Below are 72,089 nucleotides of genomic sequence, written 5' to 3'. Positions count from 1 at the left end.
GTGGAAGAGGTAGCAATGATGTATCAAGACTTGAGCCAGCCTCACGGTATAACCAGAGTTCAAATGGTGGACTTGTTCATTCTCACAATACACCTTAATAATACTTATAGCTCTGTGATTGGAGGATCTGCTAGAGTCATGGATTAGTGGTTGGGGAAAATAATTTGTCTGGTGATGTTTATTGCACTCGGCATGGGATAAGTGATAATCTTTCTTGATGGATTGCTAATGATGTCACAGGAGAGCGTCACGAGTTTTATTCTCTGGATTTTCTGGACTCTCAGATCCCTTGCCTTCAAGAATGTGAAATGCTTCATCTTTTTGGCATCACTTTCTTTTTTTACAATAGAAGTATAATAGGCAACAATTTACTTTAAGGACCTTCCTCATTTGAGATTATCCTATTTGAAAATGTTTTTTCTCCTTTCTTTATGATAGAATTTTGTAAAGTATTGCCCTTTATAGGTTCACAATAGAATTAAATCATAAGACATAAAATTAATGAATATAAAATAAATCAACTACTCTTTTAAATCATTCAAAAATCATAGTCCTATGGCAAGTGTCAAAATTATTGACTGATTTAAGGTGTAGGTTGATTCTGGTAAAGTAAGGTCTCTCAGGTTAGTCCAGCATATATGTCTCTTTGGGTTTCCATTAACTTGAAGAAATGATTGTTATGCTCATCTGGTAGAGATACTTCTTGTTTCCAGACTCTCAGGAATATCTTTGGGATGTGTGGTGCTTCATTAAGAGCTTAAGATCGTCTCTTATTTCGTTATTGTGCCATTTAATATTCGAGTCTCCTTTTTAGGTTTTCAACTCGAATCCTCCTTTGGTTTCAATATGTTATTCAAAATTTACATCTTGAACCCCCTTTTATTATTTTTCATATCATGCATTAAAGATTTTAAAGACCAATTTTTGCAAATAAAAATCAATATTGAGAGTCGGAATGAATTCTGAAGATATTCTCTTTTAATTAGATGCCTTCGATCTTGCTTTGATTGACTTGGATCTGTCTTGCTGGGGATTTTTCCATAAGATTCATTCATCTCCAGTATTTCTTGCGCTTCTTGTTGAATATGAATCTTTGAACTAATTGTACATGATCAATCTTGTAACTTGAGGCTCCATGAGTTACTCATCTTGGTTCAATTTTTCCTTTTTCCTTTTTCTTTTTTCTTTTTTTTCTTCTTTTTTTTCTTCTTTTTTTCTTCTTCAAGTATAATATTTCTTGACAGAATCTGAGTTTATTTGGTTTCTCAGAACTTTCCCATCCATTTCTGCCAAAATCAATGCTCTTCTAGAAAAGGTCCATTTTTTACAACATATGACCCTTCCTAATTAGGCATCCATTTCCTACGGAAATCTTTATGTATAGGCAAGATCTTTTTAAACACTAGATCACCCTTTTGGAACTTTCTCGGATGTACTTTCTTGTTGTGCTCTTTCATAATCCATTTCTGATTCATCTGCCCATAGCAAATAACTTTCAATTTATTCTCATCAATAAGGTTTAATTGATCAAATCGAGCTTGGATCCCTTCAGCCTCCTCTAATTTTACCCCCTTCAAGATACAAAGTGGTGGGATCTCAACTTAAATTGTTAAGACTGAACAATAAGGTGTTGCCCCAGTAGATGTTCACACAGTAGTTCGATATGCATATAAGGCAAAATGTAGCTTCTCGTGCCAATCCTTGTAAGTTTCAGTGGTCTTTGTAATGATCCTCTTAACGTTTTTATTTGCTCCTTCAACTGCCTCATTCATCTTTGGGCGATATGTCAATGAGTTTGCATGCTTAAACTGTGCACAGAGTTCAGTCGTTTCATACATATAAGTCTTTGTAAAAAGAGGTATATTCAGGGGGATGAATATTCAAGATTAACTTTCATTTATATGAAAAAATGTAATTAATGCATGATATATTTATTTAAATAAATCCTTTTTTTCTTCTTTGAGTATGCCCCAATCACTCGAAATTATATTCAATAAATTGATCCATGATGCCTCATCTCGTCTCTTCTTGCAGGAAGATTCACGGATAATTGAAAGTTTGGTTCTTTTGAGGTCTTTTTGTTTATGATGGTTTTGTATTAGAAAGGAAATAAGTGTGACTTATGAAGTCATGTATATGGTGGAAGGTAGTATCATAAACCAGTAAACATCTGGAGTTGGTCTCTCAAAAATAGGTAGAGACATTTCTTCAGAGTCTCAGATAATTGTAGTGTTAGGATTTGGTTTTGGTAAGGGTTAAGTAATTGGCGTTGGATGGGATATGAAAGATATAATTTTACCACTTGCCAAAGATCTATAACTCTTGAAAAATTAAAAGAATATTTAATCTACTTGATACTCAAGAATTTTAAGTTTAAAACTTGATTCTTTGCTCATAACCATAAAAGTAACAAAAATTTATTTATTGTACAAAAGGCGGAGAAAAGGAACAAAAAACAAGTTCAAACAAGATTTTGAAAATGAAAGGTACTACAGTGGTAGATATCAACTTCCACTTGTCTATCTATCATGCCTCATTATAATGTTGGGTGTGTAATAGGACTAAAGTTCTTGTTCTCATTTACCCCAATTTCTTGATCATCTTTTGTGTCAACTTCTTTGGATAATCTCTCAAATGCACAAATTTTTGCTTCTTCCTGATCAGTCTCTATCATCATCTTTTTCCTCCCTGAGTAGAAATTGGGCTCAATTTTATATTTAGAACAACTTCCTTTGGTGATGACAGTTTTATTCTGATTCTGAATGTATCTTGCATCTATGATTGGAGTAGTATTCATCGGACTCTTTATATTGCCCACTGCTTCACTTGTCCTCAGAAAATCTGATACAAATATTTGAGGTTTCTTCAGAGTTATATTTTTCCCATTCATTCTTAAACCTGTAGACCAGTCTCGAATTACCTCTCTTTTCATTTCTTTCTCATTGTTTAGCATCATAGAAGTATCAGGAGTTGAATCTGTCATGCATACTTCATATTCCTTAATTTTGCATTTTTTCTTTTTAATATATTTTGTTGTATGATCTTCATTTACCTTGACCCTGTTAACTTCATTTTGGGGTTTGAATCCCAATTGTTTGATCAAAATGGATTGACTGTTAACATCCACTCTTATGATTTTATGAACCAAAAGGTCTTGAACTTGTCGTTTGAAGTTACCGCAATTCTCGATGGAGTGTCCTCGGATTCTAGCATGATATTCACAAAAGACTTTCTCATTATACCATCTCGGGTAAGGAGGCAATAAAGGCTTAGCCTGACATGAGCCAATAAGATGGGCTTTGAGTAACTCAGTATATAACTTGTTGTATGACACTGAAGGAAACTAGGGTAAAATTTCCCCTGACATCACTGTCACATTACAATTGTTTACTTTGCTTTCTTGAAGACCTTGTGACTGATGATCTAGATGTTTTCTTTGTTTAGCTTTCTTCAATGGCACTAAAACTTCTTCCATGTTTCTCTTCAAATTTATCTTTGTCTCATTTTTTGGGGTCATACCCGATTTTTGGTGGCTTATTGGATTTCCACATTCCCTGAAAAAGTTCTGATCATTTGTTTCCATTGTATCAGCTACATCATTCATAATCCCATTCAAATCTTTCACAACAGGGTCTTCTAAAGGTTTCTCTCCATGGATCACAATATTCACCATATCCATTAGTTTTGTCATTTACTTTTTTTGAATCATTTTGGAAATTTTTTTGCTTGATCCATCATCTCTTGTTGAATCTTGATAAGTTGCTCTTGCAGTTTCTCAATTCTACCAACCCTTGCTAAAATCTCATTCATGGCTATTATCCTTCTTTTAGGAAGACCAAGTTTAGCTCCACTTTGATTTCAGGAATTCTGTCATGGAATCCTCCCCGAATTATTCCCATGTTTTCATGATTAAATGCATGTAAAATAGTTTGAAATAAAATGTAATTATGCAAATATGCAAATGCAAAAATGAAAAAATAAATACAAACGTAAAAATGAAAAAATGCAAAATGCAAATGCAAATATAAATATAAATATGTGAATGTAACAATAAAAATGCAAATTGTGTAATACAAAAGCAAACATAAATGAAAATGCAAAATGCAAATGCATGCATGAAAAGGTGTTACTCAAGAGTGATCATCTTAGAATAGATTTCATTGAACACAAAAGTTTCCATGCATCAAACAAAATTTTACATATAGGGGATAACTTTCAGTCATATATTCAACAAAACTTTACATATAGGGGATAACTTTCCCTCCTAACTTCTCTAAAGCCAAGTTAATTTCTATTCATGTCAACAGTTGAATTATCAGTCTGTTTCAATTCCTTGTAAAGTCAGCTTGGTCTATCAGCTTGGTCTATCAGCTTATGGGCCATATTGCTTGTCTGGACTGCAACTTCTTCCATGACATTCTGGTGTTTCTTCATCTTTTGTGTCACTTCTTGGAGTTGCTCATTTTCCCTTGTAATAGAACCTTTCTGTCCAAGAAGTTCTTGGATTATATCTTCATATATGTTGCAATTCTTTTTCAGTTTGGTAACCCCTGTTATCCAGTCTTCTGGAGTGTTTCCTATGCCATCTTTTGAAAAGCTTGACTGATCTTTTGGAAATCTTCATGCATGGTTTCCACTTCTGTGCTCAATTTCTTGTTTTGATCCTTCAAATAAAATACTTGTGCTTCATAAAAACCTCCTCTACTCTGCGTGTCCTGACTGATACTCTTACCTTAGAATGCTTTTGGTATCAATATGGTAGGATATTTGTGTAATACTTTTGGTATTAATATAACAGGATCTTTGCGTGCATAACTTGCTTCTATCCTCGGGCTTTCCTTAGGATGTCTTTCCTTAGCCGCGTCATATTTTGTTTGATCATAAAACTTTTTGTCCATTTATGAATTCTTTCCAATTTGATGAATAGTCTTTTAAGTCAATACCTTTTGGTTATGCCATGATCATGCAATATAAACAAAAGAAATCAATATAAAACAAATAAGAGCAAAATAAAAAATGAGAAAGGAAAAAATAAATTGGTTAGTACCAATTAATGAAAAGAAAAGATCATATCTATCAAGGTATAAATCCTAACCTCATGCTTTCTAGTTCCATGCTTTGTTTGGAAAATTAACCTAACTGCATGATTTCTAGTTCACAGGCATTTATGAAATAAATTAAAAGCTAGAGCTCATTTCTCCTTTGTGTACACCTATTGACAGAGGTTCAGTACTGTCTTAGATCAAGAGAATTTCTAGGGTTTGTTATATGTAAGGTTTCGGTTCTAAGAGTAAAGGTACTCGAACTGTCCTTGTTGGTGCCCTCTTAGGCTACCAAACCCTCAATCCTAGTCCATCATAGACTAAAGTGGATCGAGTTCAATTCGAGGGGACACATTTCCCTATGCCTGACACGGAGAATAAATTCTCACGAAGACATAGAGCATATGAACCCCGAAAGCTACTTGTTAGGTCTGACACAGAGAATAAATTCTCACGAAGACGTCGCTTTCACTCCAACTTAAAAGGGACAAGCTTAATTATAAAGCTTATGTTATGTAATGCATGTGTTGTGTGTGAGGAGAAATATTCAAACATTTGAAAAACAAATAAAAATGAAATTTAATAACTGAAAATAAAGTAAAATAATTAATAAAAATAATATATAATAATAAGTATATATAATTTTGAAAAGAAAGAATTATAAATTAAATATATAAATTTTTAATTTCTAATTAATAGAGAGAATTTATAATTCATTTAAAAGCTTGACAAATCCCTAGCGGAGTCGCCAAGCTGTCGTAACCAGTTTTCGCCCGGGAACGAAATTTTTACTTGGCGGGAAAAGTGATGTGAATAAATGGTTTTTAAAATGTTTTGGGAGTCGTCATTGGCCTTTTGGGTCAGGTAGGTCGAATACCTAAAAATTATCTTTTAAAAGCGTTTTTAAGAAAACATCAGTTAAAAAATAAACTGATTTGCGTTTAAACCAAAAATTCATTCTTTTTAATAATAAAAATGGATTTGTGGTCGATTACGTTTGGAGAAGGATTAACATCCCATAACGCTCAAAATTGGTACTAATTAATTATAAATTGTCTCTATTATTAGAAATTTTAAAAATTCAAAAATATATTTAATTCATAATCCTGTTATTTCAAATTTATTAATATAATTTTAAGAAAATATATTAATAAGATATTTATTTATTTAGAAATATCAGAAAATGACTTCTAGGTGCTTTAAGACAGCCCATTTCTTAATATTAAAAAATATATAAATATTAAAAAATGATTACTTTTCTAAGAAAATAATTTAAATAAAATTATATGTATTTTCTGGTTTTTATAAGTAGGATATTTATTTATTTTAAAATACCAGAATATGACATCTAGTTGCTTTAAGACTGCCATTTTCTTTGATATTAAAAATAAACAAATATTTATTTAAACAAATATATATATATATATATATATATATATATGTATATATATATATTTATATGACTAAGATAATAATAATAATAATAAAAATAATTAAATGTATAAACATATAAAATATAAATAAATAATGACTAAAATAAATAAAATTAAAAGCAATAATATTAAATTACAAAATATTAAAAAAATCAGGGTTAAAATTGAAAAGAAACAAAATATTGGCGACTAAAAAGTAAAATATCAAAATTAAAGGACATAATTCGAATTATTATAAAAATATAATTACTAATAATGTAATTTAACCTATATTAGTTATTCGGGATTGAAATATTAAATATAAAAATATGAGGGACTAAATGTTGTATTTATCCTAAATATATATATGAACTGATAATGACCAAATTATAAAGTACATAAAATTAAAAGACCGAATTTAAATGATCAAAAATTGCTTTTAGTGACTAAATTGCAAAGTTACAAAAGTATGAGTGTTACGAAAATAATTTTCCCACATGGGAAATTACACAGGCACCCCTCACTAAAATGGCGTCGTTTTAGTGAGGGTATTTATACCTCTTTAAACGGCCCCCAAGGGTCATTAGCTTCATTTCTTCTCTTTGGTTTTCTCTCTAAGAGAGAGAACCCTCTCCCTTCTCTCTCTAAGAGAGAGAACCCTCTCCCTTCTCTCTAACTTCCCTCACCTGAGGGAGTTCCGATCACCGATCGACAGCCCTCTGTCATCGCCGAACGCCACCGCCGGCCACCGTGAACGGTGGCCGAAATTTACAAATTGATCCCAAAACAACCTTTATTTTACCATAAAACCAAAATCAAGAACCGTTTAGCCTAAAGACTCTTAAATCGGCCTAGATCTAAACTTATTACCTTCGGTATTTCGGCTTATCAACGGCGTAGGGAGGCTCTGACGAGGGTAAGTTCTCTCAATCTCCCATTTTTTCGTTTGTTGTTTGGTTATTGTTTTTTCTCGGTATTCTCTATCTTGCTCTCAGTTTGTCGTTTCTGTTGTGTTATTGGTGTTGTTTTGCTCTTGGATTCTTGCTCTCTGTTTCTCTGTCTTTGCTCGCTGGTTCCTCCTCTCCTTTTTGCAGGTTAGTCGATGGCTTTTATAGCCATTACCAGCGATGGCCTCGGACCGGTCACAAGGGATGAGCCTTGATGAGTCACCATAGCTATGGTGGTGACTCACCATAGAGCAAGCGACGTGGAGGGGCATCTGGCTTTCTGGAGGTTTCGTCGGGGCGGCAGAATGTGTTGACGTGGGGTGGGTGGCTGTCGGCAATGACTGGTTGGAGCATTTGGCAGCAGAGGCGGCGGCTGTAGTCCCTAGGGTATCATAACCCTAGGGCTTCTTGCTGGATATCTCTGGACCGTTGGATTTTGATAGATCCAACGGTTAATGGTGGATGGCGGCTGGAGAATATATTGTAACCCTAGAAGGGTTTAGGGTTATCATCTGGGCTTCTGGAATTGGGCCACCGTGTTTGGTCACTATTGGGTCAGAATTAGGCCTGGTTGTAAATGGGCTCCGGGATTGAATTTATTTGGGATTGTATATTTTTATTTAATAATAATATAATATATATAATATAATAATATTTATAATAATAATAATAATTTTAATAATAATAAAAGTAAAACGAAATGAAAAAAATTAATGTTTACACCCGTAATGCAAGGAATATCTTGATCAATACTCAACAAAATAAGATGGAAATGATATATAAATCATCGCCATATTTTATTATCTAATGTAAGATTAAACTTTGTTGATTGTCATTATTTCTAACAAAGTCAATTATGATTTTCTAAAAAGGCGAGCCTTAAAAATTACTTTACAATTATGTTACACATTTTTTTCATCCAGAAAATGAAATTTAATTAATTTAAACCCGTTTCTTTAGTGGGCGGCCGCGATGAATGACAATAATTGAGCAGACAGCAGAGGAATTTTGTTAAAAGAACAAAATAAAGCTGCTTTTTACCTACTAAAGATTCTCGTCGAGACTAATTTAAGAAAATATTGTGAAAAATAAAAAATATAAAAATATGTATAAACATTATATAATTATCGGTAATTTTCATGATATATATATTAAAAATTATATATATTGATTTTAATAAAATCATATTGTCGTGGCCGTCTTTCGGTTGGGCCCGAAATTAGACTTCAACTTGAATATTTGGGTTAGGAGTCGTCACCGATCATTTTAAAGTGATATTAGGTAGATCAGACACCATCTTACCTGATCTGCGTTGTACCATAAACGTGTCGGGTTCGAGAGTCGATTACGGTCAAGGAAGGATTAGCACCCTTGAACCGCCATTTCGGTACCAATTAATTTATCGGTTGTCTTTATTTGCAAAAATTAAAATTTAAAAATTCAATTTGAACTACTTACCTTTGATCGATTTGAAAGCGTACCCTTAAAAGTCAGGACACTTATTAGAATGGAAAAAATAGTAATGAAAATAAATAAGATAAAAAACAATAAAAAACAAATGAAATAAATAAGATAAGATAAAGAAAATAAAAATAAAATGAAGATAAATAGGATAAATATAATAAAAAAATAATAAAAGATATAAAGTAAAAGAAAATATATACGTAAATAATATAATAATAATAATAATAATAATAATGATGATGATAATAATAATAGTTATAATAAAAATAAATATATATATAAATAAATACATATAAACAAAGTTGTAGGAAAAAAAGAAATAAAATAATAATAAAATAAACAAATAAAAATAATAAAAGGATTAAAATAAATTAAAATAAAAACATATATATAATATCGTATAAAAATAATAAAAATAAGAAATAAAATAAACATAAACTAAGAAAATAATAAAGATAAAAGGATTAAATTAAAAGAAAAAAATTAGGGGATGAATTTAAAAGGAAATTTGGTGTGCAAATTCGATTTAGGGGTAAAACGAATACCATAAAACAAATGAGGGACCTGAAAGGGGATTAACCCCTAAGATGAATGAACCAAGCATGAAGTTTCTAGACCCTAGGGACATGACATGTGATTTAACCAAAATAATTGAAATGAAACACCCCCTTATCTCCAGTACACGTGCAGAGCAAGAAAAAAGCTTTCCCTTCTCCAGATTCTTTCAATCTCTTTTTATTCTCTCCTTTCGAACCAAAATTTCAGATTTGAGTCCTCAAAGAACTCATGGCGATGAACCAATGGAGAGGTAAGATGGCTCACATTCTCTACTGTTTTTTTTTCTTTTACACTTATACCACATAAATAAAAGAAGAAAAACGAGAAAGAAAAAAATACGGTTCGAACGAACCTTTGCCAAGAAATATGGAGAACTTTTCTCTAATTTCTTTTGAGTATTTCTCTTGAGTATATTTTATTGTGTAATATGCGTAAATCGTGTGTGATTTTGCTAGAAATCTTCTGTGTCTTACAAATAATATGGATTACATGTATTTATAATGGAAAAAGCAGACTATTTTTAGAATCCTATACAAAATAGACTTCTAATGCTCTTTGGTTGCTTTTGGTTGTTGCTGTTGACGTTTCTTGCGTTGGAGGATACGGGGTTGCTGTTGGGTTGTTACACGTGGGCGAAATTGGGTGTCTTCAGCTGCCCCTCTTTGCTCATTATCGTATAACGAAAATAGAGCAAAGAATAAAAGACACAAATTTCATCCATATCGAATGTCCTCTGTCGTATAGTTGAAATCCGATGTTAAGGTTGGTTTGAATCACGAAATGACTCCCTCGTCTTGAGGTCGAGTCCATCTTGAAATGTTCTGGAATTGACGTCGTAGCTCAGGATTTGAATTTGAAGGTGGCTTCTCGTTGTCGAATTGTAATCAGCTTCGGTATTCTTCTCGGTTTAAAGACCTTGATTTTAAAAATTCAGCTGGAAAATAGTTCATTGTCTCCACCATGTAGTTGATAGTCCCTCGAAATCGAGCTCAGAAATCTTCGATGACATATAGCTTTTCTTGACTTAAGCTATGCTACGGGAAAACGATTTTTTATCACTAAGGCACAATTAACCCATGTCTTCTTCTCGACTTGAAAACCTTGATTGCAGCCGGACAGTAGTGTGATTGAGGTGTCATCGAGCTGAACTTGACAATTTTGTTGACATATAACCCTTCTTGTCTTGAGCTATGATGTGAATGATGTGCCTTGAGCTTAATGGAATCGAACTCGAAGGTCTTTGGCAGATAACTCTTTTAGCCTTGAGCTATGCTGCAAATGATGTGCCCTCGAAGCTGAGTGTAATCGAACTCGAAGGTCTTTGTGTTTCAAGAGAAACATTTTCAAAGGGTTTTTTATGTGTTTCAAGAGAAACGATTTCAAAAGTTTTTTGTGTTTCAAGGGAAATGATTTCAAAGGTTTTTTGTGTTTCAAGAGAAACTGTCTCTAGGGAGGCAAAATTTTGTTTCAAGAGAAACATATTCAAATATTGGAGTTTCAAGAGAAACTATCTCAAGAGAGACAAAACTTAGTTCCAAAAGAAATTGTCTCAAGGGAGATGAAATTTGTTTCAAGGAAAACATATTCAAAGATTTTGTTTCAAGAGAAACTGTCTCAAAAGAGACAAAATTTGTTTAAAGGGAAACTGTCTCAAGAGAGATAAAATTTGTTTCAAGAGAAACTGTCTCAAGAGAGACAAAGACAAAATTTATTTCAAGAGAGACAAAACTTAGTTCCAAAAGAAACTGTCTTAAGGGAGACGAAATTTGTTTAATGTAAAACATATTCAAAGATTTTGTTTCAAGGGAAACTGTCTCAAGAGAAACAAAATTTCTTTTAAGAGAAATTGTCTCAAGAGAGACAAAACTTTGTTTTGAGTAAATTAGTCTCAAGCGAGACGATCCATTATTTCGAGAGAAACAATCTCAAAGGCGATCGATAATCTACTTGTTCATGCATGTTAAAGAAATCCTTTCAGAATCTCTAATCGTTGACTTAAGGAAGTCAAATATGTGGATGACATGTTTGCATTGACACTAAATCACTTCATCGAGCACGATATCCTTCTTCGTGAAGTTGAAATCGTGGATGGCTCCTTCCCTGTGTAATTGAGCTTTTAATTGGACGTCCTTCATTGTGAAGTTAAAATCCACACTTGTAAATTGCATCTCTTTCGAGTTCAATATCTTTCATTATGAAGTTGAATTTTTTTTTTTGGATAATTTAGTTTTATTACCCAAAGAGCAGTGAACTGCTTCAAAAGAACAATGAGAGTTCGGAGTACAAGGATTGGACCAAATCAAAGGCAAACAAACAAAATCAAATTATACCCCACTGGTTACAAAGATTAATATTTAAAGAATCTAATCTATTGATAGGCCTACCCCTTAGATGAAATCCAACAGTTTCCTTGATAGCTTTGAACATAACATCAACCGTGGAAGCTTGACCTTGAAAGATTCTCTTGTTCATTTCTTTCCAGATTGTGTAAATTAGAGCATTGGAAGAGATTTTCATTAAAGAAGTAAGGAGGGATTTGCCCTTCTAAGTAGCAATAGCCCAATTAAAGAGAGTTTCCCAAGAAGTGTGCCTAAAACAAATACCATTTGTGTTAAAAATAGCAGACCATAAAGTAGTGCCAATCGGACATTAAAAAATATATGATTCCTAGTTTCAAATCCTACTCCACAAAGAGTGCAGTGGAGGTTAGTAACCAGCCCCATTTGATTGAGCCTTTCTTCTGTAGGAAGGTGATCAAGGAAAGCCATCCATGTAATTAGGCTATATTTAGGGATGAGGAGCAAAAACCACAACAGGGAGTGCCAGAACACCTTAGGATTCTTTACCCTAATCTCATTCCATAGATCATTAGCTTTCTTGGAGCCAGAAAGCAAAATAGAGGAAGCTTCATTTCTAAGTTTAAGCATCTGTTTAATGGGTTAGCTCATGCTATACATAACAGTTGCAGACCAGAAATCAGTAGAATTAAAAATGTACTGACCAAGCCAAGCCACCCATAAAGAACCCTCTCCAGCCAAAATTTTCTTAATAAGGAGCATCATGCAGGCTTTGTTCCAGGTTTTCAGGTCTTTCAGACCAAGACCTCCCTCTGATTTAGGCTTTCATATATTCTGCCAACTCACTCTGGTGCCAGCAGCAGGTTTATCAATTCCCTTCCAAAAAAATCTAGAACATAATTGATAAATCTTTTTAATGACAGAGAAGGAAATGAAGATTTGCCTACACCAATAATTAGTGATGCTAAATAATACTGCTCGGACAAGTTCCAATCTGCCAGCATAACTTAAAGTCCTACCAAACCACTGATGCAATCGAGTTTTAATACTTTCAATAAGAGCCGAGCAATCAGATTCAGAAATTTTCCTTGTAGACAGAGGGATCCCCAGGTACCTTATTGGTAAACTGCCAAGTTTAAAATCAGTAAGCATTTTCATTGTCTCAAGAGAGGAAAGAGAAACACCAGCAGAAAATAAGAAGTTGAAATTGACTCTAGCATGAATCTGCAAAATTATGCACATATGTGATGCTATGGATGCAATGCTCTTATGTATGCCTAAAATGTATGTGCGAAATATGTTAGGGTTTGGAGAGAAATCTCAATCTCTGGATGTCAGTCTTGATGACACTTGATTCTGGAATCTTGATTTTCTAATTCTTGATCTTGGATTCTTCAATATGCTTAAATATGATATACATAATGTTGATCTGTGAAGGGAATAATTGCGTGAGCAGTCTTCATTCTATCCCTGACTCAGTTTGTCTTCATTTCCACCATGGTGTACTTTTGCAAACCTCAACCTAAGACAATTTATTTTCCTTCCCCTATCAAATTTTGCCTAAAAAATGGCTTCCTTTGCTTTAGCTTCGATCTTGAGCTTCGGAGATATATTTGTTGAATTCCAAGATATGCTTCCAGAGAACTTATCTTGTTTGAAAATGCTTTTTCTTCTTTTGAATTTTCAAAATTTTGAAAAATATCAAAAGGATTTTTGAAAAATATTGTCTCATTCTAGGTTTCACAATTAAAGCAAATCATAAAACATGAGTTCATTGGATATCAAAAGAATCAAATTCTCTTTTAAGCTTTGATAGCTGCAAATCTTTGACAAATATCAATATCGAAAAGTTGGTTTAGAGGTGGGCTACCTAAATCCTAAGGTTTGTGTCCTCAATTCGGTCATGGCTCGCCCCTCTTTCTTGGTTTGATATTTTAATTAAGGCGAACAAAATGACACAACTAGCAAAATTAATGGCTAGAACTTTCAGAACACTTCTGTTTCAGTTCTCTGAAAGCTTCCATTTGTTAAAGCTTTGTAGGCTCCTCTAACAAAGGCAGTGCAGAGATATCGATCTAAAAATGAAATTCCTGAGTGCTCGTGTGAAATTGACTATAACAGGTGTTCCTTAAATCCCTTAATCCATCTTTTACCAAAACTCCTTATTTAATTTTGTCATTGTCTAGCTAGCTGAATCCATAAAGTCGAGGCATTTAACCAATTGCTCTAGAGGGAAAACTTAATATCATTGTATAGATATTATAATCACCTTTATCAGGCTAGCTGAATATTATCCATAAAGCCGGGGCGTTTAACCAATTGCTCTAGAGGGACAACTAAAGCTTTATTGTACATTATAATCACCGTTATCAGGCTAGCTGAATCTTATCCATAAAGCCGGGGCGTTTAATCAATTGCCTTAGAGGGACAACTCAAGCTTTATTGTATATATATAATATTATAATCTGGGTATACGAATCCAATTTCTAAAGTTTATTAAGAAGAACCTATTATAGTCTAGGTGTTTTGAAGGTAAAAAACTTCATCTTTAGAGTTCAATTTCCAAGCAACTAACCTATGCTAGATTCACCTACTCGGCTATTCCATCTGAGAAGATCATGATCATCATTGAACGTCATTAACAGAAGTAGAAACCAATTAGCTTTGCAATTTCAGGTGCTAGATGCCCTACTTTATCCACTCCTAATACATACCTTAATACCAAACCTTTGATTGGCTATACATACGAGGAGAGTGCTAGCTTGGTTCTTGTAAGAGAAGGGTATGTATTCCAATGTATGTTCTGGATCAAAAGTGGTCCTTGTTTTGTAGGGTTCAATCTTTTCATTTGTCAAATATTTACAACCTCAATTATTAAAAAAGTTTTTTATTAAGGTTATATTCAAGGAATTCAAGATTAAAACTTGCTCATTTCCTCAGAAGGAAACATTTTATTTAAAATGTTTGAACGTCAAGTGACTTAAAAACATTCACACATAAGAAGTACGAAAAAAAACAAGTTCAAACAAGATGATATGCTTGAAAATGCAACAAAATTCCTGATGGATGCCCCATCCAACTCTCGATCAGAATGCCCCATTACACATTGAAAGTCAGTGCCCCTGAATTGATCAGATCTTGGACCTTACGCTTCAATGCCCCACAGTTCTCAGTAGTGTACCCTGTGCTCTCAATATGATAGCTTCATATGGCGTTAATATCATGTCCTTTAGGATATGGGGTCTCTCTAGGTTTGGATTGAACTGGAGTCATAAGATTCTTCTCAACTAGAGTTGGGAGCAACTCTTCATATGTCATTGGGATTGGATTGATGCGAGTCTTTTTATAGAAGACATTATGAGGTCTAATTCCCATATTATTTAGGTGCGATCCCCTTAGGCTGATCTCAGCTCTTTTCTCAACAATCGCATTGACTCAACCTTCTTGGTGGTTAGGCAAAGGATTCTGAGCAACATCACCTTCTTCGATTTTTCCTTTCTTTATGGCCATTTCTATCATTTCTCTAGCCATTACTATGTCAACGAAATTTCCATATGTGATTGCGACCAGGTGCCTGAAATAAGGAGCCTTTAGCGTCTGCACAAAAAGCTTCCTGGTTTTCTTCTCATCCAATGGTGAATGAACTTGCATAGCTAAATCCCTCCATTTATGTGTGTATTGTCTGAAACTCTCATTATGCTTCTTTTCCATGCTTTGTAGCATAACTCGATCGGGTCTCATGTCATTGATGTGTTTGTATTGTTCCAGAAATAACTTGGCTAAGTCTTTCCAAATCTTGATATGGGATCGGCTTAACTGATTATAGCATTGGATGGCTGAGCTCGACAGACTCTCCTGGAAGTAATGGATTAGAAGTTGATCGTTTCTTCCATATCCTGTCATCTTTTGGAAGAACATGGTAATGTGGGCGGATGTGCAGCTGTTCCATCAAACTTCTCAAACTCCGGGGACTTGAATTTCAAAGAAAGAACCAAGTTTGGACTAGACTAAGTTCTGCGGCATCGACTCCCTGGTAGTCATGGTATCCTTTAACTACCTTCATTTGATCATCCAATCGCTTAATTTTTCCTTCCATCTTCTTTGCTTTGTCATCTTCGTCCAAATCCGGTATATGGTAATAACTTGGATTATTCTCAGGATTAGATACATCAGTCTATATCTTTGAAATAGATGGTGTCTTTACTTTTACAACATATGAGTCCCCTTAAAGTTCTGGTAAGATTCCAGATGAGACAACCACTTGTGGGGTAGGTGACATAGTTATCCTTTCCAATGAACCTGCCCCAGGTGCACTTGTTTGACGTATGCCAGCTAGCTTGGTAACAATCTGATCGACCAAGGACTCTTGGTTCTTCGTGATTATATCCAGAGTACTCAGATTGCTCTGGTTTATCTTATCTTCTAGCTCTCTCTATAACTTCATAATATTTTCCTCGAGTTGAGCAATTTTTACTTCCATCTTCTTCTTTTTCAGAAGGGTGTTATGCGGATGGGGTGTGTCTAATGCTTGAGGTGGTGTATTCAGTATGTGTTCCCTTTTGACGAGACATGCTTCTGTTAGTTAATGCGAATGTAAAGAAAAATAACAAAATGCAAAATATGTCTAGATGCATAATGCATGCAATGTTTGAGGCATTGATCCAAAAAATGTGCCTGTTATTAGAAAAAATCCTTATTGGGGACAAAAATGTTACGTCTGAAAAGACAAAAAACTTTTTTGATGGTATAGATCCCGAACGGCCTCTGACAAGTTGATTCGTCTTTCGTCTTTTCTGTCACCGGTTGAATACCCTGTTGAACCGTTCTGGCTCCTTTGGCTAAATTGTGCAAGTGACGAGTTGCTTGCCCCAAAAAGTCTCGAAGAACTGTATCTCTGGCTTTCACTATCTGTTGAGCTTGTTCCTAATGAAAGCGCCATTGGAGCCCTCCATCGATAGGAACTATCCGAAGTTTGCCTACTTGTTTCTTGACTTCGTCAACAATGGCATCCAGCTCAACTAAGGTTTCACCATCTTGTTCTCGCAGTATTTGAAAAGTCTCTCCGGGTCAGTAACCTTTTTCTTGTCTTGCCCCTGCAACTTTCGCCATCTCGTTTTGGAAAAGTTGACTTTTGACGTACTTGGTGTAGCCCCGGTCTATTCTGAGTCTTTTCTGACCATAGCTTTTGAGTTTTTCATCTCTTTGTATTATAACCCCTTTGTCCATTAATGAAAATTATTTACGTTTAACGAACACGTTTTTTGTGGATCAATACCTCTTTTGAATGATGCAAATGATAAAAATAAAATGAAAGGAAAAAGTTAGTGAGATATGGATAATAATCAAAACAATAATGAAAATAAAAAATCCTACCCCACATGATATCTACCCGAACATGCTTAGTATTCCTACCAGGACATGACCTTTATCCCGTAGTTGATTTTGAACAAGTCCTAACCGCATAAATTTCTAGTTCACATGCTTTGAACATGAAATAGAGCATGAAATAATATCAAAGCAGCTTAGGGTTTAAAATGAGGTTTTGGGGTAGGCTCTAATTCCTTGTAGTCTCTCGGTTTAGGTTCTAAAAAAGGGTACCGAGTTCTCCTTATTGGTGCCCCTTGGGCTTTCCAGACCCTTAGTCTTAAGCCCATTACAAGCTTATGTGGACTAAGTTAAACTCGAGAGGATACATTCCCTTATGCCCGCACGGTGAATAAATTCACATGAAGACATAAGGTATATATGAATCCCGAAGGTTACTTACTAGGCCCGCACGGAGAATAAATTCTCACGAAGGCGTTGTTTTCACCCCCTGATAACTCCTTGAAAAGGTCATATTTTGGGACCTTTTTACTTAAGTTATTGAATGTCTAAGAGCCTATTTAGGACCATTTAGATGCATGTAGGAGCATATAGTTGCATGTGGTGGATTTCAGTTTGCCGTGGCATTTTTACAGCGGTGCTGCTTTATGGGAAAGGTACTTGTCTGATGATATGCAGGTGTTGAAAGCAAGGAAAAGAGGATTTAAAATGCCATGACATAAGGATATTGCTGAGCTAAATAAAAATGCCAAGTTCAAATGGCATTTCAGGAGCGTACAAGGAGAGAGAAGATATTTTCTAGCCAGTTGTCCCGGATTTTACGCATGCTCTGCCCGAGATACCCACCGCAGCATTTTGGCGCTTCAACCACCGGTTCTGTTGATGACGTTTCCTAGTCTGACCCTGCAGATCTTGTCGGTCCTAGGGCGCCTGTAGCGGGATTATGCCGGTCTCTAGCCAGCTACCTAGGCTGTATCATTGCCTAGTCTGCTCGACTCCCAAGCAACTCAACCATGGTTTTGGGGTTTCCTAGGATAGTTAACACCAAACCTTAGGATTTCTTTTCCCCTATAAATAGAGGAGGAATCCATATTGAAGAGGACTTTAGTTCCAGCCACATTTGATCTTAAAAAGTTAGAGAGAGAAAGTCTCATCTTTCTCTGTCAATCCCACTTGACGTGGCATTTCTCCTTGACTAGCAGAAGGGAGTGGCGTTCTGAGCATCCGAGAGGAGCTAGTCCGCTGGGAGCAGTCCTTGGTGGCCGAGGATGGCATTTGGCAGTGCACGTCGAAGGCTTTCTCTCCTCCCCTTAGTCCTTGCTTTTATATTTTGTTGTTGGGTTGTAAGGAACGAATGAATCTTGCTTTGTGCTTGTTGATTTCGAGCCCCACCATGAGCTAATCCTATTTGGTGGGAGTTCGCATGGTTATTTAAGTTGTTATTTTAATGAATGGTTGTTGTTTCATGCTCTATTCTGTTTTGTTTATGATGCTTAAAGTCTTGAGGTATTAGGAGCTACGAGAGTAGCCTTTCCTTAGGAGGGTTCATGAGGTTCGAGAGAATGCCTTGGCAATTTATCTTTAGTCTTCGAGAGAAGCTAGGGAGGAACTACATAAACAACGGGTTCTAGATAGTAACTAGGCCTAATCCACCTTAGAGATAAGAATAGGATTTCATTCGACTAAAAGGAGTTATGTATAAACGATAGGTTAGATGTTAATGCTGCCGCAAAAAGGTATTGCCGAGACATATTCTATTAGCTGAGTCAATAGGATCACTGCTTGGGCTTACGCCAATCGGTTTTGCCAGGGCATCTTTAGTCTGTCGAGTCCCTTACTAGAGATAGCATAGGGCACATCAGTAGACTCTGTCGGGTAGGGTAAGCATAGAAGAAGCACCATTCAGAGAAATAAACTTAAGTTTTCCTTGTGTCTCCCATCACTCATTTCCATTGCTGCTTGTCTTGTGAGAAAGCTAAAGTCCTACATATATTAAATCTAGTATTTGCATTTTTATTTTGTCTTGACATTTCCATTTGTTTTCACGTATCACAATTTAATTTGCCACGACATATCCATCTGCTACCACACTATCACCACTCCATTTCCACTACGTCCATTCCATTTAGCCACTGCATTCTCATCTGTATATACCATAACTAACTTTACTTAGGTGACAAAGTAAAGTGCCTTGACAAACCTATTTGATTTCCCCAATTCCCTGTGGAGACGATACTTTACTTATCACTTTATTACTTGTTCGATTGTGTATACTTGCACACATATTCGCATCATATTTTAGTACTCACAAATAGCGGACAAGTTTTTGGCGCCGTTGCCGGGGAATTGCAACTGGAAGTTAAATTGATTTGTCATAGCATTTTTATATTACTTGTGTAAATTTTTTTTAGTTATCTTTACTTTATATTTTCTTTAATTTTTCAGATTTTTTCGAGTTTATGACCAGAAGCAACCCTGAAGAGCCATTGGAACCTATTGATCCTGAAATTGAAAGGCTCTTTAGACAAAGAAGACGAGCACAACGTGTCAATATGTACCAACTCGGAAATCAGGACATTGGCCATGAGGGTGATCAACATGCCGAGGCAAACCCAAATGTTGGGAATGCAGCTAGGCCTCGGGCTATTCGTGATCATTTAAATCCAATCTTAGAGGATCTCAACCCTGGAATTGTGGCACCCGATATTCAGGCAGCCCATTTCGAGCTGAAACCTGTCATGTTCAACATGTTAAACTCTATAGGGCAGTTTGGGGGCATGCCAAATGAAGATGCCATGCAGCATATTCGTAACTTCTTGGAAGTGTGCGATTCGTTTTGCCAACGAGGGGTGCACGAAGATGTTCTGAAATTAAAGCTATTCCCATATTCCCTACGAGACAGAGCAAGGGCATGGTTGAGTGGAGTTCCAACGGGTTCTATGGAGTCGTGGACAGATCTGTGCAAATATTGTTTGCTGCGGTATAATCCTCCGAACATGAACACCCAACTTAGGAACGACATTGCTTCATTCTGTCAAGCTGATGACGAGTCGATGCATGAGTTCTGGGATAGATACAAAGCATTGCTTCGCAAGTGTTCAAACCATGGTTTTCAAGATTGGACATAAGTAGTGATGTTCTATAATGGAGTAAACACACCCACGAGGATGATGCTAGATACCTCGGCAAATGGGACGTTACTGGATAAATCACCAGCAGAGGCATTTGACATCTTGGATAGGATTGCTACCAATGATTATCAGTTTCCCTCAACTAAGCATGGGTTTGGGCGTAAGACACATGGAGCTCTCGAGCTAGATTCTAATGATGTCGTGTCAGCCCAACTTGCTGCCATTACCAACATACTAAAAAATTTACAAAGGCCAAGTGAGGTAAGGGAAGCGAAGGCAGCCTGTTCAGTTTGTTCATTATGCCAAGGCAATCACAATGAGAGTAATTACCCAACCAATCAAGAATCCATCAACTTTGTTGACAATTTTAATCGAGGCAATAACAACCCCTATTCAAACACCTATAATCCTGGATGGCGTCAGCATCCAAATTTTTCTTGGGGAAATCAAGGAAACAACACTGCTCAACAGCCAGCTCGTCAGCAGAATTTTAATGATTCTCAGGGCTATCAATCGAATATGCCATGGAATAATCAAAACAAGGGAGGGTCATCTTCATCAAATACTAGTTCTTTGGAGGCCACAATGCAAGAATTCATTGCAACAACAAAAACAATGTTGCAAGACCACTCGACCTCTATAAAAAAAATCAAGGAGCTCTACTCCAGAGCCATAGTTCATCGTTAAGGGCACTAGAGAGACAAGTAGGTCAGATTGTCGCGGCATTACAATAACGTAAACCCGGACATTTACCAAGTGACACTGAAGTCACCAAACCTCATAGCAAAGAACAATGCAATGTGCTAACTCTCCGAAGCGGTACACAAATTAATATAGAAGATAAGTCTGGGGGAAAACCGAAGGAAGATTCACCCCCCACAACCAGTCAAGCTGATAAAGAACTGCAGGAGGAAGCACCGAAGGAAGAAGATAAATCTGAGGGTTCATCAAGTAACAAAGCTGAGGGGGCAAATAAAAATGCCATGGTAACTTCTGTTCGCACCCCATCATTACAAGAAGCCAGACCCCCGCCTCCTTTTCCGCAAAGACTGAAGAAACATAACGAGGATACTCAGTTTAAAAAATTTGTTAACATTCTGGGTCAACTGCAGATCAATGTTCCTTTTCTTGAAGCAATGGAACAAATGCCCACATATGCTAAATTTCTAAAAGAAATCGTCACCAAGAAGAGAAAGGTTGAGCAGTACGAAACAATTGCCACGGCAAAAGAACTCTTCCTTAAGCAAGCTACCACCAAAAAGACGTGATCCGGGCAGCTTTATCATTCCATGTTCGATTGGAAACAAATTTGTTGGAAAAACACTATGTGACCTTGGCTCAAGTGTAAACTTGATGCCTAAGTCGATTTTCGTAAAACTGGGGATAGGAAATGCGAGACCTACTTCAGTCATCTTGCAACTTGCCGATCGTTCACACGTGCGTCCAGAAAGGCGAATTGAAGATATCATCATGAGGGTTGACAAGTTCATTTTCCCTGTCGATTTTCTGATTCTGGACTGTGAGGTCGATGCCACAGCGTCCATTATATTGGGGAGACCTTTCCTAGCCACCGGTCGTATTCTCATCGATTGTGATAAGGGCGAGCTAACCATGCGAGTGACCAATCAACATATCACTGTTAATGTTTTCCGATCTCTCAAAAACATGGATGATTATGAAGAATGTCAAAGCATTTTTGAGGTAGACACTGAAATTACAAAAGAGGCAGATCAATTTTGCCACGACAATTTCATTCAGCTAGATATTGATGAGAGGCTCCTTGAAGAGCTGAATGACTTTTCATCCGAGGAACAGCAGTCTAGCTTCCTTAAAGCTAGCCCAGGTACGCGCTTTGAACCTTTGAATTTCGAAGAGTTTGTTCCTCCTAAGCCCTCATTACAGCATGCACCTACCCTTGAACTTAAAAATTTGCCACAACATCTTAAATATGCTTATCTGGATAGTAATGACACTTTGCTTGTGATTATTTCCTCTGCTCTTACTCCTAACCAAGAATCTAGTTTGCTAAGTGTTTTGTCACAGCATAAGAAAACGTTAGGGTGGACGATGGCAGATCTCAAGCGAATAAGTCCAACAATCTGCATGCATAACATTTTGCTGGAAGAATGCCACGGTAAATCCATAGAGCCACAGCGAAGATTAAATCCAATCATGAAGCACGTTGTGATAAAAGAGGTTCTCAAATTGCTCGATGCTGGAGTGATATACCCTATTTCGAATAGTTCGTGGGTCAGTCCCGTCCAATGCGTGCCTAAAAAGGGAGGCATGACCGTGGTAACGAGCGAAGGAAATGACTTAATACCTACTTGCACTGTCACTGGATGGCGCATCTGCATGGATTATCGCAGGCTTAACAAGGCCACCAAGAAGGATCATTTTCCTTTGCCATTCATCGATCAAATGCTGGATCGACTTGCGGGCAAGGCATACTATTGTTTCTTGGATGGTTATTCAGGGTATAATCAGATTGTCATAGCACCAGAGGACCAAGAGAAGACGACATTCACGTGCCCGTATGGCACATACGCTTTTCGAAGAATGCCTTTTGGACTCTGTAATACCCCGGTAACTTTTCAGCGTTGCATGCAAGCCATCTTTTCTGACATGGTGGAGGATTTTTTGGAAATTTTTATGGACGATTTTTCTGTTTCTGGAGACGATTTTCAAAAATGTCTCGGCAATTTGGCAAAGGTACTGAAGCGATGTGAGGAGGCTGATCTCGTACTAAACTGGGAAAAATGCCACTTCATGGTGACTGAAGGCATTGTTCTATGACATAAAATTTCTGCAAAGGGCATTGAGGTCGACAAGGCTAAGATCGAGGTGATCGAGAAGCTTTCCCCACCAAATTCTGTCAAGGGCATTCGGAGTTTCCTTGGCCACGCTGGTTTTTACAGACGATTCATCAAGGATTTTTCCACACTATCCAAACCTTTGTGCACCTTGCTGCAACAGAACCAACCCTTTGTGTTCGATCAGAAATGCCATGGCGCATTCAAAGAGCTGAAGCAGAAACTTATCTCTGCACCAATTGTAGTTCCCCCAGATTGGACGGCCCCATTTGAATTAATGTGTGATGCAAGTGATTTTGCCGTGGGAGCTGTGCTTGGGCAGCGTAAAGTTAAAATCTTTCATGTCATATATTATGCTAGTTGTACCTTAAATGATGCACAATTAAATTACACAACCACTGAGAAAGAATTACTTGCCGTGGTATTTGCATTTGACAAATTTAGGCCATACTTGATAGGCACCAAGGTTATAGTTCACACTGATCATTCAGCTATAAAATATTTAGTGAACAAGAAAGATGCCAAGCCTAGACAGACTGATCAGGTGGATATTACTTCTGCAAGAATTCGACTTAGAGGTAATTGATAGGAAAGGTACTGAAAATCAGGTTGCAAACCACTTATCTATGCTAGAAAATATTTCAGAATGCCATGACATTTTTGATATTAAAGAAGAATTCCCTGACGAGAAAATTTTATATGACACGGCAATTCCGTGGTACGCTGACCTGGTTAACTTTCTTGTTAGTGGTGTTTTTCTTATGAACTGAACAGCCAGGACAAAAAGAGGTTTCTTCATGATGCCAAGTTCTACTTTTAGGATGAGCCGTACTTATTCAAGCAATGTGCTGATCAAATGATTCGACGGTGTGTCCCCGAAGAAGAACAAAGCGATATCTTACACCATTGCCATACATCAACTTGTGAAGGGCATTTTGGAGGTTCGAGGACTGCTGCAAAGGTCCTCCAGTCAGGTTTTTATTGGCCATCATTATTTAAAGATTCCCACGCATTTTGCAAGGCGTGCGACAGATGCCAGCGCACTGGAAATATTTCCAGACAACACGAAATGCCGCTGCAAAATATTCTGGAGATTGAGCTCTTTGATGTTTGGGGCATCGATTTCATGGGACCATTCCCATCTTCCTTTGGAGATTTATACATCTTGCTAGCGGTGGATTACATTTCAAAGTGGGTTGAAGCAATTGCTAAGCCGAGAAACGACTCAAAGACTGTGCTCAAGTTCCTTCATAAGAACATTTTCACTCGTTTTGGAGTCCCAAGAGCTATTATCAACGATGAGGGCACTCACTTTGACAACAAGTTGATTGCCAAGGCATTACATAAATATGGAGTGCGACATAAGATTGCCACGGCATATCATCCGCAGACGAATGGACAGGCTGAAATCTCCAATCGAGAAGTTAAGCAAATCCTGGAGAATGTGGTTAACCCCCGAAGGAAAGACTGGTCCCCAAAGCTTGACGAAACATTATGGGCATATAGGACAGCATTCAAAACACCTTTAGGAATGTTGCCCTTTAAGATGGTATATGGAAAAGCCTGCCACCTCCCTGTTGAACTAGAGCACAAGGCGTACTGGGCAATCAAAAAGTTAAACTTTGACGAGTAAATTGCTGGGGAGAAACGATTACTTGATCTAAATGAAATAGAAGAGTTTCGAGTGCAAGCATATGAAAATGCCAAGCTCTACAAGGAAAAAACCAAAAAGTGGCACGACAGAATGCTTTTGCCACGGTAATTTCATATGGGTCAGAAAGTACTGTTGTTCAATTCTAGGCTCAAGCTCTTCCCAGGCAAATTAAAGTCACGCTAGTCTGGACCATTTGAAGTTCATCATGTTTACCCTTATGGTGCTGTTGATATCAAGAACTTGGACGATGGATCCATCTTTAAAGTCAATGGCCAGCGCCTAAAGGCTTATCAAGGAGTCCCACCTGTACGTGACAAGTCGGCGTTGCTCTTGCAAGACGTTGACACTGGTCCGACATCTTAAGGATGCCGTGGCATTTTTAACTTACATTTGTACATAAATTATTTTTGTTTTGCCTTTATTTTAATATTTCTCATTATTCAGTAATTATTTTCATTTCATATTTTTGCCAGGGAATCCCACGCACTAAGCACGTGAGGCGTGTTGACGAAGTTGAGAACACTTTGGGCGGCAAAATGAAAAGGAAAAATGAGAGAAATTTTATTTTGACTTTTGACTTAGGAGTGAATTTTTTTCATTTTGTTTTCTTTCCCGCCCTACCCCACCGCTTATCTATTTCCCCCCCCCCCAAAATACTTCCATTTAACTAGCCTACCCCACTTACTTTTCACTTTTCACTTTCTCTTTTTACTTTCACTTTCTAGTTTCCTCTTCTCCTTTTCAACTGCCGTCGACCACCATAACAACCGCCTCAAAAAGCTCTCTTCTTTCATTTATTTTTGCAGTCTCACGATGGTATGCTCACGACCAACCCCACCACCCTCACCACCACGCTTTGTCGACGAGGCTGTCAAGGAACGCTATCAAACCATAAAGAACCGATGAGTCTTTTTCGAGTTGGGCTTTGTCTTCTCCGAGGCAGAGAACGCCGATTTGGGCAGCGAAGTGCTGGACGTGGTCACTAAGCATAAGTGGCAGAAGTTTGCCAAATATCCTGCCCCTGTCAACACCACAATAGTGAAGGAGTTTTATTCTAACATTACCGAGCCAAATCATCATGCCGTGATGGTTCGCGGCATTTCTATTCGTTTTACTCCTACCGCTATTAACCGTTATTTTAAACTGCAGGTTGCTAATGACCACCATTCGAGCTTTGCCCAAGAGGCTGACCATGAAACTTACCAAGGCATCTTGGAAGACTTGTGTCTTCCCGGTACTCAATGGAACGGTCGGCAACTGAAACGAAAGACCGTGGATAGAGATTGACTGCTCCCCCATGTCAAACTGTGGAACCATTTCATGAAGCACAAGCTTATGCCAACCTCCCACAATACAACTGTATCATGCCAGCGGATGCTTTTGCTGCACTCTATCATCACTGGACGAACCATCGATATAGGGAAGATTATCGTGGAACAGGCTCATCTATGCCTAAAGCGACAGGTAAATGCCTCGGTATTCTCAAATCTCATCACTGCTTTATGCCGAAAAAAGAAAGTTCGAAGAAATGTTTGATGATATTTTGCCGGGCATTGCTGGACTCAACAAAGCAAAAATACCTATGTTGCTGGGCTACAAGGAAGCCAAAGGAAAGGAACACGAGGTAACCACATCTCGCGTTGCATCATCACCACATGTCAGGGCATCTTCAACTGACCTAGAGCAGGCTGTCCAGCGTTCTCACCAGCATGTTGGGCAGCTGTCCGACAAACTGATGGTCTATTTTGCTTATGCCAAACGACGTGATGCCTTTCTCACCATTGCCCTGATGGAGTTCCTCCCGCACACTAACTTTACCATTCCCCCTTTTCCTGATGAGCTCGTCCCATCGCATGAAGATGCCAAGGCATCTGCAGAAGTACCTCCACCCGCCCCAGCTGCTGCTCAACATTCATCGAGTAAAGACAGTCCCCAGTGAGCTGAAGCAGAGGAGCCAGTGGACCCTAATTCGATCCATGCAGTTTCGCCTGATGTAGACAGAGAAGCCAACCTCTAACTTGCTAATTTCCCGGAGCCTGCCCCATTTGTTGAACCGTTCGTAGAAGAACATCCAGCAATGCCACCACCTGCAGTACCGATGGAAGCAGCCAACCCCGAAGTATCACAACCTACTGAGTCGGCCGAGGAGTCACAATTGGAGATGCCACGGCAAGCTCCTTTGCGTAGGAGCAGACGTCGCCTACGAAAGGCATCTCAACATCAGGAGCCCCCGCTCCCAACTGTTCAAGAAGGCCCTCGCACTCCTCCAACTGCACCAGCTTCTGACTCCGAGCATTCCAGCCCCGCTAAGCTCCGCAAGCGCACTCGCCGTGCAACTGCTGCACCACCACCATGAAGCCAAGGTACCTTGCATTGCATTGCATTCATAGCATGTAGTTTTCATTTTTCTTAGATTTAGTAAGCATTGGGGACAAAGCTTCTCTCAAGTTTTGGGGAAGTAGGGTTCTCGCATCATTGTATGATAGTATTAGTAAAATCAATATGCCATGACATTAGTAAATATAGAATTAGTTTTCTGGAATTAATTGAGGATGCCCGATGATGAAGAATTCTTGATGGCTAGGATAGAATGTATATGACTGGTTGAGGATGATAGAACCAACTCTAGGACTTGCTTCTTTGAAACCCTTGAACACGAGTGTATGTTTTCCATGCTTGAGAAACTTAAAAAAAATTTATAAGAGAATTCTTAAATGTCGTGGCATAAAATTGTGAATGATGAAAACCCCGCATAAAAAAAGAAAAAAAAAAGAAATATAAATTATAAATAAATGCCTTGGCATATCTGTAGAGGAACACTCCGCTACGTCTTGGCATATGAGTGAATGAAAGTAGTCACATGATGATTCTACCTGACTAGCTCGGGGGTGAAAGGTATGCTCCCTTTCATCTAGAGTGTGGGATGGTAGAGTGATGGGCTGACTCTCCTCGTAGCAGAAGTAATCAAAGAAAACAAAGGGGAGTAGTAATTTAAAAATGTCATGGTAAATTGAGAAAGCTTGAGTAGAAAATTTTTAGGTTTGTTAAGCATGGATTGGATACAAACACGTACACACCCACATAAAGAATCTTGCCCTAGGGGACGGTACTTGATTTCTCAAACTAGTCTAGCATGTTGAAGCCATATGAGCTGAGGGCTGAAATTTTATCCCATATAACTATTCTGCTTCTGAACTTGTCATGGTATTTTTGTTTTGCTTATCACTATCCATTGCTTGAGGATAAGCAATAGCTTAAGTTTGGGGGTGTGATAACTACTTGAAAATGTCATATTTTGGGACCTTTTCACTTAAGTTATTGAATGTCTAAGAGCCCATTTAGGACCATTTAGATGCATTTAGGAGCATATAGTTGCATGTGGTGGATTTCAGTTTGCCGTGGCATTTTTACATCTGTGCTGCTTTATGGGAAAGGTACTTGTCTGATGATATGCAGGTGTTGAAAGCAAGGAAAAAGGATTTAAAATGCCGTGACATAAGTATATTGCTGAGCTAAATAAAAATGCCAAGTTCAAATGGCATTTCAGGAGCGTACAAGGAGAGAGAATATATTTTCTAGCCAGCTGTCCCGGATTTTACGCATGCTTTGCCCGAGATACCCACCGCAGCATTTTGACGCTTCAACCACCGGTTCTGTTGATGACGTTGCCTAGTCTGACCCTGCAGATCCTGTCGGTCCTAGGGCGCCTGTAGCGGGATTATGCCGGTCTCTAGCCAGCTACCTAGGCTGTATCATTGCCTAGTCTGCTCGAGTCCCAAGCAACTCAACCATGGTTTTGGGGTTTCCTAGGATGGTTAATACCAAACCTTAGGATTTCTTTTCCCCTATAAATAGAGGAGGAAGCCATATTGAAGAGGACTTTAGTTCCAGCCACATTTGATCTTAAAAAGTTAGAGAGAGAAAGTCTCATCTTTCTCCGTCAATCCCACTTGCCGTGGCATTTCTCATTGACTAGCAGAAGGGAGTTGCGTTCTGAGTATCCGAGAGGATCTAGTCCGCTGGGAGCAGTCCTTGGTGGCCGAGGAAGGCATTTGGCAGTGCACGTCGAAGGCTTTCTCTCCTCCCCTTAGTCCTTGATTTTATATTTTGTTGTTGGGTTGTAAGGAACGAATGAATCTTGCTTTGTGCTTGTTGATTTCGAGCCCCACCATGAACTAATCCTATTTGGTGGGAGTTCGCATGGTTATTTAAGTTGTTATTTTAATGAATGGTTGTTGTTTCATGCTCTATTCTGTTTTGTTTATGATGCTTAAAGTCTTGAGGTTGTAGGAGCTACGAGAGTAGCCTTTCCTTAGGAGGGTTCATGAGGTTCGAGAGAATGCCTTGGCAATTTATCTTTAGTCTTCGAGAGAAGCTAGGGAGGAACTACATAAACAACGGGTTCTAGATAGTAATTAGGCCTAATCCACCTTAGAGATAAGAATAGGATTTTATTCGACTAAAAGGAGTTGTGTATAAACGATAGGTTAGATGTTAATGCTGCCGTAAAAAGGTATTGCCGAGACATATTCTATTAGCTGAGTCAATAGGATCACTGCTTGGGCTTACGCCAATCGGTTTTGCCAGGGCATCTTTAGTCTGTCGAGTCCCTTACTAGAGATAGCATAGGGCACATCAGTAGACTCTGTCGGGTAGGGTAAGCATAGAAGAAGCACCATTCAGAGAAATAAACTTAAGTTTTCCTTGTGTCTCCCATCACTCATTTCCATTTATCCTTGTGTCTGCCAGGGCATTTTTATTTTGCCTTGACATTTCCATTTGTTTTCACGTATCACAATTTAATTTGCCACGACATATCCATCTGCTACCACACTATCACCACTCCATTTCCACTACGTCCATTCCATTTTGCCACTGCATTCTCATCTGTATATACCATAACTAACTTTACTTAGGTGACAAAGTAAAGTGCCTTGACAAACCTATTTGATTTCCCCAATTTCCTGTGGAGACGATACTCTACTTATCACTTTATTACTTGTTCGATTGTGTATACTTGCACATATATCCGCATCATATTTTAGTACTCACAAATAGCGGATACCCCCACTTAAATAGGGTTCGGAGCTCGGGTATAGAGCCTTAGATGAAAAACTTTGAAAATATGAAATTATTGAAAAACGTCAGTACAACTATTTATTTGAAAAATAATCAAAAATAAATAATTGGAATCAAATAAATAAATTAAAATTTAAACTTTTAATTTTTGCTAAAAAAAAGACAACCGGAAATGAATTTCGGCCTGACTCACTTACCTTTTCCCCAGCGGAGTCGCCAATGTGTCGTAACTGTCTTTCGGTTGGGCCCAGAATTGGGCTTCAACTTGAATATTTGGGTTAGGAGTCGCCACCGATCATTTTAAAGCGATATTAGGTAGATAGGGCACCATCTTACATGATATGCGTTGTACCAGAAACGTATCGGGTTCGGGAGTCGGTTACGGTCAAGGAAGGATTAGCACCCTTGAACCGCCCTTTCGGTACCAATTAATTTGTCAGTTGTCTTTATTTACGAAAATTTAAATTTAAATTTAAAAATTCAATTTGAACTACTTATCTTTGATCGATTTGAAAGTGTACCCTTAAAACGTCAGGACACTTGTTAGAAGGGAAAAAATAGTAATGAAAATAAATAAGATAAAAAACAATAAAAAAAACAAATGAAATAAATAAGATAAGATAAAGAAAATGAAGATAAATAGGATAAATATAATAAAATAATAATAAAAGATATAAAGGAAAAGAAAATATATACGTAGATAATAATAATAATAATAATAATAATGATAATAATAATAATATTTATAATAAAAATAAATACGTATAAACAAAGTAGTAGGAAAAAAAGAAATAAAATAATAATAAAACAAACAAATAAAAATAATAAAAGGATTAAAATAAAATAAAAACATATATATAATATCGCATAAAAATAAAAAAAAATAAGAAATAAAATAAACAAAAAATAAAAAATAAGAAAGATAAAAGGATTAAATTAAAAGAAAAAAATTAGGGGATGAATTTAAAATGAAATTCGATGTGCAAATTCGATTTAGGGGCAAAACGAATACCATAAAACAAATGGGGGACATGAAAGGGGATTAACCCCTAAGATGAATGAACCAAGCATGAAGTTTCCAGACCCCAGGGACCTGACATGTGATTTAACTAAAATAATTGAAATGAAACACCCCCTTATCTCCAGTACACGTGCAGAGCAAGAAAAAAGCTTTCCCTTCTCCAGATTCTTTCAATCTCTTATTCTTCTCTCCTTTCGAACCAAAATTTCATATTTGAGTTCTCAAAGAACTCATGGCGAGGAACCAATGGCGAGGTAAGATGGCTCACATTCTCTACTGTTTTTTTTTTTGCTTTTACACTTATACCACATAAATAAAAGAAGAAAAACGAGAAAGAAAAAAATATGCTTCGAACGAACCTTTGCCAAAAAATATGGAGAACTTTTCTCTAATTTCTTTTGAGTATCCCTCCTGAGTATATTTTATTGTGTAATATGCGTAAATCGTGTGTGATTTTGCTGGAAATCTTCTGTGTCTTACATATGATATGGATTACATGTATTTATAATGGAAAAAATCAGACTATTTTTAGATTCCTATACAAAATAGACTTCTAATGCTCTTTGGTTGCTTTTGGTTGTTGCTGTTGATGTTCCTTGCACCAGAGGATGCGGGGCTGCTATTGGATTGTTACACGCGGGCGAAATTGGGTGTCTTCACATATATTTATTTATAGATAATTTTACTAAATAATATAAATTTAATCTATTTTTTAAAATAATTTTGGTATATCTTTTTAATTTCACAATATTTATCTTAATAAACCTTCATCTTGGGTTGATGTAGTTCTTTAATCATATTTACATAGGAGTTAAAAGTAGAAAAATTTTGAAATAAGAAAATATATCCGAAATAGTCAAATTAGTTTAATCAAAAAAAGAAATAGTCAAATTAGTTGTCCACAATTTGTATTCTTGAAAAGGCCAAGAGCATGGTTTTCAGAACCGGACCGGTTAACGAACCGGTCATATTATCGGTTCATTGGTTCAACCGATCGAACCGGTTCGACCGATCGAAAGAATCGGACGACGTCATAATTATTTAAATAAATAAATAAATATATCAAAAATATTTAATAAAAAATATTTTTTTATATCACAAGTCATATTGAAAGCAAGTCATAACATATATAAGTTAAAAACTATAAAATCAAGTGAAACAAAATGATTCAAATTAACTACAACATAATATTTAAGGTAAAACACATTAAATAATAAATATAACTATATAACTATAATTAAAAAATAAATTTGGGGCTAAAAAAATCATAACAAAATGATATTGTTTGGTTTAATTTTTTTTAAAACAATCTCACATGGCTAAGAAACATAGAAGAGCATCACAACTAACTTCTATAAATAATAAAGGTAATTTGGCATTCAAAATCATGGAGCCTTTTGGTGAGCATTGAGTGAACTATTCTTTCACTTCAATCAAGCTCGAATTTTAGGCTTCAATCGAGCTTCTAATTTTTTTTTTTTTGAGTTCAAGCCTTTTTGAGTTCAAGTTTCAATATTATATTTCGAGTTTGAGTTGAACTTGATAATTTTTAATTCTTGAGTTTGAGTCCAGTTGAGCTTACTTTTAAAGTTTTCAAGTTCGAGTCGAGCTTAGCAATACTCGAGTTCGACTTGGCTCATTTAACAAACGACGTCGTTTGGTTTAATTTTTAAAAAAAAAACAAAATTGACGGTTTTTTCTGATTTTTTCTTATTTTCAATCGGTCCGGTTCGAACGGTTCAACGGTTCTAACCGGTTCACTAGTAGCAATTCAACCGGTGTAGATTGAACTGAACTAGATAACGATTCTCGATTGAACTGACCGATCCGGTCCGATTTTTAAAACACTGGCCAAGAGTGCAAAAAGGGGGGGGCAAAGGATGACTGCCTTAAGATTTCGCAATTTAATATTAGTATTTAATTGCATTATAAAATATATTGTTGTGCATATTTAAATTGTACAATCCATATTTTATTTACTTGTTTAGCAGGGAAAAAAAATGTTGGCCGCCACCGGATCAGCTGTTCTTCTTCTTCCTGGCAAAGCTAAGTGGCTTCATCAGGAGTCTGTGCGCAGATTTCAACTCAAAACCAGTCTTTGTTTGACCAATATCTCAAAGCAAAACAATGGGCAGCTTTTTCAGAGAAATCAAACCTTCCAATCACTCAACAATGGAGGCTTTGGAGTGCAGAGTACTTATAGAAACAGAAAACTGTAATCTAACTTTATTGTTTCCCCCTTTTCCAGCTTTACTATGATAGCTATTTTGATTGTTTCCCATACATAATATTGAACTTTGCAGGAAAAATATGCAGATGGTCTGCTGCAGTTTGGAACAAGGGTCAGGGCTTCCACCATTTCCTTTTAATCTTCTTCACCCTAGGACCGACTGGTAATCTTTTAATTAAGCGTGGAAATAACAGTTTCTGTTGTTCTGTTTGCGTTGAAATGTTAGCCCAAGAAATTGACAATCATACAATCTACAGGCATCTCTGGGCTCTGGGAACGGCAATCCCACTTATCCTATCCTTCACCACCGGTAAATGGGGGCCATTGCTAGAACTGAAAAGTAAGGATTTTCTTCTTCTTCTTCTTCAAGTAATCAAGCATTTCATTAACGTATGTTTTCATATATGTAGATGATGCTGATAAGGTCCTAGAGACGGCTGAACATATATCGGATGTGGTGGAACAAGTGGCGGAGAAAGTGGAGAAGGTAGCAGATGAGGTGGGCGATCAGCTGCCGGACGGCGGAAAACTGCGGGCTTCTCTTGAATTGGTTGAGGATTTAGCCCAAGAGGCAGCAAAGGACGCTCATCTTGCCGGAGATCTAATTGACAAGGTTAGCTTTTCACCTAATTAAATTTTAACATATACAATTAACACATCACTTGGCAATTATCACGTGCTTCGCTTTTTAATTTGTTTTTCCGTATATCTCACTTCATTGATTTTATGTGTACAATTTCATAATTCCACTGTGAATTAATTTAACGCTTATTTAGTATATTATAAGTAGTTTCTGAATTAAAAAAATGTGAAGTATTTTTTGTTTATATTTTTTAAAAATAAAAAAGAATAAATGAGACATTATTTTTTCTCATAAATAATAATTCTTTCTCCTAATTCTTAAATGATTTATTATATATATACACACAATAGATAATAGTCGAAGGTTAACTTTTTCCTTTTTGTTTATGATTCATTTCTTATAAGATTTTAAAATATAAAAAATTAAAAATTAAAATTTTACACGTAAATTATCGATATCTAATTTTGATAATTGGTTATAACCTACTGAAGTTCATTTAAATTTTTTTAATCCTAATTTCGAAAAGAAAATTTGTTTTACTCACTTTAAGGGTTATTTTAGTCTCTAAGTTTAAAAGAGTACATCTCAATCTAAATTATTAATCTATCATTATTATAGGGAAAAAAACAAATATATTATTATAAATTAAGAATGTGTCTGTAAAAATCTAAATCTCTTTGGTAATTATATGCATATCTTTGTTAGTTGCAATAATATATAAATATATATATATATAATGCAGGTCCAAGAAATGGAAGACAAGCTGGAGTCGTTTATGGAATCAGTCGAAGAATATAAAGCCGAGAAGGAACCTAAAGTCGCGGAGGAGGATTGAAGGTGTTTATGTGGATCCAAAACAAAGACCTCTTGTGCAAGGACTTCTGAATTTATAAAACTCATCATGGTTGAAATTTATATAAATATTATTTTCAATTAAAAACTTGGTTTCATCATTTTAATCATAAAAATTTAAAAAAGACGAATTTTGGATCTATTAAATACACTTTGATTCAAATCTATATATAGACGTATAAATATTACCTTTAAATTGTTTTTGGATGTTAAGTTTTTTAAATCAATATAAATTTATAATTTTTATTTTATTTCCCATAGATATACCAAATGTTTTCAAGCTTTCGGTGTTAAAAATCTATTTATCAAATATATATTTTAATTTGTAAGAAAATAGAAAACGTTTTTGGAAACTAAACGAAAACCTAATGTGATTATTATATTAGTTTTAAAATAAATTATCAAATAAAAGCTAATGAGTTTAGTTTCTTATATAAAATTTAATTATTTGTAATGTGAGTTTATATCTTATATATTCGTTTTTTTTATTATTAATGAACAATATTTTCCTTTTTAAAGAAATGATAATGAAAACCAGCCCAAATACAAGTAAACCCGTGACAAATTAATACAGGCCTAAATAGAGAGAGAGAAAAGAAAAGATATTGCCAGGTCAACAGTATGGGCCACGATTCATATACTTGGGCTTATAAGGTATAGAGTGCAGTCCAACGGCTACTCACAATTCCCTTGTCTTTCAAATTGTAAAGAGAAAATACCGGAAGAAAATGAAAGAGAAAATCCCCCTAATTTGTCTTCCCTTTCAAAAAGAGGCATTATCATATCTTCACTGCTAAGGGCTACTCCCATGTTTCTGAACAAATTCTAATGGCCTATGCGGTGCTTTGCAACGTTGTCACTAGCTGCTGAAGTAAAGACCCTTGAGAAAGAGAAGGAACATCTCAGACTAAACATTAGCAAAGCTGAAGAAGAGGTGAGAACCAAGGAATTTCAACACTTTATGCTTGTTTAAATCTCTATTCCCCTTGTCTGAAATTAACAAGGTATTTTAACTATACAGGTGAAAGTTCTGCTTGAAGAAAACGCCATTTTGGATGAGGCGAATAAAAGTTTATTGAGGCAATCCCGTGAAGGAAAGAATGTCCGTGATTTATTAATTCAAGGAAGTGTGGAGTCATGAGTTGTATTTCGTACTGTTCATATATAGTGCATATTTTCTATTTCAACAATGACTTCACATAAATAGAATTTGATAAAACATGATTATGATGTTAGAGATCTTTAGTCAACAAATTATTATTATTATTATTATTAAGAAAGACACCGACTTAAACATTATTAAAATAGTACTCAAAACAGTAATTATGGAGGACCCCCCATTGGTCTGTCTTTAAGTACGACGTGTACTTAATTACAACTTGGAAAATTTTTCAATTTTTGACCTAAATTTATTTAAATTTAATCCAAACTAATTTATATTACTTTTCAATAAAAGAATGAAATATTTAAAATATTGTTACATAAGGATATAATTATAGATAGTAAAATATTGGTTATTAAAACTTTATTTTGTTGATAAGTTGTATCAACGTTGGTGGAGGGAGTTAGCTACGCAATCAATAGCTGGCCAATCAAATTTCCATGAATTCTTCTCCGACTCTCAAGTCTACACCATTGACCATACAACACGTTTCTGCTTTGCTTTCTTTTGAAATGCGCATAAAAATATACTGTTTAGGTAATTAAATCAACCTTAATTTTTGACTTTTATCGAAACTTGTTTTATATTTTATTAAAATTATTGTGAATATTTTACTACTATTTAAAAAATAAAATAAAATAAAATCGAAGTTATCAAAAGGCGATCATTAGAGTTAGTTTAATATTTTACCAACAAATCTTATAATTGTTAAATCGGTAGTCAAATTTTCAGGATGCGGAATCTCAAAATTCAAATGAAGAGATTATTTATAATATATAGTTAAACCAAATGTATTTTTTAATTATTAAATATTTTATATTAAAGTTGACTGACAAGTTGACTTCTTGGACCGGCTTGGCTTAGTGGAAATATTTATTGAGAGTTGTGAATTCATTCATATGAGAAATTTGAAGGCTTTAGCTACTTTGCTCTTTCTCCTCTTCAGTCACATTGAGGTATGGTTTCGGTTCTCTTCATCTTTTTACATATATTTGTCTTCTTTTATCTGTTTAGGGTTATGCATGAAATGGATTATTCTTTGCATAGGTTTGTTTTCTTTTATAGTATTTCTCATTTTGTTTTATTATTAAATTTGATTACTTTTTCGTTATATTGTCTTGATTGAGTTTCTTCAAATTAAGAATGACTTTAATGATACATTTCTCTATTTTATTTTATTTTATTTTTTAAAAAAAAGATTTCCTAAGATTATCGTAATGTATTTTATTGTGTTTGGGGTTAAAAGATGAAACATGAATGAGAAAGAAATGTGATTATATGTAAAGTTATTAAAAATTGTTTACTTAAAGTGGAATAAAGTACATTTCCGTAACCCATTCTTTAATAATTTTGTTTTATTTTTAAAAAATTATATTTTAATTAGTTATGATTTTCTTAACCAATGTATAATATGTTTTTTTCTCAAAAAAATATGTTTAAAAGTATATAAAATAAATTTTTAATATATCAAAATTTATATAAATATACAATACTTTTTAAAAAAAATGGACGCAGTACATAAAAACTTTAAGAAAATGGCAAGGGAAATTGAGGAGGAAGAAAATAAAAGATCATGGTAGAAGAAATCATGGCGGGGAAACTTAAAGAATTTCTTCCTTTTCAGTTTCCCTAAACTTTAAAAAGAATATATAATACTGTAAATGCTTAAACATGATTATGGTAAAAAAATATATATTCTTTCTCGAATTAGCTTCTAATATTCATAGATTATGGTTGCAGACAGGTTAATTAAATGGAAGCCTTAACTACCGTCGGAGGAGCTCTTCTAGCAGCTACATTTCAATGGTTATTCGCAAAGTTGGATTCTACCCAATTACTAAACTTTGCAAAACAGGATCAAGTTGGACTGGAGCTTAAGAAGTGGAGGAATTTGATGTTGAAAATCCAAGCAGTACTCGAAGAAGCCGAAACGAAGCAAATCACTGATCCCCTGGTGAAAATCTGGGTTTCCGAGGTTAGAGATTTGGCTTTCGACATGGAAGATATCTTGGATGACGCAGCATCCTTTGGCAACTCCATTTCAAATCCTGAACAAACTCCAACAAACAATTCATTGAACATGTTCCGTGCTTGTTTCACTGGTGCAAGCCGAAGCAATTCTATGCCGGACTATGGAGACAGAAGCAAGATAAAAGATATCACTGACAGATTGCATTGCATTTCATCAGAGATTAACGGTCTTTGTTTGAATTTGACGAAGGTGGCTAGAGGAGACGTATCCAAGTCCAACAGACTACAGGAGAAAAGGCTAACTACTTCTTTGAATGAAGGTCATGTCTATGGTAGGGAAACTGAGAAGGAAGAAATTCTTCAATGGCTTCTCGGGGGTGATGAAAATGGAGTATCTGTAATGCCCGTAGTTGGGATGGGAGGAATGGGCAAGACGACATTGGCTCAACTTGTTTATAACGATGAAAGGGTTACCAATCTTTTTGCCATCAAAGCTTGGGTTTTTGTTTCGGAACAGCTCGATCTTATAACAGTGACAAGAATAATTCTGGAGAAAGTTTCGTCCAATTCATATGAATGTTTGAGTGATCTAGATTCACTTCAAATAAGGCTGAAAGAGGAGTTATGGGGGAAGAAATTCTTATTCGTTTTTGATGATGTTTGGAATGAAAGTTACCAGCAGTGGGATCTCCTGAGAAGACCCTTCACATCAGGGGCACATGGAAGTAGAATCATAGTTACTACTCGCCATTGCAGGGTCGCATCGATGGTGGGAAATGTTGCAGCTTATCACCTGCAAGCACTGCCATACGATGAATGCTTGTCATTGTTTGCTCAACATGCATTAGGAAAGAGCGATTTCAGTGCACATCCGAATGTCGAAGAAATCGGACAAGGAATAGTAAGAAGGTGTAAAGGATTACCGTTGGCTGTGAAAACCCTTGGAGGACTTCTGCGTGGTAAGCGAAGTTGTGATGAATGGAAAGACATATTGAATAGCAAGCTATGGGATTTACCAGATGAAGGGAATGACATTCTTCCAGCTCTAAGATTGAGCTATCATCATCTTCCATCTCATTTGAAACAATGCTTTGCTTATTGTGCTATATTTCCCAAAGGCTATGAGTTCAACAAAGATGAGTTAGTTTTCCTGTGGATGGCAGAGGGGCTTGTTCTACAGAAGCCGAAAGGAACGAAGCAAATGGAAGACTTAGGCCATGAATATTTCCTTGATTTGGTATCAAGATCATTTTTCCAGCAGGCAAGTAACAAGGAATCACGGTTCATGATGCATGATATCATCAACGACCTAGCTCAATTTATTGCTGGAGAAACCTGCTACAGTTTTACAGATAAGGTTAAGCATGCCAAAAGATCGAATGAAAGCTTTGAGAAGGTCCGTTACTCGTCTTTTATGAAGCACAACTATGACACCTCTCAAAGATTCAGATCGTCTTACCAGATGACGAGGTTGAGAACATTCCTATCCTTTTCCCAGTTCTCACATTCCTTTCGCAGCTTTTTATCTAATGGTGTGCTGCATGATTTTCTGCCAAAAATGAGATACTTGAGGTCATTATCCCTTTGTGACTATAACATCGAAAGGCTTCCAGAGTCGATAGGTGAATTGAAGCATTTGAGATATCTTAACTTATCTCATTGTATGATAAAATGTCTACCAGAATCTATGACATTCCTTTTATACTTGCAAACATTGATCTTACACAGGTGCTATAAGCTCACCAGGTTGCCTGAAACAATTGGGAATCTGATGGATCTTCGGCATCTCAATATCTCACACACAACAGCTTTAAAAGAGATGCCATCGGGGATAGGTAGACTGAGAAATCTGTTGACACTGCCTAAATTTGTTGTTGGGGAAGTTGATGGATTGAGGCTAAGAGAATTGAATGGCCTATCACATCTCAGAGATCAGTTATCTATTCTGCAACTGCATAACGTGTCGGATGTACAAGATGCAAGGCATGCCAATCTTAATGAAAAGAAGAGCCTCCGTGACTTGAAGCTAGAATGGAGTTGTGATTTTCATCGCTCAAGAAATGAAACCAGAGAGATGCAAGTTCTTAACATGTTAAAACCTCATCAAAACCTGCAAAATTTAACAATTAAATTTTGTGGAGCAAAAGAATTCCCTTCATGGATAGGTGATCCATTGTTTTCTAAGGTAACAAACTTGGAGCTTTACCATTGTCCAAGAATTGCTTCCCTTCCGTCTCTTGGACGATTGCCGTCTTTGAAAATACTGATCATAAAAGGCATGGTTGCAGTAAAAACTGTGGGCCTTGAGTTCTATGGCTGTGTCTCTTCTTCCATTGATGCTTTTCCTTCTCTAAAGATTCTAAGATTTGAAGATATGTTAGTTTGGGAGGAATGGTCTTCATCAGTTGTTGGCATTGAACTTCAAAGGTCTCGGCAATTCGAACGCCTTCATGAGCTTCAAATTTACAACTGTCCAAAGTTGGTAGGCAAATTGCCAACCAATCTTCCATCACTTGTAAAACTTGAGATTCACAGATGCCCGCAGTTAACATATTCATCGGTAAGTCTTCCATCTCTTAGAAAACTGAACCTGGAAGAGTGTAATGAGATGATTTTCCGAAGCATGGTTCATCTCACACGTCTTAGGTCATTGAAAATGAGCAACATTTCTCATCTAGCTTGTTTGCCAAATGCGTTCAAACAAGACATGATAGCACTTGAGGATCTGAAGATCGAAGAATGCACTGAACTGACATCCTTGTGGGAGGATAAAAGCAATACAGACAACCTAGTTTGCCTTAATCGTATTGTGATCAAGAAGTGTCCCATGTTTGAGCCTTTGGGAGGGGAAGATCACCAACTTGTCCCATCACACAATCTTGAAGCTTTGGAGATACTTGATTGCAACAACCTTAGGAGGCTACCTAATGAGTTATTTAACATCTCATGTCTTAGAATATTGAGACTAAAAGGGTGCAAAGAGCTCAAGTCATTGCATGCGGTAATGAAGATGGATGGTGAAAGCAATGGCAACATCATGCATCTTGAAAAGATGGAGATAAGAAATTGCCCTTCTCTCAAGTCTTTTCCAAGAGGCAAATTACCAACTTCACTCAAGAAGTTAGTCATTGAAGACTGTGAGGTCCTTCAAGTTCTGCCCCAAGGAATAATGTCTTATGGTGATGATGATGACAACCCGCATCTCCAAGAAGTAACCGTTAGAAACTGCCCTTCTCTCAGATCCTTTCCAAGTGGCAGATTTCCTACTTCTCTAAAGACATTTCTGATTGAAGATTGTGAGCTCCTTCAAGCCTTACCAGAGGGACTGATGTGCGACAATGACAATATGTTGCACTTAGAGGATCTTAAAATGCAAGGACTTCCATCTTTGATGTTCTTCCCAAATGGACAACTTCCAAAAACTCTTAAGAGTCTCGTCGTGTTTAATTGCAGAAGATTGGAGTCATTTCCAGAAAGGATCTTGCAACGCAGTAAGGCACTTGAAACCATTGAAATTTCTCACTGTACCAATCTACAAGCCTTGCCATTTGACTGCTTCAACAACCTACCTAGCCTGAGCACGTTGGTAATAAGTGGTTGCCATGGTTTAGAATCCTTTCCAGAGGCTCAGCTGTTAACTCCTAATCTCAAATTTCTAAGGATAAATAGATGCAAGAATCTCAAGTCCCTTCCTAATGCCATGCACAGTCTCAGGTCTCTTAAAGAGCTGAAAGTAAAGAGTTGTCCCAGTATAGTGGCCATTCCTGAAGGAGGTTTGCCTCCAAATCTGTCACTTCTTTTCATTGATTGTGAGAATCTAAAGCAACCCATGTCTGAATGGGGCTTGGACACGCTCGGCTATCTTCACCGCTTATGGATCCATTGGATGTGTCCTCCAGAGAATGTTCTTCCTACTTCATTGACTGAGCTTTACATTAGAAATGTAGGTGATCTAAAATCTTTACCTCAAGGGCTCCTTCAAAACCTGTCATCTCTTCAAGTCTTGGATATTTCTCGGTGCCATCTGCTTCAGGCTTTGCCCAAGCAAGGCCTTCCTCCCTCTCTTGGGTCGCTCAGGATTGATGACTGTCCACTTTTGCGACATTGGTGCTTGGAGAACAGAGATTCTAGGCGTATTATAGCCCACATCCCTTGCCTTTGGATAGATTAAGATCAACAGGTCCAACAATTAGATGTGGAAATAGGGTTTATTAGACGCTTTCCGGTTTGGATCACTTTGAATTCCGAGAAATTTGTCCAATACATCTAAAATGATCAATCCCGAGATTGAAAACGACAGAACAATGTAGTTGTACAACCATGTTGCAATAGCGTTATGGTCAGAATAATTTATTATGCTCATACCAATTAAAAAATAAGAAAATAATCTAAATCCCCTATTTTCACTTATTCAACAATCTTAAAGAAATTTAAATTTATTTATAGTTATCCAATGATCTAAATTAATTTAATATATTAAGAAAAAATAAAGAAATTTACGTATCCAATTTTTTTTAGAAAAGTACTAAAATTTTAATTTTAATTTTTTAATTTAATTTCTGGATACACCACTGTCAGGTTATTTTATTTTTTCAAATGTTTTGAGACAGAAGTTTGCATACAATCAATAATGAAAATACTGTACCAAGTCTGATGGTACACATTTTATTGGCGTCCTGAATTCTTCTGATCCTTCTGGAGTGGGTGTGGTCAGCTCATAATTATTTAGCTTCAAGAAGAATGGAAGAGTAGGGTGCCACATTGTAGGTGGCTCCAATTCCAGGGACTCCTTGGCCCACAAAATCATCTGGCGACCCAAGATTGGTGTCCACCTGCAGTTTCAACATCCACATTCAACTTATCACCCATGAATAACTCCACCATGATTCAAAACCATAATTAAACCAAGCAGGCTACAGCTTTGTAGAATTGAAATTGCAGTTGGTAGAAATCAACCCGTTGTTGGAATAATAATGCTTACAAAACCTTCACTTCCAATGGAGGAGGTGCATTGGTAAATCATGGGATATCAGTTTTTAGAGCAAACAGAGGTTGAAAAAAGTAAAACATAAGACTAACCACACGGAACCAACGTCTTGCCGGTGGTGCTGGAGGTATAGACACTTTAACCAAAAAGTCATGAGCATTGAATGCTAGATAGATATCTCCACCATTTTTCTCATGAAGCCTGCAAAATAAATTTAATTTACAACAATGACTGAACGGGAGATGCATTGTTCTGTTGTTTAAGAAAGAAAAAGATCATGCACACACACAAAGGAACAATGGAGCTCCCGAGAATATTTTAAAACATGGGAAGTGGGTAAAACGCTTGATAAAGCAAACAAAATTGCTATTTCTTAACACTATAATCGATTCAAGAAGTGAAACCTAAATATACAAGGAATACAATGCAAACACATTACTCAAAGCACAAATGATTAAGGAAATAATAACAACCTATTGAGAAGTATGAAAATTTCTTACGTAAATGCGAGGAATTTGCTCTCAGGGTTGTCCCAGTTATCCTCATGCCAGGTCACATCTCTCTGCGCATATAAAGCATTTATTGAGCTTCAGAGAACGTAAAAGCGCAATGTAGTTTCACTAAGACAGGTATAAAGATGTGTACTTTGGTGAGAAAATTCTCATGACAAAATACTTGATGCTTTCGCCGATAGTGTATCACCTCGGAGAAAAACCTAAAGTGGTCACTCTTCCTTGAACTCAACTGTTTCAACGTACAGAATACCATCAAGCAAGTATTGTGTGGATCAAAGTTATATAAAATAAAAAACTAGTAAAAGTTTCACCTGCTGCCACTGGAAATTATTAAGAGCCGTATCATGCCCATAACTGTTGTTATTCCCATATCGTGTGTGCCCGTATTCATCTCCCATTAGCATCATTGGAATTCCCTGATTATGATTCCAAAAAGATTACAACTCTTTTTACAAGTTCAATTGCAGTATAAAGAAAACAATTGAAATCTAAGAGCAAAAATCAGCAGATCTTATAGCCCTAAACAGAAAGAAACTGATTGAACAGTGTGTGCATAACAAAGGGGGCAATTCTGGGACCCCTCCAGACTTCTTACTGACTATTAGCTTGAGAAAAATACATGCCGCAGTTAACAAGAATAAACAAAAAGAACTAGAGAAAGATAACAAAGACTCGAGGAAATTCGTAATAACATTAATTTAAAGAAAAGGTTAAACCCACTTCACAGGAAACTGAAAAAATGTTGAACCCATTACGGTCTTAACAAGCCCCCCTCCATGAATCATATGATGCACAAAATGACTGTAATACTTTACCTGTGATATCATCAATGCCAAATGAAAGTTTTTCATTTGCCGGAAACGCAGGGCTACAATACCAGCATTGTCAGTTTCTCCTATCCAATAAAAACAGAAAAAAGGGGAGTTCAGCTGAAACAAATTTTAATAAAATGATACAACATCTAACATGTTCCCTTTACTGGAGACTCAAACCATGAAAAAAATTGAAACGAAAAGAAATAAGCTTGAAGTGTCTAAGATGATCCAACACTAGAATTTATACATGCATAGACAAAGAATAGAAAAAAAATAACCAACAATAAAAAAAGGAACCTTTTTGCATACCTTCAAACCCACAATTCCAGCTAAAGTTGTCATTGCTTCCGTCATTTCCACCTTCTCCATTGGCTTCATTGTGCTGTAAAAGCAAACATTAAATCGAAATACTGTATGGGCCTCAAGGAAGCACTTAGAGTGATGCAGTGAATATCATATACCTTAAAATTGTATGAAACGAGATCACGGAGGGTGAAGCCATCATGTGCAATGACAAAATTAACGCTATGGTAAGGCTTGCGTTTATTTTTCTGTACAATGAGCCAAAAGTACGACTTAAAACCATTAAAAGTGAAAAAAGTTGAAAAGCAAACCAATGAAATTAAAGACGTCTGTGTCAAGTAATATTTACATCTAAGAGTTCTGAAAAAACATCCTCCTAAAACCAATATACATATTCAAAATACCAAATGTCCAATACAAATACAAAATACCAAATACGATCATAAAATCAGTAAATACTAGTATCAATCACAATATAGCCAAAAAGTAACCTAATAACAATAAGATCTTAAATGACTGAATTCTTCAAGAGCCTTCTTTTTGCTCCTCGTCACTGTCTAGGAAAGTTAAGATACTCGGACCAATACCAACATTTGAGACAACAGCTTTAAAAATTAAAATTTAGACTGAAAATGTGGCTAGGATAATGCTTAGCATTTCTAAATTTTCATCTACAAAATCCAGCTTTGTAATTAATAATATTTAAACAAGAGAATTGGGGGTATCAGAAACATAGATGCTATTTAGACCTATGATTTTCATTGAATAATTAATATTGTAAATTGTAGATAAGATTTGTGTTACTGTTTGTAAATAGTTAGTTAATTTAGGATAAGTCTCTAGTTTATCTTTAATTTAAATTTTAAATAGTCTTTTACTTAGGTTAGACTTCTTGTACAAGAGGTCCTTTAAAAGGATAGGACTCTCTTTTTCTGTAACCAAGTTAAGAAATAGAAAACAAAGAATTCTATTTCTCGAAAACTTACAAATATTTAGCTAATTTTCAATCACCAAAATCACCGCACAAATGACACTTACACAGTAGAGGTCGGCAGATCCTGAAACACGAGTCGCAAATGCTCCTTTCATACCGGTATCACCCTATATTAAGGAAAGTTCATAATTTAGATACAAATAGAGATCATTATATCCCAAATAAAAAAAAAGGACAATTGAAACCCAAAAAAGCATGAAAAGATAATTTCAGCATCATGTAAAAATTAAATACTACATAAATTCTTATATAATGCTTATATTAATTTTTTATGATGACATGGATTCTGACGCACCAAGCAACATTTTGTGCAGTGTAGCCTCACTAATGATTACCCCGCCCCCCACCACACCAAAAAAAAAATTCGCAGGTGAGGTACCTTTACTGAAAGGCAAATGGAGAAAAAAGTACTTGGTTAAGTTTGCTTATCTTTTCTTAATTTTTTTATTTCTATTGTTATGTTCAACTGACAAAAAGGACAGATGATGTGTATTTTTAAGATGAAAAGATTAAATGGTCTGTATGTAAATTTATATTGGAAACAGAACGGAGGGAGCCTACAGTGGCTTTTAATGGCATCAGGTATTAGTTGAAGACTATGCAATTGAGCAGGGTTAATGTACAAAGTTTGCTAGATTGGTCTAGTTATTTAGTGCTTTGCTTTGCAGTTCATAAATAATTTGCACCTTGCACCTCAATTAGGTTCATCCAGCACCTATAGTGTGCATAAAAAAAAACTTAATATTAAATCAAGCCAACCACCAGTTCATTCTGCACCTTTAGCGTGCGACAAAGAAAATATTTGTTCCATTTGATGCTACCTTTATAAATATTCTTAGATCATCACGGTACCTCCCATTCCACTCAGCCCACCTGCAGAACAGAAAATCTGAAAGTGACGGAGGAAAGGTTCCCAGCGTTCTCAGAAGAGAGAGTTTCCAGAGAGAAATGTTTGAAATAGAAAGCCAGAGGTGATAATATCTGATTAATCACACAGCCATTTAACTGGTTGATAATCAGAGCAGGTTTGAACATGTAAAACCAAGAACTTCAAGCGAATCATAATAATCTTCTGAAAACATAGGTACTGTACAGTGTACACAAGGAAATTAAGTTGTCAAGTAGAAAAGATAATAAGTGATGCTATTTCATCAGACATCTATGACGGCAAAAAATTAAGATATCTTACATAGACACTAGAAAGTAGGTAAATGCCAAAAATGCATGCATCTTCTTACGGTTAAAAGATTTACAGAAACCACTCCTCAGTTGAGATTTTTATGGCTATATTTATTGCCAACTAGGGATGTTAGTGTCACATGTTTTCAGATAACAATAACTGCAACAGCAAATTACATGTATTATCTGAAAATGAATTTGTGAAGAAGTATTCTCAGATAGCAGATGGTCTTTACGTGCTATAAATGCTCTAGTTCCTTAAACAAACAGAATGAAGTAAGATCTTTTAAAAACAAAATACCTGTCCCAATTAGGAAAACTGCCAACAAGATAAAGTCCTCCACAATCCCATGGTTCAGCAATAATTTTGCACCTTAACAAGGTAGCATCTTTGGCAATAGCCTGGTTAAATAAAGAATGAGCTGACAACTCACTACAAAAAACTGCAACTTCAGAGTTTTTGAAGCACCCCCTATAAAAAAAAGGTGGAGAAAAATTCCCGAGAACCAAAAACTCAAGAGCATAATGAGGCAACATTGCTTTTGAATGTATTCCAACCATAAAATTAACAATACATTTATTTGGGAGCCTCAATTTACAAAATAGCTCAAATTAACATCTCAAAAGAAATCGAGTTAAGCATTGTACTGGCACCCAAAAATTGAAGTCCTGAATGAACTTTCAGTGCATTAGCACGAACAATTAGCAATGCTTTCGTGATATTCTTTTACGATAGGAGAATAAAAACAAAGAACATCCTCAATAGAGCTGGCTGTTAAACCATAATAGTTAGTTGTCTTGTTATAACATCATGTTAGGTCAAAAGGGACTTTAAAATGCCCTACCTTCAATAAGTAGGATATGCTGCATGTAGTAATTTATAGTGGAAAAACATTTAAACCACCTACCCTGACAAGTGGAGGTGCATCGAGTGGAGAACCATCTGAGCCTCGACAAAGTACACTAGCAAGGTCAAATCGAAATCCATCTACATGATATTCAACAACCCTATATTTGATAATAGCAAAGAACAGCATGTCAGCCAAATAAAAATTGTTGGTTTCAATGAGATATTTTGTTGCCTGGTGAGATCTTGAAAAGCATAATCTTGTTGTTCAAAGATAATACACACATACATAAAAAGTAAGAGAAATCAAGTGTCGAACAATAGTGATTACTCCCCAGGAATAACCAAGTATGTTGAGTGACTTAAATACAGACCATCCAACAGCTGAAAAGTGTTTCACAATTCAGCTGAGCCAATTCTGTTTTTCTTCGAGTTTAACTTAATAGAACTGCAGAACTAAATTTGTATATTAAGCCTGTTAAACCCCATCAAAATAAAAGGCACACCCACACCTATACCTGCTCTAAATTGTACATGAAATAATAATTAAACAGGATTTTTGATTTAACAAACAACTTGGCACACAAAAAAAAAACAATCCAGAACAGGACGTTAAAACAAAAAAATTTATTCAAATCACCTTCAGAAAGAAAACAATTTTATATTATTAGAAAAATATGCCATGGCTTTCCTATAGGATTTGTATCCATACCAGTGTCTTAAGCTGTCAAGTATGAACTCCATGACAACAGGATGATTGCAGTTTAATGTATTCCCTGAAGAACAAAAAGCTTGCATCTCAAAGAACTTTATATTTGATAGTTGAACCTATAAATCTTTATAAAACAAAATAAGGTAGTTCCCAAATTCAGCCTGTTTTGAACACTCAAAAGTATTTATTTTAGATGAATCCATAACTTCCCAGAAATTGGTTCAAAAGACTATACACAGAAGAAAGAGAAGCTAGATGTAAAACTCAAGCCAGAGTTAAAGCACAATACTTATGAAAGATGAATTTCTTGCAAGCATCAACTCAAGTGACCCACCTGATGTTAAAATACTCTTTTATCTTTATCACAGAGAAGACATTCAAAAGACAACCCTAGTCATATTCTGCACTAAACTTATGCAAGAAGCAAGCTCCTAACCTCAGCAACATTACTGTGATAGATCAGAAACAGCATATTACGATGAAAGTTAAAAGAAAGGTGCTCAATTATCAATAAGGCAAAATAATAGTACTTTCTTTCTAAATTCCAGTGATAAAAAATGGGAAATATCTTTATAATTATCAAAACAGAAAGAGATCATATCAATAGCTAGGCCAGACCTGAAAACAGAAGATACAAGATTCTGAGAAGCAAGTTATCAAACAGAACAACCTCAAACGCAATCCCAATTTCTAACAAGAGATTAGCAACGAGTTACTTCTATGAATTTAAAAGGGGATAAGATCTTTAGGGGAGAAATTTGAGAGTTAACTGTTGTACATCTGGGAAAAAAAGAATAATAGAAGATTCCTCAGGAAGACCGGAAAGAAAGTCAATTAGAAAACTCAAATTACCGCAGCCAGAGAAGTTTAGCAGTTGACCTCTGTTGTTCAAGTCCACCATGTAATAAACCTGCAAAATAATTAGTAGGATACAACAACTGAGAGGGAAATATGTTACATTAACGAGGAACATGACTCCTGATGCCAAAATGCCTTACTGTCATTGTTGGATAAAAATTAGGAAAAACAAAACCCACCTTGTTGTCTATGCCACGAAATGATGTGGTATAAGGATGCTTATCATCAGCTTCATTAGTGTGATTATAGACAACATCCAAGATCACCTATGCAAAAAATGAAGAGTCACAAAACACAATAATATGCATATTTCATACTTCAATTTGAAACAACAAGGAGATTATAACCAACCATAAATTATGTATGCTGCCAACCATATCAACAAAAGACATTTACCTCAATTCCAGCCTCATGCAAGGCTTTAACCATTTCTTTGAACTCCCGAGAAGCACAAACAGCTCCTCCACTACCAGAAGCATAACGACTCATAGGAGCAAAGAAATTTATTGTCGAGTAGCCCCATGTATTGATCTTTAATACAAAAAAATAGAGGATTTTACTATTCTTATATTTTCACAATAATTGAAGCACAAAGAACTATAATCGAACAACAAAATCATCCATCATTCAACTTACATATAAAAATATTTAACATGTTTTTAGATCGCACTACTTAACAGAGCAGGCATGACAAAGGAGCACCCTAACCCGATTAAGACCGTGGTCCAAGAAAATTAATAATGGAAAACCAAGTACTTATCAATAATTTTATTTCTTGCAAAACACAAGTGGTATTGTTCTTCAGGATGTCCTATGAACAAACTGTTTTAATGAGATTCGCACTTAATTGAGTAGTTGGAACCTATGAACACTATCCACAAAGTGATGACAACTACTTCGAACCATGAGTAGGATCTAAACTATCCGAATTCAGTGCAAAATATATAAAGATTAATAAATGATTAACAAAAGGCTATATCATAAAATAATATAAAAAAAACTGAAGTATGACCTTTTCTAACTTTAGGTACCTAAACTATTTTTGCATATTCTAGGTAACTAATGTTTTCCGCCGTGACCACTCCCACTCACCCGTTTTTCTACCATCAAGATGACATGGAAACATCAGAAACTGCCACGTGGCACAACCAGAAAGGATCACCTGGAAAAAGAATAAAAATTCCAAGAAGTACAAAGTTTTAAAAAAATGTAAAAAGAATCCATTTTTAAGAAAAACAATTATATGTTTGTCAAATCACATTATTTAAAAAATTAATAATTTTATACTTTTATATTTTTATTATGTTTTACAATTTTTTAGTTTCTTTGAATTTTTTTGCCATGTGGCAGTTTCTAACGTTGCCACGCCAACCTGATGGATGAAAAAGATCCAGTGGGATGAGAGTGGTAAAGGACGTTAGGTACCTGGAATATGGAAAAAAAATTGTTTAGGTAACTAAAGTTAAAAATGGGCATACTTCAAGGGTTTTCCTTTTTATAATAAAACCTTAACAAAATAAGCAACAATGAAAAGAGCAATGAACATGGTCACAGTGTAACATTAAATGCATCTTGAGACCAAATAGAAAAGAGACATTTTGTCTCTAAAAGAGAAAAAGTGTGTTTGCTTGTTGAATATTTTAGTTACCATGTGATCTCTGGGATTGGGGCGCCTTTGAAACTCGAACTCATCAAACTCAAAGACAGGAAGCAACTCCACTGCATTGATTCCAAGTTCTAGAAGGTGTGGGATCTTTAAGAAAAATTCAAAAAAGAAACTGTCAGATAAATGTAGAATGTGAGAAGGAGTCCAATCGTTACCGTAAAGACAGAACTACATAATCAGTGCTCTGGAATAAGACTTTTCAAACAGAACAAAAGAAGTTAGTTTAACAAAATTTCCTTTAGCATGTCGGCTATCATGTAAATAAGTGTATTACATGGCAGTTCTCCAAAGATAACGACATAAAACTATGACTTCGCTCTCCACAACCATTCCCATGCATCGTAGTGCATACATTATCATTACTAAGATTGCTGGGGACAATTTGGTTGCAGAAAAAAGTTGCTCTTCGTTTGGGGAAGAAAACATCAGATGTTACAAGCATTTCAAATCCATCCTTCTAGGATGCCCCAACCCTACTGCCTATGTCTTTAAACCAAAACCTGTCCTTGAGTCAATGATAAGTATCGATGTAATATTGCACAACTCTCTGTTGTAACTGAGTTGAGATTCAATTACATACATAAGCATGTCTTAAATATGATAAAATGCAAACTGAAAGCACTTATACATCTAGTAATTAACACATTATTCACAGAGCAAGTTCTTAGAATGTGATCGAGCATAATGGAATAAATCAATACCTTCTCAATCAGACCGGTATAAGTACCACATATATTTTGATCCAAGCAACTAGATTCATCAGCAGTAAACGCACGAACATTCATTTCGTATATGACAAGATCTTTCTGCAATCAAGTGGCAAGTGCCATAAAACATGAGCAGCAGAAACATTCACCGAAGAGATGAAACACAAACTCGATGACTTTGATCCTAATCAAAGACAAAGGATTTGAAGAGAACTTAATATCTGGCATAAGTGGCATGGGATCCATGTACAAGATATAAGAGAGAAATTTAATTCAGATGTGTATCAACAAAAGTTTCAAAACATGATAAAGAGAAAGAACAAATGAGTGACTGGTCATCAACCCAATAGGAGAATTGGCTGCGGGACACAAAAACAAACAATCTTGCCCATACCTCAGGGATATTCGGGAACTTGTAGTCATCTCCCCAGTCAAAAGGCAAGCTATCAAAATCATAAGTTCCAAGAAATTTTGATAATTTATGCATTGGATCTCCAAAAGTTCTTTGACCTTCTACTAGCTTTGCATAAGGATCTATAAGAACATTTTTGTAGTCAAATCGATGTCCTTCGTCCCAGTTTTTGGGACCATCTATGCGATAACCATAGAGAACATTGCTCCGGGGAAAATCCTACATTTGGAGAGTCATTTCAATGGTGCAACCAGAAATCATATTACGTTATGGCGAGAAAAAATAAGTAGTTGCTTCCATTGTTCAACGTATACATATTGTTGACAATTAAATAAGATAAGTTTATTCTAACTCAGAAACGAAGAAATTGTTTGCAGAATCTTGATAGAAATACCACCTCAATGCATATGTGCCAAATATCTCCAGTTTTGTTGAGACGAGGGTCCAAAGAAAATTCGATCATTCCACCATCCAGCTTGTTGATTTCTCCCCTAAGATACATTACCGACACAATGAATTACTCACAGCCAACAATAGTAATAATAGTCCAAACAGCTCAACTTTCTTTCTCTAGTCTGACAAACACTACAAATATATAGGAAAAGCATAACTTTTATGCACATTTCCTGGTAGTAGGACAGAAAAGTTCATTGCATAAAGGAACATTTGAACATTTTTCCTCATATAATTTTTTCCTACGTTGGAAAAACAAGAAAAGCCAGTCATCAGAAATGCATTGTACATGTACAATAAAGAATATAAAGAAAAACATAAGGAGGTCAGCATTAGAGGATAATGAATTTAAATTATGGAAACAATGAATCAGGTTAAATTATGCAAAAAGAACAAGAACCCAAGTAATGAAACTTATAAAGCAAGAAAGAATGTATTCTTACCTCTGAGGAAGTGATAAGCAAAGTGTAACTGCAGTTGCATGCTGTGAAAATATGGCAAAATTGATCCCGTTATCAACCTCTGATGCACCTAATGGAAATGCCTGACCTGGGAAAATTTTAAAGGATGGGGTGGTTTCCGCCATTTCAGGGGCTTCTTCCTGAAATTGCAATGAATGAATATACAATGGTGTGGATCAAGCAAATATTGTTAAAATTCATATACTTCATCTTAGTCAGAATAGTTAGCATAATAAAAATAAAACAGTTGCATGGAGCAAACAGGCACCGTCAATACAAGTTCAGTAGATTAAAATACCTCAAGTACACGCTCTGGTGACCGACGCCCATACACGTTTGCTGTCCTCTGCTTGTCACGGCTCCTTGCCTTGCAATATACCCAAAAACTCAGTCATATTGCCTCTTTTTCTTTGTAATGCAATAGTAAAATTGAAACTTTTTTATGAGCATAGACATGCCTTACTTGAAAGTCGTCGCCCACTCGATGCAATTCTAGTCCACTTCAATCTAAAGAATCACTATCGTAGGTCAATAGATTACCCAAACTAAAAGCTAAATAGCGCATAAATAAGACATTCCACTTCAATATATTATAAACCATTTTCACTAGGTACACTCAGTAAGTTACGAAAACATAACATGAGTTTCTCCCAATTCAGACTCGATCGATCAACTTTCTCATATCATTGATCTTTCTTTCTTTCTTTCTTTCTTTTTTTGGTAAATTCCTATCATTGATCTTACAAGACCCTAACAGTACATACAAATTGAACCCATCCTTTCAAAAACGTGGATTTAAGTTTTTCCTGTTTACTCACAAAATCCGATATATATATATTTATTTATTAAAAAGAAAGCAAAGAAAAAGAGCGTACCCCATTTGAAGAAGAGAATAAGCTCCAAAGGAAGAAAGGGTTGCATTTGGGGAAGCGTGGGAAGGAAACTTGGTACAATTTGATCTGGATATAAAAGATGAGTGTAGCATCTTTGCTTTTCCGTATTTCTATTCTTTTCTTTTGGTTTCAGTAACGAAGAGAACGAACGAGGAATGGATGAGAAAGTTGATCCAAACTCCAGAATACAACTCCAAAAGGGATTCGGATATTCAAAAGACCAAAAAAAGAAAAAAGAAGAGAAAAAGAGCCTCCTCGTAGAAGAAACAACTCCGAGTGAGTGACACTTCTTTAATTCTCCTCGTTAAGCAATAATATAGTAATAATTTCTACCGGGAAGAGAGATTACTGCTCGCCGGAGAATACTGATGAGATTAACTGAATATGGAAGTCCGGTTTCTGGTCTGCCACGTGAACGCGAGTGCGAGGTTCTGGGTGAAACTTTCCTGTGACAGTTACACGTGTTCGTCAAATATCACTACTTCATTCATTGAAGTCATTGGATCCATGATCCATCTATCTATACCTTAAAAAATTATTATCCTTTTTTGAAAAAAGAAAAAGAAAAACGAGAATGGTCATCCGAAGCATGTAGATAAGGAGAAAGACCCATACGCAAACCCGAGGCCCAATATTTACAATCTGCATCTTAGTGTGCATTTTGAAGGAAATATGTTTGCTTAACTGGTCTGGCACAATTAACTGAAACCTTTTATTATTATTATGTTAAGGTGATTATAAAGAAGGTTATACGTTCTAAATATTATCAACCATTTGATAATAAATATTCAATCACTCTACTACAATCGTTGGTGCTCAAACATGTAACCTCTAGGAATAAAAAAATTCTTTTAACCACTGAAGTAAGTTAGTTGGTGCATTTACTGAAACATTTCTTGTTTGCCTGCAAGGGATACATTTTCATGATACGTTTGATTCGCTTTGTTAAACATATAAATTTCATTTTTTTTATATTAGGTGTAATATGGCATCACCATTTATTAGCATTCTAATTGAAATGGCAAATTCACCATTTTTTATATTATAGTTTCAAGCATTAATTAGGAATTGAGTTTTTCCATGGAAAAATGATGGAATCTAGGCATGAACTCGATGGTTATTGTGCAGCTTTCCTTATTGTCTCGACTTCTCCCTGTTGCTTGATCCACAAGCATTAGACTGTGATTTCCCACCACCGCTACGACCCTACCAAGTTTCTCCAACTTCCATAAAATAGCATCATTTGTATTCCAGACACTGTTTCTCTACACTAATGCATACCAAATGAATTTATTGAGTGATATGGATGGTTAAAGTGATTGTTACTTTTCTTTAAATTTTTTGTTTGAATAGTTATATCTACATGGTATGTTGTCAATAATTAAAAAATTACTATAAATATATATTATCTATCACACCATATTATTTAGAAATTAAAAAAAATGCTTAGCAAGCACATTATGGCTCTTCTTGGGCCTTATGAGACTTTGTTGTATTGCAGTTTACTAGAGGAGGTATCCCTGAATGGGCCTGCAAAATCCATGAGATTGCCGGAATTAAAATCTCAAAAAGACATTTGATTCTTTTAATCGAAATTTCTTTCAAAAGTATAAATAATCTGTTAAAATTAGGCATGAGAATAAGATAGAACGGGGTGAATTTTTGGTCATTCTGACCTGGACTTGAATTAGAAATTTATACTCAATTTTGATTCGATTCTGATTTCAGTATAACTTAATTTTACATAATAAAAATATAATATGATCATGATTTTTTTAATAAAAAAATCATTCTGTCCGTTTAACCCGAAAAACAATAAAAACCTTAATTATATGATATAAAATAATAAAAATATATTTTAATAAATATGTTAAGATGAAAAAACATGCTAAGTATAAATTTGACCCCAAAAGTTAACAAATAATCAAATTCCAATTAAGAAAAGTCTGATCCAATTGGATTAGATTGAGACTGTCGGAGATAAAAAGAAAAAATTGTCACCCCTACTGTTTCGCGTCCGCTACTTTGCGTCAATTCAAAGTGAATTAACTTTGGTCGGTGGCACGTTGTTCTAACTTCTAACCTTCACAATGTTTGTATCTTTGACTTATGAAAATAAAGTAATAGAGTGGGGGAAAGAAGGACGAAATTGTTGGCTTTCTCTTTCTAGGACCAAAGCTTCATGCTGCTGCTTTCTAGGGTTCATATGGCTGCTTGCTTTTGCTTCTTTTCCTGCTGTTTTAGCCATTACCAACTCTAAAAGTGGCAGTGGCGTGAGTAAGTGAGTTTCCCCAACTCGCTTTTCTTTCAATTAAGACGATGGACCCAAACTTACATTTTGCTCTTTATTTAATTGGTGCTGGAATTCCGAAACGCCATTGTTGTTTTCTTTTGATTACAAGTACAACGAAAATGAAGGATTGACATAGTACTTAACTGGGCAAAGAGAGGTACAAATATTTGAATCCCAAATAGTTTAACATCTTAGCTTCGTTCGTTGCCCTTTCTTCCAAGGCACGTTGCTAATAGGCCAACACCCAGCAGGGTGAAAAGAAATCCGGAATATGGAGGGAAAAAAATACATACCCCAATGCAACTTTTCCAGTTGTAAAGCGAGGGGACCCTTTGTGCAAAATTAAGCAATTTTTCTTCTCATCTTGTTATTCAAACCTTTGAAAAACATGCACTTGAAGAAGAAGAAAAAGTGCGAACTCTGCCATGTTCGCAACACTTTTTCATGCAATTATGCACGCCCTTTTGAAATATGCTTTGGCGCATAATCATATATCATATAATTATATCAGAACATATAGATTAGAGAGCATGAAGTCAAGCCAGATTCTGTGTCACTTTCTTTCCCATCAATCCTTTTGCACATATCTAAGAGATCAGAAATAAAGCATAAAGTCCCTATGGGATCCTCGAGTCTAAAACCCCCCTTTTTCTTTGGCGATTTAATTAAACTGACATATTTTCACCGTAATATTTCTCTTTAACAATTTTTGATTAATATTTGTCAAAGTAGTATCATTTCAGCTGAGGTGGCACAAAAGCGCATCTCTAGGGACGCGTTTTATTTAGTTTATGTTGACTAAGATGTCACGTGTGAAAGACGCATCCTCTGATACGCACATTTCATTAAATGCAATAAATGCCCATCCGTTTTTTCCCCCAACTATCCCTCCTCCTCCTATATATAAACCCCCTCAACCCCTCTCATTTTTCACACCAAAATCATCTTCTCCTTTCTTATATAACTCGAATTCTCTAACTATTTGAGTTTTAAATTTCTTATTAGTAGTAAGAAATTTATTTTTAAGTTAGTATTTTTTAAAATAGTTTTTATATTTTATAGTAATATAATTATATAAATATTATTTTTTATTAAAATAACATTTATATAATTATTATTTATTTAAATTTATTGATTTTTTTGTGTTAATTATATTTTTTTTGTCTACAATTATAATGGAAAGTGAAATGATGTTGCGATTGATGCAAACTATATCTCCAGACATTTTAGTGATATGGTAATATTTTTTTATAATTAATGTTAATATTTATTATTATTTTTAATTTAAATTTATAATGAATTTATATTAATTATAAATTTTTATAATGCATATTATTTTGGAAACTGATCGTATTTTAGAGACTTTATTAAAAACCCACGTATACCGACACCGCAACGTATTTTGCCATATTTGTCTTCTGCCATGTTCGGGTATATTGCAACAATTATTGGCGGCTACAAACTCGAACCTGTCCTAATTTCTGCATTGATTGAGAGGTGGATGCCCGAGACACACACATTTCATCTTCCATGTGGAGAGGCTACAATTACATTGGAGGATGTCTCTATGCATCTGGGGTTTCCCGTCGATGGGAATATTATGTGTGGTATGGCGGATGGTGATTGGCAGCCAATGTGCATGGAGTATCTTGGAGCTGCTCCGCCAGAATTTAATGGAGGTAGAATAGTTTTATCATGGTTGAAAGCTAATTTTGAAGTTCTGAATGAAAATGCTTCAGATGATGAAGTAAAGGCATGTGCTCGGGCTTATATTCTACGAATTGTTGGAGGAATATTGATGCCCGACAAATCTCGTAACCAGGTGCATTGTATGTGGTTGCAGCATCTGATTGATTTTGATGAAGCTGGAAGATATAGTTGGGGCGTTGCAGTTTTGGCATTTCTCTTTAAAGAAATATGTCGTGCGACAAATTATAAGAAAACTGCTATCGGTGGATGTCACCTGGTTCTGCAATCATGGGCGTGGTTCCACATGCCTTTCTTATACCCGATCGTCAATGAACCATACATATTCCCCTTATTATTGAGGTAATTTTCGAACTAAATTTTTATTTAAATATTTTTAATTAAATATGGTGATATTTAGTTTATATTATATTTCATAGGTGGTCGATGAAAAGAAAGAACCATAGAGATATACCTACTAGACTAGAGGAAATCTGTTTACTTATTGATACAAAAGCTGTGTTTGAGGTATGTTTTAAAATCTGTTTAAATATGAATATTTTAGTTTAAAATGTTAGATATAATTAGAATATTATATTTATTTGAATTGTATATTTATATTTCAGTTTCAGTGGATACCTTATGCGAGCGATGAAGTAAAGACTTGCATCTTGAGTGGGTCATTAGAGGTTTGGATGTCAATTGTACCTCTTATATGATATGTTATTACTGAGTGGCATCCAGTTGATCGCGTGCTCCGTCAGTTTGACTGTACGCAATATATTCCTGAAGCACCTAGGAATTTAAACGACATGCATAACATCGATATACGAGGCAAGAAAGAGGTTACTGGGTGGTGAGACACAGAGATTGGATTGCGCTTTGGGAGAACCGGTATGCACAGTTGGCCCCTCGACAATTTTAAGCTGAAACTGATCATATGGTTATGGATAACTATATGGACTGGTTTAATGAAAACAGAAAGTCGTTTCTACTTTCGGCTGAAACACGAGAGGTTAACATTCCTAGGCGCCGATAGAGACGTCCACCGTCTCAATATCATCGTCCCCCGACTCGTGGACGGAGAGAATGCACTACCGGTTCTGCATCAGTCCCACCACAACATCCCTATCCACCGATGATGATGCCCAACCCTCTAGTTCAGATGTCATCTTCTCAGGGGTATATGCCAAGCCCACCAATTTATATATCATCTTCGCATGGTTACATTCTTAGCCCTCAGGGTTACATTCCTAGCCCACCAGGTTACATGCTTAGCTCGCAGGGTTTTATGACACCATATGAAGGTACATATATGACTATGTTTAATGATCCAACATATGATTCATATGCATCTTATTTGGCTGGTGGTCCTTCTCCACAGACACCTCAATCTCCATCTGGATCACAGACATTGATGCCAATGTTTTCACACTTTTCTTAATTTTCTATGAGCGGTGGGATTATTAGTAGCACTCCTCTAGGGTTATTATTTTATACAGGCCTTTCAACATCATCTACAACACCAGTCGAAGAAAATACCGATGATGATGATGATAATTAATATGAGGAGACTAAAGAACAAGTTCCACGAAGAAATCCTCAGCAAAATAGACAACCACCGCCATGTGGAACTCATTTGAGAAGACGACATCGTTGATCCAGTTGTATTTTAATGTTATTTAAATAGTTATATTTCATAAATTTATGTAATTTGGTTATGTTATTTAAATGTTTCATGGTTGTTAGAATAATATTTTTAATGTTATTTTTTATTCAATTTTAACATTAAATGTTTTTTAATATACAAATTATAGTATTCGAAATTTAAAATTAAAATACAAATTATGGTATTCGAAATTTAACATTAAATTCAACTTAATATTCCAATTGTATTCAAAATTAAAAGTTATATTCCAATTATAGTTCACATTACTTAAATTGAAATTAAATTTATCCATACGTATGATTTTATCCTTAACATATACATTAAAACATATACATTAAAACCAACTTATCACTTCATATTTATTCGTAAAAACATATCGATGCTCATTCCATACAATTTCAATGTCTCAACCAACTTATCACTTCACATTTATTCAATTTATCCATAACATTTTATCCAATATATTCAAACAACCAACTGATCACTTCACATTTATTCAATTTATTCATAACATTTTACCCAATTTATTCAAACTTCACATAATGTTTTAATTTAAAATATGAACATCCAATTTCATATGAGTGACAAAATAGGGCAATGAGAACATATTCTCTGACAAAATAATGGAAGGCGCGCCCCCGGGAACGCGCTTTCACCACTTTGCCAAGTCCCCTCAGAAATAATAGGTACTGACATGAATAGTTCTCCGGGGGGACATGAGTGACATAATAGGGCAATGATAACATATTCTTTGACAAAATAATCGAAGGCGCGCCCCCGAGAACGCGTTTTTACCACTTTGTCAAGTCCCCTCATAAATAATAGGTACTGATATGAATAGTTCTCCAGGGGATATGAGAGACATAATAGTGCAATGATAACATATTCTCTGACAAAATAATCAAAGGCGCGCCCCCGGGAACGCTCTTTCACCACTTTGGGTACTGACATAAATAGTGCCCCTGAGGGACATGAGTGACATAATAGGGCAATAATAACATATTATCTGACAAAATAATCGAACGTGTGCCCCCAAGAACGTGCCTTCACGTGAATAGTACCCTGTTTATAGATACTATTATATGCAACGTATTATGGACTTTCAAAACAAACTTCAGTTCACAAGCTTTCAAATTCTCAAACTCTAAATTTCTCAAAAATCTCAATCCTCTGTTCTCTGAAAATAAGTCGTCTTTCTGCTGTTGTTTTATATGATGGAGAAATTAAGGAAGCTGAAGAGGGGATTGTTTTTTAGTCAGATCATTATATCCACTTAACTTTGAAGAGAAACATCACTCTTGGGGAGTTAATCACAAAAATTTCGTTAAAGATTCATGTAGCTGGCCGGAGAAGACTATCTTCACTTCAGTATAGATTTCCTACTGAACTTTTTCCACTAACGTATACATCATTTTAGCTTTCCAAGGATGATGATGTTTCTATGATGGTTGATACTCATATGGGGAGTTCACAATCTCTTATTAAAATGTATGCCACTTTTATTGAGGTTTGTGCTTCTCGTGGTCTCTCATATTCCTCTCACTTTGGAATTGTATATCAAGTTGATCAAGTTGATAGCCCGACGCAACTGATCTGTAATGATTTCACATCATTAATGGTGGATCCAACGCCAGATGTTATGTCATCAAGTTCAATAGGAAGACATTCATCAGTAACTGCTTATGATCTCAACCCACATGGCTTCATCAATAATACATATGGCAACATCTCTTCTACTTCAAGGGGCAGACATTTATCTGCCAATGTTTTTGACTTACATATGGAAATGTCATCGAGACGGTAGTCTATTCACATGCCACATGATACAATGGCCTCAAGTTCAAGGGGAGAACACGCAAGCTGGAACTTATTTGACCTCAACATTGGATTATCGGAGGTACCCTCATCTCCACCAGAAATACCTCTTCGGGAGCCAAGTGTAGATGGTACTGAGACGGGATTATTCGTTGAACCTGACTCACCACAGTTTAACGTATATTCTGATGATGATGAGGATTACGTTCCGATAAATACAACACCAGCCGAACTTCCTGCACATATGTATGGGCTGATTATGATGCAATATACGAGCCTGAATTTTCAGATCTTCCTAATGTTGGCAACTATGGACTTCAGTCACCAGTCAATGATGGTGATTTACATATTGGAATAGAGTTTGCATTAAAGGAGGAAGCAATGATGGCAATAAAGAGTTACAATATTCGTAACTCAGTTCAGTCTCGAGTTGATCGAACTACCACGGAGAAATATGTTTGCTATTGCGTCCAACGTGACAACAGATGTCAATGGATGGCCCGTGTATCAAAGGGAAAGAGGACGAACAACTTATAGGAGCTAACCAGATACAACGGTCCTCATACGTGTTGTGCAAGAGGTATAAACCAAGATCATCCCAACTTGGACTCCAATTATTTGCCAAGCAATCATGCCCATTGTGAAACAAAACTCTCATATAGATGTTGCAGTGTTGATTTCTGCTATACAGTCACAATATGGGTACACCGTCTCCTATAAAAAAGCTTGGTTGGCAAAACATAATGTCATTTGCAAACTTCATGGAAAATGAGATTCCTCTTACAACGAGCTGCCCAGTTGGTTTCATGTTGTGCAAAGACTCAATCTCGTGACAATTGTTGAGTTCGAAACTCAACATCATTACGTGAATGATCGAGTGGTTCGCGATCACTGCCAAATTTACTGTATCTTTTGGACTAACCCTCAATGTATTAATGCAGTCAAGTACTGTAAACCAGTTGTCCAAATTAATGATACTTTCTTGTATGGGAAATACAAGCAAGTTTTATTATTGGCTATGGTCCAAGTTGGAAACCACAATATTCGTCCTGTTGCGTTTTCCCTCGTTCAAGGAAAAGACACTGAGTCCTGGGTTTTTTTCCTTAAAAATTTACGTTTACATGTTGTCACTAGGGAACGAGTATGTATTATTTCAGACCGAGGAGCCGGGATAAAAGCAACAATAGAGTCTTTGGGTACAATGTATAGACCTCTACATGTTCAACATCGTTATTGTGTGCGGATAGGTATGTCACTTTTTTCCAATTTTTCTATCATTTTCGTATTACTTATTATACCTAATATAACCATTTCATATTCCTAATGGCTTAGGTTACGGACTCTTACCTCAAAGGTTTGAGTCTATGCTACAAGAGTTGTTTGGCAAAAATAGAAGGGGTGCGAATACATTATGGACATCAGCAAAGAAATGTAGACAAATGCGTATGACGGGGGGTATCGCTATGGTCATATGACAATCAACTTGGCTGAAGCAATAAATTCAACTTTAAAGGGGGCACGTCATTTACCAGTCACGACGTTGGTCAAAACGACTTATTTTCGTTTGGGTCAACTCTTTGCAAAGCTCGGTGGAAAAGTTCTTACTTGGATGCAAAACAACCATATTTACCACCCAAGACTAGTAGCTGATTTACAGAAGAAAAAAAAGTGGCTGCATCAAATGGGATGTTGGTTACAAATTTTTCTCGTACTCGTGAATTGTTTCGTGTAACCGAAATGCCACGTCCGCTGTAAGGGATTGAAGCTAACTCTTTCAAAGTTAATCTGCATGAGAGTTGGTGCAATTGTGGTTTCTTTCGAGCAATCAAATATCCATGCTCTCATGTCATTACATCTTGCTCACATTCGCATTTGGACTACAAAAATTATGTTGATCCTATATGCCAACTTTCACAAGTATTCAAGGTATATGAATTTGAGTTTCTGCCCATAGGAAACGAAAGAGACCCAGATGAGATTCAAACTTGGCTTACAATTGTACCAGATCCATTGCTATTGAAGGGCTCAGGACGTCCAAAATCTACTAGAATACATTGTGATATGGATATTCGGGAGAAGTCAACATAACAAAAACGATGTGGGCATTGTAGAAACATCGGGCACAATAAAAAAAATGTCCACCTCTGTTATCATCACATAACCGTTAACCCTTATGTAATTAATATTCTATTTAAATGAATGTTTTTGTATCTAATATTTAAATATAATTGCATTTTCTATAATTTCTCAATGTATGTACACCTAAATAATTTTTTAAAAAATTTATTTAAAAATTATTTTATGATATTTATTTAAATTAATAATTAATATTATTTATTATAAAAAAGTAATTATTAATTTTAAAATATTATAATAATTCCACCTTCTAAGTAGAGAAAAAATATTAAATTAAACAAATTAAAAATAAGACTAAATTGATAAAATATGTAAGTATTGAAGATTAAATGTGTAATTATACTAATTTTATTAACTTATGCATCAATATTTTCGTTAAATATTGATAACAGATGACTAGATTGATAAAATTTAAATAATTAAGTGATAAAATTAATAGATCGATAATCAAAATAAAAAATAATAGATATATAACCATGCGTGTAATATTATAATTTCATACATTTTTCCTATAACTACAATAAGATCAAAGTTAGTTTTCATCTATTGTTACATCCGATTAATGTCGCGTGGAATGGGTGAATGCCAAAGTCTCTGAAACATATAACATAAAAACCTAAATTCACTCTACTTTTAACACACATTTAAATAATACTCGATAATTCTTAAATTATAATCGAAACACTTTACATAATATATTAATAATTTATAATAACAATAAAAATAAAATCATTATTATTAAAAAAATACCAGCGTGACATCCAACTCAACAGAAACCATATAAAGTGCATCCCCGAAGATGCACCTTACACGCGTGGTATCCCAATTAACATAAACTCAAGTAAAACACGTCCCTAGGAATGCACCTTTGTACTACTCAATCAAAAATGTTACCTCAAGATATTGATTAAAAGATGTTAAATAGAATATTACCGTGAAAAAGTGTCGGTATCAAATGACCTTTTTCTTTACACTGCCCATAAAAAATGACAGTATGACACTAAATTATGGCTATAAGCCTCTAACCTACCTACTTTCAAATCCTTATCCCTTTTACCCTTTTAATTACCACATTAATCCGTGCTTATCTCTTGGACCCATTTTTAGCTGCATCAGACTAAAAAAGAATGCCCCTTTTTCTTGTAGGGGTTAATGTGCTTGTGCCTTGCACGAAACTAAAGCATGACACGACCATCATTTTCCTTTCCACAAATAGGAATCATAAATAGTACATGAAAGTTTGTCTGTCAGCCACGGCTTTGAAACAATCCAATTGTGTCCCATATAGCTAAGCAAGCTCCTTTCAAAAGAATTCACTGATAAAACAAAGTTCCTACAAACGCCATGTGAACGGATATAGTTGTTCAATTTGAGATTTGGACCCCCAACTGATGTGATCTTGGCAATTGGCATTGCCACCCCCCCCCCCTCTTTTTTTCTCTTGAAGCTGTAATAAAGTGACCAGCACAAAAAGTTGCTTATCCCATAGCTTCTTTCTGACTTATAAATTGGATATTCATAGAGTCAATGAGATCTCTTGAGAAACACATTTTCACCTTTAAACCTTTTGAGATTGATAACGGTGGTCGCGGTGAGACGTATTCGCAGGGGCGTGGTTGAGTCGACGCAAACTACGCGATGGCCCAAGGCCCCCAAAAAATGGTCCCCAAAAAAGTATATCTATAGTGGCGTTTTTTTAAAAAATCACTATTATTACGGTTTTATTGAAAAAACGTCACTATAGATGGACCTATTGCGGCGTTTGTCATAAAACGCCATTATTACTCTAAAATCGAATATATCTAAATAAAAAATAAAAATCCCTTTATAAGTATTATACAATACCCCGAAAACTTAACAACATCCTGCGTATTGGTTTGGTCTAGACTAACGACCGACCTATTTAGACTTGACAGATGTCTCAATTAGCTGTTATTTACTAGCACAGAAAGCTTCGGTCAGCACTGCCATTACCATTTTCCTTTGTACATCATTGGACATTGCTTGGCAACATGTTATTGGATAAAATCAATTTTGCATAAATTGTTGATTAGGGGTGAAGAGTTGTGGAAGAACAAGACTGTTCCACAGTTGGGAAGTCGTTTCTTTACGAGTTTATCAAAATCACAACCTACCGATGATGATGATGATGGGTTTGGGAGAGATACAAGCGTCGGACTCCTTTTTAGAAAAAAGAACCCAAAATTAGAGCAGTATCCGTACATTAGCAATTCCAGACCCTAAATCCAATGCAAATTTGACACCTTTCGGTGGCCCATTCCAGGGCTCCACGTCTCTTTAGGATTTATTAAGGGAGTTCAGATTAAAAAGTCATCTCATCAATTATTATTACTAATTGATGCTCTGTCTACTCTGTCTTTTCTACTCTACCCTGATATTTATAAGATTATATCTTATCCAAATGTAATTTATATAATTTAAATTTTCATTAAAAAAAATCATATTTTACCATTAAATATAAAAAAACCAAACTATATGATTTATTCAACTGAATTCTTTTGGAATGACTCAGTTTTATTTACTTACTAGTCTTTAGAATAATCATAAAAATAATGAATGATGCAATTCATTGTTCAATGTTGGATGTGGCAAAATGACAACCTTTTATTTCCTAAGCCTATATGTATGTGTATTTAAAGGCTCGCTCATAAATCAGAGTGTTAACCTCTTTTTTGTATATGCATTTTCCTAGTAATGAGTTGACAACGAACACCCATATGCCTCTATACAATGAACCATGGTGATTATGTTTGGTTTAAGGTTCATTTTCTCATACTTCGATCTCCGTTATCTTTTTGGGTATTTATAACTTTAAAATGATATTATCAATTTCCAGCACCAAAGTTTAATACAAACATCTTTAACAACAATTCAAAATAACTGTAGTATGTATTTCAACAGGAATGGACTTAGGGTATCGCACCCCTAAAATTTTTAAATCTTCTTATATTTTAGATATTTTATTTATATTTATATGAATTATTTACTTTTGTGTTCTCTAATATTTTATAATTTCACACCCCTAAATTTTTATATATTTCTTAAGTTCTCACCCATGACATGTATTTATGCATCGGTCCTGTATTTCACACCACTGATCCAAGATACATATGGTTAAGTTTTATTAGACAAATGTTTAGTTTTTGTACTAATTAAGGGGCAATAGTCCTCGAGCAACTCAATCAATCCAAAAATAATAGATAAAGTCAATTTATATGAGATCATTTTAATTATTGTCTCTAAAATATTAAATTATTTACTAGGATGAAAATCCATATAGGATTCATGTTATATTAATTTAAAGTGAGTGACTAAATGATTATGAAATCTAAAGTAACTGACTAAAATAAAATTTAAAGGAAATACTAAAATTAAAATAAAATTTGAGTAACTAATGCACAAACATTGTCTAATGAAGTTGAAAAATTTGTAAATTTTTCATTTAAACCACTAGAATAACAATTTGTGAAAATGAGTGACTATATGGGTGATTTATCCATAAAAACTAAATGACCATAAGAACAAGTGAAATCGAACTTTTAAAAAACAAAATAATAATTAAGAAAAACGAATTTCAAATCGCTTATGGAGAATATAGGGAAAATAGAGATCTTCACATGGCGTTCATTGACCTTTGAGAAGGCGTATGATAGCGTTCCCCGCGATATGATCTGGAAGACCTTGGAAACGAGACGAATCCCAACTGCTTATATCCGGGCGATTCGTATATGTACTGTAGATCTACTACATACGTCAGGACTACAGTTGGCGACACCGAGGCATTCCGGTGGAAATTGGACTCCACCAGGGGTCGGCTCTTAGCCCTTACATCTTTGCCTTGATTATGGACGACATCTATTGTGCAACACCACGATGTTCTATGGTGTATACTTTTCGCTGACGACATTGTCCTAGTTGCTGAAACAAGAACTGAGCTAAATAGTACTGGCTACCTGGAAGACTGTTTGGAAGAAAAAGTCTAAGGATCAATATTGCAAAGAAGGAGTATTTAAGTTCAAACTTCTGTGGGAACCATAACGATGAAGATAGATGTATGCATAGAAGAACATGTTCTCCCTCAAAGGATTGTTTCAAGTACCTAGGGTCTATTATACATAAAGATGGGGGTGTAGATGATGACGTTACACATCGTATAAAGGCGGGATGACTAAAGTGGATGGCTGCTACCGGAGTTTTGTGTGACAATAAGGTGCCTCTAAAACTAATGGGAAATTTTAAAATGGCAATAAGACCAGCGCTGCTATATGGATCAAATGTTGGGCAATCAAGAAGGATCACGTAAGGAGGATGGAGGCCGCAGAAATGAGAATGCTTCGATGGGCATGTGGTAGGACTCTGTGGGACATGACACCAAACTCTGCTATTAGGATGTCCTTGGGGGGTTATGCATGTATCCAAAAATTGAGGGAGGGAAGACTACGATGGTTTGGGCATGTCCTTAGGCGAAAACCGTCGGATGCGGTCAGGAGGGTAGTCGATTACAATCGACGGTGCCAGAAGGAGATGACGACCAAGGCAGAAGTGGGAAGACTGCTTGAGATATGATTTGAAGGATTTAGCCCTTACCGAGGACATGACCTCAGATAGGAAAGTATGGAGACTTAAGACCAGGGTAGCCGAGTAGTGCGGTCACATCCATAGGGTGTATCATCTCCGTCTTCTTTTAATGCTTTAAAGAAATTACTATGACTTCTAATTTTATACGTTTCTGTCATTGGAATTTATGAAGGCTTAGAACTAGGGTAGCGGAGAAGTGTTGCCTTAGTTTAGGTTTTAACTCATTTGACCTTATTCTTTCTCGTTGCTTGCTATCGTTGACTTATGTATCATTCTCTTCATGTTTCCTCTTTTTAATTTTAGTCGGGTCTTACGTTTCGTCTATATGCAAAGGTTTTTACGCATAGATTTATTTGCAGGGATACATCCCATTACAGACGTGTATATGTAGACTGCATATGAAGACTGTTCAACTATGTATTTATTTATTTATACATGCATTGCATTTTATCTTTATTTTTAATTTTCTGACTGCCAGAGGTATTCCACGGAAGCTGCTCTCAACCTGACGTTGGGGGCAGCCTATTACCTACCTCCCTCTTATCCATTGCATATGAAAATAGGGTTTTTGTTGTTGTTGTTGAATTTCAAATCGCTACAGTAGTTCACATCAACTTAAAGTCTTTATATATCAACCCCCAATAAAGCATGTTCCTCTCATAATTCACCGTCTCCAAATATTGCAGTTTAACTTTGATTCAGACGAGAGTTTTTATTTTCTCTATTCAAACAAAGGAGAGCTTTATCATTAGTATCCTGAAACTTTATCGTCACCATTCTCCATAAAATCTTGACAGACCAGATATACCTTGTTTAAATATTTACAGACAGATATAGAAGGGTTTATTCGTAGTTTCAAGATCATCCATATGTAAATCTCTTTTTACTTCATCTCTTATGTCTTATTGAGAAGTATTACGTGCGGCATCTTTAATATAATGTTAAGGAAATGCGTTATTGGTTTTGTTATTATTTTTTTAATTTTTTGATAAAAAATTACCTAAAATATTATTATTTCTATCGGTTTTGTTATTATTGGGCACTTTATCGGTTTTGTTAACATATCCGGTAAAACGCTAACTAAAATATTTTTTTCTATCGGTTTTGTTATTATTAGGCTATTTATAGAAATATTAAAAAAACATTAATGTTTTAATTATAAATAATAATATTTTAAATAATTTTATATTAAAAAATTAAAAAAATAATAACAATAACGTATTTTCGTAACCACATATTAAGACTACCGCATGGTAAAACTCTCACATCTTCCTTTGAGTTGAATCAACATGATAATAAGTTTAAATAAAATATTATTAATAAAATTATCTCAATTTAATTTTTTAAAATAAATTTCAATCTCAATTTATTATATATGAGTGCTAAACACGATATGTCAGGTTCCAAATAGTTGAAGTGAGAACCGAGAAGCAGTGAAAGAAGAATTGTTGTCGGATTAGCAGACCTAAACAGCTAACCCGCTTCAAGATAAGCCCTCAATCGCCAACCAAAACAGAGTTCCTTAGACAAAGATCAGCTTAGGCTCTTACTTTTCGATTAATCATGAAGCAGCCCAGTTTGTCAGGTTCCCAGGATGCTTCGAATTTCATCGTCCCACCAAAAGGTATATGCAAAATTCAATCATTACCTTATCTACATTTATACATTTTTTCCTCTAGAAATGCAAATAGTTTTTATATATATGTGGAACATGTTACTGAGTTAAATTGATGATTGTAGAGGAGATGAATTCAAAGAGGAAGCAAATTTACAGCAGGGAATTCCAGGCACTGCTAGATGATTTAGAGGAATGATAGGTTAGAAGAAGTTGATCAACCTACTGAGAAGAAAAGGCGATTATCCATCAATCAAGTTAAGGCCTTGGAGAAGAATTTCGAGTTGGAAAACAAGTTAGACCAGAGAGAAAGGTGGATTAGCTGAAGAATTAGGGCTTCAGACAGGCAAGTCGCTATTTGGTTCCAAAATCGCCGTGCCCGTTGGAAGACCAAACAGTTGAGAAAGAGTATGTTATCCTTAAATCCAAATGATGTTCTCAAGCTTGATTACGACAAACTTGAACAAGAGAAACAAGCTTTAGCTTCAGAGGTATAAAATTATCCCTAAAATCCCATCTGAAATTCAGCAAGTTGAAAATTCTTGAAGTTTAATATGATATTTTGGATGATAAATTGCAGTTGATGGATCTGAAAGCTAAGCTTAAAGAAGAGAATTCAGAAGGCAGCAGCCAGTCGGTTAAAGAAGATTCTTCAAAATTTTCACGGCAAACCAAAGACCGTGGTTCCTGTGAAAATGATGATGATTCCAATGGTGCTGTCAAAGAAAGGAATGGAAATGCTCAAATGTTGATTTCTCCATCTCTTCTTCTTCCTTTCAGATCATGGATTTTGCTCATCTTCGGATTCATCGAATCATCACTGGTTTCTACCATTTGACACGAGTACGATTCTGGGTAATAAATACCAACCGCAATCAGTGAAAGTGGAAGAGCAATGTGTGTTTACACCTGAGGAACCTTATAATTTCCTCTCAGTTGATCAAGCCCCACACTTCAATGGTACTTCGCAGGACAGTAAAATCACCCAAACATAAAGCTCTTAAAATTCTTGCTGAAGGAATAAATTAGCTAAAGTTTTGTAATTTACATGGGGATTAGTTTATGCTTCAGCAATGGAAATTAGCCAAAGCCTGGTGTAAAATATATATAATATGGTAACGAAAGAAAGTAGGTATCTCAAAATATGGTCTCTATATGCATCATAAGTCGCTTTGTTTCCGAATCAAAATTTTCACTAATCGAAAGCTGTTTGAAAATTCAAATGCCGGCCGTTCAATGTCCATATTCGATCGGTTCCAGTTCCCTTTGTTTTCATTCGTGTGACAGCTGCAGATTTGACTGCAAAACCGGAAGCTTAGATAGACGTCACGTTTCTTTTCAAAGTAATTGTGATTTTTTAAGCTGGCAATGGGGGCATTGCAAAAATGCAACGTATGCGTGGCCAGAGCTGTATCCCATTTAAGAATGGCAACCTCATAGGTATAGACAAAGGAGAAGCGCTTTAGTGTCTCTTTAACTTTTGTTTTTCCCGTTTATGAGGGCGCCCCATCTGCCCGTGTGGTTGGTAAAAAGTAGATCCGGCCTAAGAGCTAACAATATTCAATGGCAAGAGTGTGTGTAATCAGTCTTTTATATCCGTTTAATCGTTGCAATTAAACCTGAAAACCCAAGGTCCCAAAACATCAAGTTATGGTTAAAAGTGATTCATTTAAAAAAATGTTTGATTGCAGTTAAAGCTGATAGAAAGAGGTGAAATTGTTTCCAGCTGTGGGCATGAAGCATGTGTGTTTACAGTGTTGTAGTTTGGGTGGGAAAGAGACAGACCAAAAGTGGCAAAGCTGCGACTATTGGCTCCTCCAAATCGCTTTCATGTCAGAGATGGGTCCCATATGTCATATATGTTTTGACTGCTAATGCCCCATGGAATCTAGCTATAGCTTTTCCATGACGTTTGTGGCAATCCCTATAACCCACCAAATCTTTCACCATCCCCTTTACTACTCTCCCTCCATCAATCTATCTCAACACCAATACTAGGAACGATTGTTTATTTGGTTATTATTTATTGTTAATTATTTTTTACTGTTTATTTTATTTTTGATTTAAGGCATTTTTATTCATTTTCGGTGTATCATGTTGAATTTAAGAAATAATGCTAAACATGTGAAATTCAACCGTTTTTATTTTTGGTGTCAAATCTGAATTAGTGGATGACTTTGAATATGATGATGTGTTACGTGGCTGCTTTTTAAAGGTCTAATTAACATTTTAGAAGGACGGACAAATAATAAGGATTGAGTTTAAATTTAGATAAAAAATTATCATTTATTTTTTGGATTTTATTTAAATTTTTTGGGATTTCTCTTAATTATTTTTCCTTCTTTTCTATGGTTTTAGAGAACTATAAATACTCTCGGGTAGGCATGAAATATATCGATTTTAACTTTTTATTTACTTTATTATTTTATAAAAGTTTTCTCTTCCCTTCTCACTTTTTATTTTTTAAGTTTTTACTTTATTCTTTAAAAATGCTAAGTATAATTTCTATCATACTTAGTTAATTTTCTCATAAGTAAAAGTCTGAAACGATGACTCAATTCCGATTATAAGAATTGAATAACACCTAATACCTTTGGGCTACATTCTTAATTTTCTACAAACTTGGATTGACATTGGTCTTTCCTTAAAAAATCAAAACGCTTTCATTTCAAAAGTGCATGTTGGCTTGATTGTTGTTTCGATTTAAAGTTGGAGGAAGAATTGACTGGTAGCAAGTTCGACTTCCTGGGAACACACTTAGCGATGATCCGCTAAGGGAAATTGAGATCGACTTTGATTCTCATTGAGATAACATATAGAGTAGGATTTCCAAATCTCAACTAAGTTGGAACTAGCGATGATAGTTGTGGTAAGTCCAAATAAGGCCGAGATCCAAAGATTGATTCTGGATTGTTTTTTACCTAAAAGAAAAA

The 72,089-nt window shown here is 35.6% G+C and overlaps 3 protein-coding genes and 1 pseudogene across 7 annotated transcripts; 3 read left to right on the top strand and 1 right to left on the bottom strand.

Annotated features, from left to right (window-relative positions):
- The first annotated feature begins 32,715 nt into the window (after positions 1 to 32,715).
- Positions 32,716 to 34,426, top strand: LOC120201751. Its single transcript, XM_039202290.1, has 5 exons — positions 32,716 to 32,958; positions 33,047 to 33,136; positions 33,231 to 33,313; positions 33,384 to 33,586; positions 34,299 to 34,426. The coding sequence occupies exons 1-5, from the start codon at positions 32,744 to 32,746 to the stop codon at positions 34,389 to 34,391; spliced, it is 684 nt and encodes a 227-aa protein (XP_039058221.1). The 5' UTR covers positions 32,716 to 32,743; the 3' UTR covers positions 34,392 to 34,426.
- Positions 34,427 to 37,310: 2,884 nt separating this feature from the next.
- LOC120201760 (putative disease resistance RPP13-like protein 1) lies at positions 37,311 to 41,734 on the top strand. The gene has a single exon (XM_039202299.1). The coding sequence runs from the start codon at positions 37,324 to 37,326 to the stop codon at positions 41,710 to 41,712; it is 4,389 nt and encodes a 1,462-aa protein (XP_039058230.1). The 5' UTR covers positions 37,311 to 37,323; the 3' UTR covers positions 41,713 to 41,734.
- Positions 41,735 to 42,114: 380 nt separating this feature from the next.
- On the bottom strand, positions 42,115 to 53,634 carry LOC120201758 (isoamylase 3, chloroplastic-like). Of its 5 annotated transcripts, none has more exons than XM_039202294.1 (24): positions 53,326 to 53,634; positions 52,910 to 52,957; positions 52,749 to 52,830; positions 52,433 to 52,590; positions 51,934 to 52,027; positions 51,519 to 51,755; positions 51,119 to 51,223; positions 50,400 to 50,504; positions 49,148 to 49,282; positions 48,931 to 49,017; positions 48,746 to 48,803; positions 47,894 to 47,957; positions 47,243 to 47,342; positions 46,636 to 46,736; positions 45,977 to 46,028; positions 45,200 to 45,262; positions 44,320 to 44,409; positions 44,168 to 44,240; positions 43,859 to 43,938; positions 43,355 to 43,459; positions 43,174 to 43,272; positions 43,029 to 43,090; positions 42,621 to 42,729; positions 42,115 to 42,373 (listed from the first exon to the last, which is right to left on the bottom strand). In XM_039202294.1, exons 1-24 carry the CDS (start codon positions 53,433 to 53,435, stop codon positions 42,263 to 42,265), a joined length of 2,328 nt encoding a protein of 775 aa, XP_039058225.1. In that variant the 5' UTR covers positions 53,436 to 53,634; the 3' UTR covers positions 42,115 to 42,262. The 5 variants fall into 5 exon arrangements, with proteins under 5 accessions (XP_039058225.1, XP_039058226.1, XP_039058228.1 ...); XM_039202295.1 differs by having other exon boundaries at positions 52,749 to 52,817; positions 52,909 to 52,957; positions 53,326 to 53,631; XM_039202297.1 differs by having other exon boundaries at positions 42,116 to 42,373; positions 52,749 to 52,817; positions 52,914 to 53,002; positions 53,326 to 53,629.
- Positions 53,635 to 68,952: 15,318 nt separating this feature from the next.
- LOC120201756 lies at positions 68,953 to 70,299 on the top strand (annotated as a pseudogene).
- Positions 70,300 to 72,089: the final 1,790 nt, after the last annotated feature.

Source organism: Hibiscus syriacus, unplaced genomic scaffold (genome assembly GCF_006381635.1).
Source record: "Hibiscus syriacus cultivar Baekdansim isolate YM2019G1 unplaced genomic scaffold, ASM638163v2 tig00008007_pilon, whole genome shotgun sequence".
NCBI classification, from domain to species: Eukaryota; Viridiplantae; Streptophyta; class Magnoliopsida; order Malvales; family Malvaceae; genus Hibiscus; species Hibiscus syriacus.
The sequence above is the reverse complement of the archived record's forward strand: the minus strand, read 5'-3'. Positions and strand labels throughout refer to the sequence as shown.

What these genes read in the sequence shown, in the direction of transcription:
- LOC120201758 (XM_039202294.1), bottom strand. Translation starts at nt 53,435, where the DNA reads ATGCTACACTCATCTTTTATATCCAGATCAAATTGTACCAAGTTTCCT. An exon ending in TTCGTGGCATAGACAACAAG is followed by an intron (nt 48,804 to 48,930) that starts GTGGGTTTTGTT and finishes ATTATTTTGCAG; the next exon opens with GTTTATTACATGGTGGACTT. An exon ending in ATCTAAGAATATTTATAAAG is followed by an intron (nt 45,263 to 45,976) that starts GTAGCATCAAAT and finishes TCCTTAATATAG; the next exon opens with GGTGATACCGGTATGAAAGG.
- LOC120201751 (XM_039202290.1), top strand. Translation starts at nt 32,744, where the DNA reads ATGTTGGCCGCCACCGGATCAGCTGTTCTTCTTCTTCCTGGCAAAGCT. An exon ending in ACTTATAGAAACAGAAAACT is followed by an intron (nt 32,959 to 33,046) that starts GTAATCTAACTT and finishes TGAACTTTGCAG; the next exon opens with GAAAAATATGCAGATGGTCT. An exon ending in CTTCACCCTAGGACCGACTG is followed by an intron (nt 33,137 to 33,230) that starts GTAATCTTTTAA and finishes TACAATCTACAG; the next exon opens with GCATCTCTGGGCTCTGGGAA.
- LOC120201760 (XM_039202299.1), top strand. Translation starts at nt 37,324, where the DNA reads ATGGAAGCCTTAACTACCGTCGGAGGAGCTCTTCTAGCAGCTACATTT.